Consider the following 72,089-nt stretch of genomic DNA (forward strand, 5'->3'; position numbering starts at 1 on the left):
GCAATTGGTGATGCTAAAATCTGCTTAGCTCCTTGGAGATTGGTTGCATTCTTTTTTTCCTATCAGATGACCACTTGAGTTTCACAGACTGCTCTACAGCTCTTTTTTACAATAGGGAACATTCTGCCCAAGCCCTGGCAAGTTGTCAGTGATTGTTTCAAATGTTCTGTATTCAGCTATTCACGGAATGATTCACTGGCTTTTTAGACTGTAAGCCAGCCTAGTGTGTCAAATATGCTTCTGAAGATAAAGGCATTTGTAAATGTAAAGGCATCTGTAAACGCAAAAGGTGTTTAACTATGTATGCAGCCCTTACAAAGCACAGGCAGCAAGCGTGAGACTGCTCCTGGTGAGAAAGAAAGTAATTCAGCATCACTTTTCCTCTTTCTGAATTCAGACTGCAAAATAAAGATTTACTAGGCTGAAGTTAGGAATTTTAACAATACATCAGTGCTGGCCTACCACTATTTCTCTATTTTCTGCACCACAGAAATGTTAGCACTGTGTCTCCCAAGGAGCTATGATCCCTTTACAGTGTGAAAAGTGTATAAATACAGGGGCTGGGAGGCCTCAGTGGGCAAACCTACTGGCAACAAAACAATAAACACTCTAGCATATATTTATAGACACAAAATCCTGGCTTGCATTTGAATTAGTTTACTCAGGGAACAGAAAAAGACCAAAGGTTTGAGTGGAGGAAAAGGGCGGAGAGATCCAAACATTTCAATACTTAATTACTCCCTAAAATTTCCCTTGAATCATGATTCCATTATCTTCTCACTTATTTCCTATATTTCCAGATCTCTAACCCAAAACTCTATTCCTTTTAGAAAGGCAGAAGCAAAGGCAGAAAATTGTGAAGGCTGAAAAAAACTACTAAGTTCACTGAGACCAACAATTAACCCAGAATCACAATGTTCACCAGTAAACCAAGTGCCACATCCACACACCTTTTGAACATTTTCAGGAATGGTGATTCCACCTCTTCCATGGGCACCTTGCTCCAATGCCTGACCACCCTTTCAGTGAGGAAATTTTCCCCAATATCCAATCTAAGCCTTCCCTGGTGGAACTTGGGGCCATTTTCTCTCATCCTGTCACTTACTGCCCAGAAGACTGATCCTCACCTCACTATAATTACAGAATTATTTATGTTGGATAAGACTTTTAAGTCATTGAGTCTGACCATTAACCCAGCACTGCTAAGTCCGCCACTAAACCATGTTCCTCACTTCCACATCTACTGTTTTTTAAATACATCCAGAATAGGTGACTCTCCCTCTGCCAATACTTCACAATCATTTTGGTGAAGAAATTTTTTCCTAATATCCAATCTAAATCTCTCCTAGGTACAAATTATGGCCATTTCTTCTTGTCCTATTGCTGATTACCTGGGAGAAGAGACCAACCCACATATGCCTAAACCCTCCTTTCAAGAGAGTTGTAGAGAGTGATAAAATTTCCACTGAGCCTCTTTTTCTCCAGGTTAAACCCTCCCAGGTCCCTCAGTCTAATAAAATTTGTGCTCCAGACCCTTTGCCAGCTCCGTTTCCTTCTCTGGACTCACTCCAGCATCTCAGTGTCTTTCCTGTAGTGAGGAGCCCAAAACTGAACACACAATTTTAGGTGTGGCCTCAGCAGTGCTGGTCACAATTCCAAGCTGGCTGGGCATGATGCTCTGATTATCCTGTACAGTCAAGATGTGATGGCACTAGAGATGATCTGCTCCATGACCTTCCCTGGCACCAAGGTGATGCTAAGACGGCTGCAGTTCTGCAGATTCCCCATCCAGCCATTCTTTTGGATGTTTGTAACAAAAGTTTGTTACTTTTGCAAACCTCCAATCAACTGGTAATCCCATTTGAGTAGGGCTGCTGGTAAACAATTGAATTTTGCTTGATGACCTGTTCTGGCAGTTTCCTTGGCACTCTTGGGTGGATCCCATCTTGCACCATAGACTCGTGTATGTTTCAGTGGCATAGTAGACCTCAGCAAAAAAGGATAACTTTTCCCCCCACAATTAGTTCAATTGAAAAAAAATTCATTTCTCTTCCTTTAGGATTAATGAAGACAAAGTGAGTGTGCACTGTGGGAGGTCTCCTAGTGAAGGAGCATGAATATGCCCCAAAGCAACTCTAAGTTTAAATAAAACATGGTGTTAGCATGTTAACTCTTTTTCTTACCGACTTGTGAGCTGCATGTTGTACTGTAACTCAGAAGGCTCCACAGAGATCTTTCACAGTTTTGAGTCTCCCCAAATCTTGTAAGTTATGTGTGAAATAGCAGATCATGTGGAGTTGAGAAAAAGAAGTGCAACAGGGAGGAACCAATAGGTATACAATGCATATTTTAAGTTTGGTGGTACCCCTTACTAAAAAAAAAAAATGTGGTGCTGGGAGGACACACTATATATATTTATATGTAAGTGCACCCAAAATAGAACACTCACAAAGTAGAAAAGTGGAAGAAGAAGTTGTAGAATTGTTGCATGCTCCAAGAAAAGACAGAAACCCCTTTAAAATAGGAAATCATTAAATTGAAAGATCAAGAAATAGCACAAGCACAAAACGCTGCATGGAGGGAATTCAAGGCAAATAATAGTCAATGTGTACAAATGATGTGGCACAATGGATTCTGCCTACAGTGAAGAACTTTGTTATACCCACACCTACTTTCCAACTTCCCTAGGAAAATCAATGCCTTTCAGCACTTGCTGAGCCAAATGGGGAATGCCAGTGAGACTCCAGTTTGTTTTGACACACCACCCAGTTACACCTCTGAAGAAACAGGAACAGAATTTTTCATCATAAAAAAACTTTGGGGGATGAAAAACTGTACATTACAGTCCTGTTGGCAGTGCTAGCAGATGGCATGAAATTGCCACCATATGTGATTCCAAAGCATAAAACAATGCTGAAGGAACAGCTGCCTACTGGAATAATTGCTAGGTGTCAAAACAAGGATGGATGTCTAAAGACTTAATGAAGGATTGGCTGAATGTTGTTTGCAGTAGGTGTCCAGGTGTGCTATTAACAGAAAGGAGAAATGCTTGTCCTAGACACAGTCAAAGGAACCTACCACTAGCGAAGAGTAATTCCAGAGAAATTAATTCTGTTCTCTGGTCATAATGGGAGGAGAACATTCACAGGTGCAGGTGGCTCCATGTATTAGCAAACAAGCCCTTTGAAGACCATTTGAAATCTATTCAAAATGGCTCTAGAGATGTGATCATGTTATAACTCCTAGAGAAAATAATGTAGTTCAGCACAGTTAGACAGAATAATACCAGACAAACCCAGAAGCTGCAGATGAAAGTTCTAAGAAAGTCCGTATTTCATTTTCCATGTCGGAATCAAAGGCAATTTTCTTAAGTTCAAAGAATTTGAGAGCAGGGAAAGCTCTGAAAATGAACAAGAAAGTGTATATGAGCAGGAGAGAGAATAGAGGGAAATGAAGAGTGATGAGACATGTAATAATTTTTTTTGTCTATAACCTTCTACTTTGGATGGAAGGAGATGTTGCCTTCTGTTCAAACATATCATTTTTCCTGGTTGATATTGTAGATGACTCTGATGCTCAGTATCCCAACTGCAACTGCACCAAGAGGGAGCTCAGAGCTGCCTTGCAGAACTCCTGTGCATCATGAGCTAGGACCAGCCACATGCCTGGGGAAGGGACAACAGTCCATCTTCTCCACTAGCTCCAATTTCATTGGACCTAGTGGAATTCAGTTGGAAATAACTGCATTATCAGAGCACCTCTGCCTTTCAGATGAAAGACAATAGCACAGGCTTACCTCTCACACAACAGCTCCCATTTTCACAACATGGCCTCACTTATTCCTGAAAAAAAAATCTCACTCAACGAAAAAACAACAATAAACCCCAAACCAAAACCCAACCCTGCCCTGCAAAAACACATAGCTGTAACCAAACAATCAACCAATTCCAGCCATATAAAGTGAATCTCCACAGGGTAAAAAAATTCAGTCAGAAATTATTTTAATGAATTTGTCATATATCCTCCTGGATTTTGGCCTATCATTCACATATTTTTTTTTTTTTTCTCCCTGAACACAGAATTGCACTAGTGACTATGAGGTGACTTTGAAATGTCTTGGGTTTTAAATCAACAATGCACATAAGAACACAATTTTGTGCTACTTCTGTAGAAATATATCTAGACAGGTATTTATAAACTCACAGGAGTCCTTACAAATCTTCAAAGCTTACCCACACTATTGAATTGCTTTTTCCTATTGCAACATTCAGAGGCATATCAGTTGGAACATTCTGTTGTGGTAGTAGGCATTTCTGCATGAAAAATCTTCAGCATGAAGAAGTGCCTAACAAGAATATAATCGAGGCTGTATAAAGAGATCAATTGCTCCCTGCCATGCTTAATCTTGTCTACATTTTGTTAATGATAGTTCCTCCCAGAAGCATCTAAAATTCTGAATTTAAACACAAGTTTAAATTCAGTTGGAAATTTTAAGACCTAAGGAGACTGACAGTTCTTGCTCAGTTCTATTGGAGTAGCACTGGGAGCTGGTTCCTCCTTGCTGCTTATAAAGCATTCATTTTTAAGAGAGTGCTTTAAAAGTGTGTTCTCAAGCTGGAAGTTTTAAATAGATTAACTGGGTATTTGTGTCTTTACTACTTCCCAGTAGCTATACTAACTTAGGACTAAATCTTTCTTGGACTGATTTACTTCATCCTCATCTGCATCCTTTGTCAGCACTGAGATTTGCCTTGGTAATTAAAGAAGCAGGGTTAGTGCCCAGACAACCATTTGAGTAGAGTGATACAAAGAAAAGACACCTTGGTGTCACTTTTATTCACACGTGATTTTGGTGCAATTCTTACTTTGTGACATTGTTTCCCAAACTCAGTCTGCATTATTTTAAAATTAGTTCTGAGATCTAAAATTTAAAATGAAATGAAGTGGCACAATCATTTAGCCTTGTGGCAAATAAGTTCAGCATTTGCACATGTTGAAAAATATGGAGTTGCTATATTAAAGTTAATTTAAATCTATCTTCAATATGGCTCGTATTTATCACTTTTTAAGACAAATCTATGTGAAAGAAGTGTACCTTGGCTTCTTAAATATTGCAAAGGAAAGATGTTTAAATTTATAGATCCCACAGAAGCCTTAACTCTGTTCCCTATGCACATACTTTTTAACAAGACCTTTCAGTACATGATCACATGCAGCACTTATGGGGGAAACAGGCTGCTAGCTACTGCACATTGTTAGATTTATTGGGAGTGGGCTGGGAATAAGTGTTGCTTGGGAGGTGGTAAGTACCACTTTTTGAAACAGGTAAAGCAATACCCCACTTCTGACTTCCTGAGAAATGATCTCCCCTTTAGGATCAATTTTCTATTAGAATAAATAATTATACTGAAATAAAATTTCAGGCAAGATAAACTGGTTTTTGGCTTGCCTTCTCTATCTCTGGCATATATGGAAGTATATTAAAATTGTATCTTCCAAGCAAAAGATATTTCAGCACACTGGCAAGACAAAAAGTAGTACAGTCCAATGTCTGAAGGTTACTTCTGCAAATATTATTAGCCCTCGACCTAACTCTGTTGCTTTGTTGGGCCAAAAGAGATAATTTAATAAAGAGTTTAATACTTCTCTGACATAATTGTCAGGACAAATACTTAACAAAAAGATTCCTTAAGTGCAATGTGGGATCACCATGAGATGGAGTGTGATGTGTGCATCTGACAAAAGAATTAACTTAATTACCACTGACAGTGGGATATTAATATTTCTAATTTATTTCTTCACACTTCTATGTGTAGATAGTTTTTAGGGACAAAGTTTTATTTTCCTTCTGTTAAAATTACTTGGAGATGAGAAAAACTTTCATCCCTCCAAAACTGTATTCACCATTAGACCTCCCCTTCCTGTGGTCTACGCAAAAGGAAATGTGGGTCTCAGTCTTATTTCCAGTCTATGTAAAATCTTTTGCAACTCAGTCACAGTGGGCCAGTTAAATAGCCAAAAAGTGAATTAGCATGGAGACAAAGGATGTCTCTGAACGTGAAGTTAGTAACAGATTTTTTTCAGAATAAATAAGCATATGGTAGATCAGAATAACAGAGGCTTCATGTTGTATCACAGCAGACACGTGCAACTCAAGGAGATTCCTAACAGACTTAGCAATGAATGAAGGCTTATCCTCAGAGAAAATAATATAGTCAAGATCTCAGTGTTCTCTCACAAAGAAATCATTTATGCCAATTATAAACATGAATCAGAAGATACATGTCTTTGTTGTTTCAAAACTAAACATCAAAACATTTCATCTGAGAATGATGAAACAAAATTCTCCAATTCCTACAGAAAAAAAACCCCAAAAACATAAATCAGTTTTTAAGACTGAACATTGGAACAGATTCAGGACAAATTATTATTATTTACCTCCAAATGATGCTTAATTTTAGCCATAAGCATTACACACACGGCTGATTGCTCCAGCTTGGTTGGTGAGGAGTATAAAAACAGGAGCTGTTATTCAGTTTATTCCAAAGCACAGGAACAAAGCCACAAAGCCAGGGTGAAACTACTCACATGTTGGTTCCTGTTCTGCCACTAAGGGAGCCTAGAGCTGGAGGCTTCACCTTTTCCCCCATAATCCAGCTGATCTGCAGGATCAAGCCCCAGGTGTTGGGAAATAAAAAGTGTGTCCACATGGAGAGGAAGCCTCTGTTGGTAGTCACAGTGCTGTAGCCCAGATTTACAGGAATAGGAATGTGTGGATAGAAAACAGGAAAAATAAATGTTTTGTGATACAAACTTATAACTGTGCAGCAGAAGAGATGAAAAGTTGGAAGGTAAATTGCAGAAGATGGTATTTATGCAGACTCCATAGCAGTATTGGGAAAGCAGCAGATCCCAAATGAACTAAGTGGCTGTAGCCTGCTGGGATGAATTATGGAGCACTCTAAGCTTTCAGGATCCAGGCATTGCTCTTGGGAAAGGAAAAAGAAGGGATTGAAGTAAGATACCTCCTCTGTGTGACACCTGAAGACTGCTATCAAGAGAAGAACCCGTGCCTTCTAAGTTTGGAAAGCATTGTTCAAACAGGAGAATACCTTGAGTTTTTTGCAGTGCTCTAAACTCTGAGAGTCAGTTCTGTATTTGCCAAAATAGAGCTTGGACTTTATGACCTTGAGACCGAGCTGTAAGGCTCACAGAAATATCAGAAGTAGATAAATATATTACTTCTCAGTATTGCAGATGTTTTTCTGTCAGATGTTTTTAGTCAATTGTCACTGGGATCTTTTCTCAGAAAACACATTGAAGTGTCAGTGTTGTCTGCAAACCTCAGTGAAAACATCAGTCATTCTCATTAAAGAGCTTCCAGAAATTGTTTTTCCTTATATACTGTTGACCATCAAAGAATATATTGGCCTGCTGTTGGGATGATGTTAAAAAACTGAAACCTGGCAAATACTGACAACTTATGCTTTTGGCAGAAGTTATTGCTCCAAATTCATCCACATATTAAATATGTATCATATAGCTAAAGAAGAAACAAGACTCTTAGGACAGTATTAACAAAACAGAAAGTAAGAGCCCAATTAAAGGAAACTGCTCTTAAAGAGAAGATCCTGCTGAGAATTTGCTTCAGAGGACATGTTGCCAAAACATCCACAGTAAAAAGAGCCAAATGTTGCAACACAGTTTAATACCCACTACTCTATGCTTTGTTAGCAATCTCCCTCTCCAGATTTTTAACAGCTGGTGACAGGGGCACCTGGGTTTTGTCCCTTCCTCACTTACACTGCTGAAGGGAATTGATGCTTTGTCCTTTCCTCTCTCTGCTGAGCATGTGTTATCTAACAAAATCATGAGGAATATCTGGGAATGACAGCACTGAAATTATATTAATAAGGAAAATAAAATCTCCAGTTCTAGCACTAAGACAATATAATAATAACAATGACCTTCAATGGCTAATGGCCCAAGCTATAGGGTCAGGAATTTGGGGAAAGCATGGATATAACATTTTCCCATTTGACTGAAGTCTTCAAGTATCAAAATAAAAAGCAATGCCATTCCTGTCATAGCAAATCTAAATCCAACTCAGAAAGCTAAATGCCTTTTAAACACTCAAATCAATGGAACATATGAATGGGATAATGAGATGCTGTTAGCTTTTCTTGATCCACTTGTTCAAAGGATGATTTCTCTAAAATGCTTACATCAGCCTTACATTTACCTTCTCTCCTTCACATTTTTTCCCAAACTAGGAAAATTATATGATGTAGAACACACACCCAAATAAAAAGTAAAAGCCCGGGGAGGGGTCAAAGGTCTTGTTTTCTAGAAGCACATAACCAAATTACTGACAGATTCAACACTGGCAAAAGAAGTCATTGCTTACAGCCACCCACAAATCATTTCACAGATATGCTGCTTTTTTCAGAGTGAAGAAGATGAAAAGAGACATGAATAGGTTAAAACAATTTTAAGAATTTTAACAATTTTAACCATTAACCATTTTAAGAATTCCTAACATCTCAGTTTAGATTTCAATCTTAGTTATCAGTCATACTTCTGGATCAAAAAGTCAAATAGTTTAGGGATTAATTTCAAACATTTTTGCCTGCTTACCCAGAATTGAAAGGAATAGCATACAGGTACCTCTACATATCAGTTACTTTTGTAGATAATAGTTTTTGATGCTCATTTCGTTTACAAAAATCAGGCTCCAGAATGAGTTACAGTCCTCTATTAGAAAGTAAAACAGCAATTTAATACTTAATGATGCCCAGTAATTTCTTCATTATCCTTCTTTCTTGAGTCATACAGAATCTTTTGTGCTAAAATCTCTCAGTAGGACTCCACCAAATTTTTCTGATTAAAATTGCTTATCCTTCCTTTTGCTAGAAATTTTCAGGTAGGCAGAAGTAGTCACGCTACCTTTTAAGCTAAAATAAGATAAAAAAAGATACAAAAAAACTCCTTCAGTATTTGCTCTTTGAATTATTTGAAACTCCATTGGCATTTGCTCCTCAAACCTTGATTTCATACACAAAGAGGCAACCTTGGACTTCACTTTAAGTCATCACAAGTGTTACCTTTCAGAGAAGATAAATAAGTAAGCCTATTTTTGCAATTTACTTCCACTGCTCCCAAGTAAGGAGGGAGACAGACTTTGAATGTCTTTAATGGGATGGCCACACTTTTTAATTATGTTCCTTAGCTTCTACTCATATTGGAGTTAATCCTACTGGATAATACTGTGTTATTTCCATTGATTACAATGAGCTTTGGATCCAGCTGACTGAGAAAGATAAATCCTGGTGTTTGTCCAGTATGTTGAATTGTTATGTTTTAGAACATTTTATGCAGAAAAAAATATTCCCAAATACAAAATCATCACTTTCACAACCTGACAGAATAGAGAAGTAGGGGAACCAAAGAAAGAGACTGAAAGCAAGAACAAGAGGGGAACAGCAACAGTGAGACAGAAAATAAAGTGACAGCAGAATTTAAACTGCAGTGTTTCAGAGTGTAGGGGCACAACAGGAAGGTGAATTTGTCTCATTTGTTCATACAGTTGCCAACTGATGCTTTTGGTGGGGAAGGGAGGCCATTTCTTCATTACTAAACTTACTGAGGAACGACATAAGGCAATAATAAGCTATAAATACACCTCTTTAGGAACTTAAAAAGTCAGTGAAGATGATCTTGACAAAGACTTAGATTATTATAGCCAGGCAAATTTTCTCAACATATATACATGCATATATGTATTGGTAAGAGTTAGTCCAAATTTAAACTAGAGTTTTTTTTCCATGAAATATTTTTTAAAATACTCAACTGCTTCAGCAGGAGCAATATTTAGAAAATGTTGACATTATCAAGAGATGCAAAATAAAGATTAAAATTAAGCTGACCTTCCTACTTTGGAATTTACACTATTTTGGAGCTGTATTTCAAGGCTTTGAGTGCCTATAAGAATCTCAAATACAGCACTGGTTGCATACTCTTCTTCTCTTGGGCATCAGAAAAGTTGCAGCAAGGTTAAGAAATTATAACAAGGATTCAGTGAAATTACCTTGTATGTACAAAACAATTAATAACTTATATCTCAGAATGCTGATGGAAGTTGGAATGATCACAGCTTTGTTTTTCTATAAATCTAATGGAGCTGAGTCTGTTCCCATATTACTGGTAATAGCCCAATGGGGATTTTGCCACAGGGATGATGAAGTACAAAGAATGTTAATAAAAACATGTATAATAATAAAACTACTGAAATACTCTACCTCTGTGTCATGGTTTAAATCCAAACAGTAACCAAACTCCATTGGTGGGTCTCTACTAGAAGCAGAAAAAGCCTTGGCTCTATATAAGCCCTGTTCAAAAATAACAGAAAAGATCTCTGTGTGATCAACCCTATTTCCAGCACAAATCCAAAACACAGTCATACCCTTACAAGCCACTGTGAAGAAAATTAACTCTACCCCAAAAAAATCCAGCACAGCACACCATATAGATATGGCATCTATAATGAGGTACAAAAAGTCATGGGATCTCCCATTAATGAGATAAACTGGCCATGGACTGGATCCACTGGGGAATTTCCAGTGCTTGATGAGAGGGTTGGGAGAAAATGCATTTTCCACCACAGTGCAAGAGGGTGACCTGCCTTGTCACCCTGATCACCACATTGCTGATTTGTATGGCTAATGGCCATCTCTCTGCAACATCAGGGCTGAAAGAACATTGCAAGCTTATTAATTAGATAGAGCATAAAGAGCCGGTTCATTTGCTGCAGAAGCAGCTTCTTTTGAAGGTTATCACCTTGATTTCTAAGGCTTTGACCTATGACCAGTATTTGCCTTTGCTGCTCACAAAGAATGCTTATATTACACCCTTGCAAAAGAATTCCTCTGAAGCATGGCTAGCCAGTCCTACATGCTCTACAGAAATACAGAGCCTAGAAATAATCTCTCAGTACCCAAACTTGACAGCAATCTGCTGAATATTATGTCAGATCTGTCTACACAAACTGTTATCAGGTTACGGGTACATATATTCTTAACTTTTCTTCCTTGTCAAGTAAAGTTATCTTTTTGGTGATGTATGGAAATGCTGACATTCTTTTTCAAAATTCATTTCCCATAACACAACACTATGAAGTAACCTAGTCAAAGACAAACTGCTCTGCCTAGATATATACCAAACAAAAACAAAACAAAACAAAACAAAACAAAACAAACACCTGTTCTGAGTTCAGCGTCTACATTAATCTGGCTCTTCTGGACCAAGACACAGGTAGGATTTCAAACACTCTCCTCAGCACAGCATTGCTTCTTGCTTCTTGAAGTGTGAACCATCAGTGTGATAGCTACTGTGGCTCAGCCACAGACATCTAATTTCCCTTATTCACTGTATCTGCGTAGGAGCTGCCTGGTCTGGCTTGGTAAATTTATAGTTCTGGGTCCTTGCATTGCTGTGTTTAGTCTAACAATGATCAACTTTCTTGTTAGTCTGGATGTAAATAATTTCTTTCCCAACACATAAATTGGAATATATTTAGTATCCATCCACCTTGAAATATGATGTAGTTAAGGAGAAAAGAAAGTATCACTATGTAATTGAGTCAGTGAAGTGAATGAAGATCCCTCTACAAGAGCAGAGAATAATAAAACTGTAACCAAAATGAAGGAAAATGAAATTTTCTGTCCACAAACAATAGTACCAATGCATATTAGAAATGCACATAATCATTCATGAAAAGATTCTTTGCAGCAACAAGTAGATTTCCCCACGTGATACTGCTTTTAAAGCAGTATCAAGCACACAAGTCTGAAGTGCTGGACCTTGAACCCATCCACCCTGAGCCTCACCCTACTCCCAGGTACCCAATAATGGATGAGAATAATAAATAAATTATAAGATAATAATTACCTAATTACAGAGAATAATAAAACTGTAACTAAAATAAAGGAAAATGAAATTTTCTGTGTGCAAACAATAGTATCAATGCATATTAGAAATCCACATAATCATTCATGAAAGGATTATTTGCAGCAACAAGTAGATTTCCCTATGTGATACTGCTTGTGTGACATTTTAAGCACAGAAATCTGAAGTGCTGGACCTTGAACCCATCCACCTGGAACCTCACCCTACTCCCAGTACCCAACAATGGATGCCCCAGAGGTAAACATGGGAGAATGTAAGAGGAAAAGTCAGAGGAAAAGCATGTGGACATGTGGACAAGCACACAGATGCATTTCCTCAGAGTTCTTCTTCACCCTTCAATAACCCACAAATCTGTTACTTAAAGCTCAGTTGGTTAAATCACAGTAACAACCAAATAAACAAAATATACAGTTAGGAATAGCAGAGACAGACCTGTAGAAAGTCTCTAGAAAACATTTGGAGAGGTGCCCCAGGAGTCACTATATGTACTTTTCTAACACCACCAACTTGACACTCATCTGTGGCCAGGCAGGATTTTAGGAATACTGGGAACATGCAAACACAGCGGATGCAACTTCAGTGTTTTATAAACACAGTGTGCATTCACTCTTTTGAGTGTTAAATGTTAGTTTAGTCAGCCCACCTCAAAAAGGATACAGAAAAATAAAACACATAAATAATTTAACAGATATAAATCTTAAAATGGTAGAAGTGCTTAATGGCCTCTTAATGACAGTAAACATAAATGGACTTTAGCCCTTCAAGGACTAAATGGAAATAAGATAGAGTTAAAACAGTCAGAGAAAAACCTGCCTCCCCAAGTGTGATCACTGTTCCTCTGTTGTTTCCTAAATTTGCGTATAACATAACGTTCATTCCTAAGCATCCAGTACTGGTCACAGGCAGAAGGCATGATGTCAGGTAAACTTCAGGTACAAATGGCACAGCTTTACATTAAAATAAATAAATAAATAGAGATTAATCTCTGTTTTTCTTCAAAGTAATTTACAAGGGAGGTAAAAATCTCACAGTACGTTGTAAACTAAGTGGGGCAACACTGATATGGCTGTGGAGTTTTCTCCTAATATATTTGTTAGGAGAGAACTTTGTAGGGGAAAAAAATAAGACAAAAAAGGAAGCTGAATTTTTCCCGTTAAACACCAGCCTTCCCTATCACATCTTGCACAAATCTGTAACACTATTCAATCAGTCCAAAGCCTGGGATTGCAGAGCCCTTCGACAGATGAAGTAGAGGACTGGTGGAGGAAAAATTATTTCAATCCACTTTTAGGATAAAAGATGAAATGCAGACAAAAAGCACTCAGTAGCATCTTGTGCTTCACAGTCCCTGTAGAAATGTGATCTTCTGGATGACCTATATTGCTGGGGATTCAATCAAAAGAGGTTTAATGGCTGGGCACGGGAGCAATGAAGTCATGGTGGAAGGCAGTTGGGTAGGTGGTATTTGGTAGCTCATTACAAGGCGGGTGATGGTCCAGAACATTTGCCTTGCTTAAATATCAAAAGTAAAGGTATCAAACTGGAACACCTTTCCTATGAAAACAGGTTTAGAGTTGGGTTGTTCAACCTTAAGAAGTCTCTAGGGATATTTTAGTGCAGCTTTTCAGTATACAAAGGAATTTCTTAGAAATACAGAAGCTGATTTTTTACCACTGTCTGTAGTGACAGAACAAAGAGCAACAATTTTAAACCCAAAGAGGGCAGATGTACGTAAGGCATAAAAATGAATTATTTTGTGATAAGGGTGGCATGACACTGGAATGGGTTACACAAAGATGAAGATGCTCCATCAAAGGAGGTTGGGTGAGGCTTTGAGCAACCCAGTTTAGTTGCCCCTGCCTGTGGGAGGAGGTTAAAATAGATGATCTCTGAAGATCCTTTCTGGCCCAAAATATTCTATTGCTCTGTGATTCTAGAGGAATATCAGCACATGCAAATATACAGTTATTCACAATTGCCTGGCCACCTGTACAGAATTGTCACTGAAATAAAAGAAAAACCCCAAACCAACCAACCTGAAAGACAATCATTATTTTCACTAGTAGTTACATACTAGGAAACCTCATTTCCTAAGCAGCAGTTATGCATGGGTAAGCCTGGTGATTCCTTGAAAACATCTAGTCAGCAAAATACCAGCTTTGTAGAACTTTTTGCGTCAGGATGGGAATACTGAAGTTCTTAATTTAAACATTGTTTCCCTTTGGATTACAGAGAAACAAGGGAGGAAAATAACATTAGTTTTCAACATTATCCAGTGTGGGGAAGTACAAAGGAAATTGAACAGATGCCTTCCTTTGAATGTCGGCTCTTTTTCAAACACCTATTTCTATAATTTGGTAAGAGGAACATGACAATCTAGCTTTCTGAATTAAAAATTGAAAAACAACAGGTTTACTTGAGAGATTGGTCACTGGGTATTACTTACTTGTGACACCAACTTCAGGATGCTCCATTACAAACAAGTACCATGCAGCAGCTAGTTTGAATCCCTCAGGATTTTCAATGAAATCTGAAACCACAGAAAAAGCATTTTATCCAAAGGAAGAGAATGGGGTTATCAAAGGATATGGTTATGTCACTTCAGAGACATGGGGTACATGATTCTTCTCAGCATCAATTTTAGCAGCATACATAAGAGGTACATAATGCAGACCACCATTGTGGACTCAGAAACAGAAAGATAGATGTAAAAGGTTAACATTAGGTGTGCAAGACTGACATTCAACTTCAGATGTTTCAAACCAAGAATTCAAGATTTCATTACCTTAATTTAGCTGAATGTCCAATGTTCAGGAAAGAAAATGAAACTTGAATGCACAAGTCCACCTGGTTTTAGGCTCTAACACACAAATTTGAACCCCACTCCTGCTGCACAGTCAGTGGAGAAAATTTCAGAGGCAATTTATTACATGAGTGGTTGAATACAGCTGTTTCTCTCTCCAGCCACTGCAGAAGTGACAGTAGAGAGGTACAAACGATCAGGGGAGCTCATTGAGCTCAGTTGCTCATGGCTGAGGACAGCAATGCAATACAATATCTATTTTAAAGACTCCACAAAGCACCTACTCAATTCAGTGTGAGTTACTTATGATTAGCATGATTGTGAGCAACTTAACAGCTTCTGAGACCTTGACACAGGCTTTAAAATTTGAATAAAGGTCACAAGTTCACAACTACAATTTGTTATAAAAGGGCAGCAAAAGTCAACTGCTCTGCCAGAAAACACGCTCCTCTCACTAATTGGGGATTTTTTTGCATAAAACTTCCAGAAGACCCTAAGCACTCATGCTACTGAGGAGCACAGCCTTTCCTTGCCTCCATCCCCACCAACCTTATGCAACAGATAAAACCCAACTCCTGAATTAGGCAACTCTGCTAAGGTAATATGAATTTGACCACTGTTCTAGATGTATCATAGTATTTACAAACAGGTAATGAATTAAAAATAAAACAAAACAAAACAATCTATTGCAGTACAGAAAAATACTTGCTTTGGAATAAAGCAGCATCCAGCCTGCAGTGTCCTCCTGGATAGAGCCTCCAAAAAATTTCTAATAGCTGTCCAGAAAATTGCCCTGTCAGAATCTACTCCCTCTGTGCCACTTCAACAGCAGGAAGACCTGGATACCTAACAGAAATATTTCTGGCATGGAAAGCCTAGCACCAGCTGACAGAAAGGACATACACATACATAACACCAACACACAAGCTTTGCCAAGGGACAAACTGGGCCTAATCAGGGCATGCTGCTCTCCAATAACTCTTGGCTGCAGAGTGTCCCCCTCGCCTTCACCACAGTTTAGCACAATTTAGAGATGTGATTGAGCTGTCATAACTTATCCAGGAACCTTCATCCAGGGATTACCACAGTAAAAAAAAAAACAAAAAAACAAAAACAAAAACAAAAAAAACCACCAAACACCAAACCACCAAAAAAAAAAAAAAAAAAAAAAAAAAAGGGGCAACTCTCCTGAAGTCAGTCTTCCCATATGTAATTCTTTCTGGAAAAGATATAGTGTAGGGTGATGTAAAAATCACTGATTTGAAATACAGCCAGGAGAAGGAATTGGTAGGTAAAAGGATTTTGCCTCTGAGAAATTTTTGCACCTTCCAAAGACAAATAATAAGAATGGATTTGTTATACTGGAAAGATAAGAAAAAAATCAGAAATCATGAGGTGCATCACATAAGTGAATTTAGCTAAGTCACCTATAATTAAAACAACAATAATTTATTAAAGAAAAAGAATGTTTTCACTCACATATCCCAGAGCACAGGAATTTACTTGTTTCTCAAGTTATACATGAAGATTGCCACATCTCACTATTCCCCATAAATTCAAATAGATTATTACCCTCAGCTGATACATCAGAACAAGTGTTTCAAACCGCATCAGACAAGTGTAAAAATTCACAGAGATTAATGAATTTAAGATTCAAAACAAGCAATATACCTTTGAATAAAATATATTTGAAGGGTTTTTTTATAAAGATGAGTTAATTTATTAGGCATATTTATCAATTGATTCCTGAAAAATTTATTGCTATTTTTAACTAGTAGAACCTTTTCTTTTTAATCAGTTCTTCCCCCCTAATATTGAATCAAAGCTGGAAAGAAAACTCCTCCCTAAGAAGGGTGTGATACCTAATGTCATAGCATACTAGTCCACCAAAGGGCTTTGCCCTGGTTAGGCTTCCTAGATACACAATACAATTTTTTTCTAACTTTATAGAAGCAGGTAGTTAGATAGATACAATATTCTTTTTCTCTAAAGTTTGCTACCTGGCCATAAATATACAGGAGCCAGGAGTAGGAATTTCCATACTCAAAATTCATTGCAACTTTTTGGGTTTGACACAATGCTTTATCCTAATGGGCTTTTATCCCCCAAATACGTTTTAATTCAATAATAAATAACCATCAGCAGAACATGGATAATTACTGTAGAAACATTAGAAATGAAAATCTGCTATAACTGTCTCCACGTCAATGAAAACATTTGTTATTGAAGAGTAACTGATGCCTTGAGAGATTCCAATTGTTCACACATACTTTTAATCTGTGGCAATATAACTGTTACTAATGGAATCTCTGTGTGTAAGAAATTTAAATCACAAAGACAATTTAGAGACTTTAGGGTACATCAAAATTTACCCTTCTTTTTTAATATAAAGTCTTCTGGGCTTCTTACTTTGTTACTGTCCTTTCAGAGAGAATGTTTCTGATTCAAATCCATTTGCCACTGCTGAAGGTAAACCTATCCACTATTCTTTTTACCATATAGCAGAAGCATAGGAGCAAAACATCCTCCACGTCCAGCTTCTTCAGAGTCAGAACAGTGTATCCATCTTGCAATCTGTGGATCTTGTGACTTTACTCAACAATTCCAAAATTGTTTTGGAGTCCTGTTTGGGGCTTTTTTATCTTCACAGTTCAACACAATATTTGGTACCACCACAGTTGTTTATGGATCTTTCCTCTTTCAATAAAAAGATGGTACACCTTTAATTCATCTCTTAGAGCTTTTACTCAGAACTGCCTAAATCTAAAAACCTATTTTTTCCCTTCTGCCCTTCCTTTTCCTGGTCAGAAAGCACACAGCTGATATTAACTGATGTTTTCTTCCCTCTACAAATATCCTTGGCATTTGACCCTGCTAATCCAGCTCCCCCTGGATCCCAGCAGAAAGTGTCCTGAGACAAGTCTTCAGAATGTTGCTCATCCTTTGGAGGGCAGCACTTTGCCATGCTGTCAGAGAAAGAATATTTTGATCATGAAAATGTGGGTCAGACCTCTTCACTGCTTTGGAAATGTTTCCAATCTAGTTCATTCAATAGAGAGGGACAAAAAAATATATGAGCCCCATAGGTGACATAAAATTTCTGAAGTCTGTGTAAGCTGTTCTACTGGGAACAGATCTGTTCTTCAAAAAAGTGATGAACATGAACATCACAATCAATGTCAAAATTTTTTAAATTCAATTTTATGTAAAAACCCCAAAATCCCACTAGTACTTCCCAAGTACCAGCCCACAGGACTCTTCCCTGTCACTGTTCTTCAAGCATTTTCAGCCTAGGTGAGTAACACAAATATGTCCAACTCAGCCCTAAAACCTTTCTGTGTTTTGAAAGGCTTTTTTTTGAGAAATTGATTCTCAGGATGTAGAATAATGTGGCTTTTGTCTGACACCAGTAGAATTTATTTCAAAGGAAAAACAGGTATGTAAGAGTTCCAGGAAACACATGACACTTCAGAAAAAAAGAAAAATTACATAGTCAAAGCTCAAAATTTTCTCTGAATAATATATTTAAACGAAAATTTTCAAAGAAATTAGAACAGAGGGTGGAAAGTTTTCTAGAGAATACCTCATTTCTTTCTCTCTGCACAATCTGTTTCCTTTCAGTGTAATATTTTCACCACAAATAGAAATAAGTACATATAAGTTCACCTTCAGCTATTAAATTCGACTTTTACAGTCCCTGGCATTTCTCCATTCTGTTGAAATCACTGCACAAGTCTTAGGCTAAAGTGGCAAAAAAACTCTTTTTAAATATTTCTTTTGGTTCTATTCCTTTCAACAACCTCAGTCAGACACAGAACAGAAATGGTGAAACTGTATTTCATGTAGTGGAAATTAGGCAATGCATTAAGAACATCTCTCTGAGTAGGTGATAATGGATTCCCATCATAGCTCTCAAAATTAGTCATCAAGTCACAATCTGAGGTCAAGTAAAGAGCTTTTCAAAGAAAATGAGCATGGACTGACAATTAATATATTCAGACTGGAAATATGAGAGTTCCTAATTATAAGAATGGCGAGAATTTCCTGAGCAATAACAGTGAAGTCAACAATCTACTTATTGCTGAGATAAAACCTAATTTTTGTAATCAGATTGGCCACAATAGCAAGTATTGATTGCCTGGATTTGGTGATCCAGTGGATTACTCTCAATATTTATTTTTCTACAAGATGATTTATTTGTTATGATTCTATGTATCTTCCCACAAAATTCCAGCAAGAGTAATGGGAAGGCTGCTGAATCCCACTGTAGAATATAGAGAAAAAGAAATTAATAAGAGGCCATTTTAAACCTATTTTCAGTTGACATTTTTGAGTGCTGCATAAAGCTTTATGTGAAAAAAGAACCCATGATTTTCCAAAACCAGAAAGCACTGTTCAATATCTTTTTATGAAAGACTAGATTTCCAAACCCTTATGCAGAATTAATTATAGCCCCTTATTATTTATAGAATATAATTTCTAAAATCAACATGAGCCTAATGTTGAACACCAAATGGTATTTTTGAGAAGCAGTCCAACTATGCTTCCAGTAACCAGTTGCATGTCTTTTAATTAGTTCTCATGATCAATTTTAATTAAAATGAATAATTCAAATATTATGCATTACAATCTCAAACATTAAACTTCTCAAGAAAGGTAAAGAAACTTAAAAAGCTTTGATTTAAAACATAGTCTCCAAATTTGAGTTTATAAACTTGTGTGTAAGATGAAAGACACACAATTTGGATTGCTCTCTTATGTAACCTTGTCCTGTGCAGAAGTTCCTTGGACAAACAAAAGTCCCAGTAGAGATGAGAAAAAATTAAGTGCTCAGAAATTATTCTTTGTGTTTTCATAATCATGATACCAAACACACACACACAGAGAGAAAAAAAAAAAAAAAACAAGATTAGACAAAAAACTTTGGAAACTTGGTTTCAGAAAATATTTTATAATGTTGTAACCTTCAGGAGTCCTGGAGCTGCTGTGTATTACAGAAAAAAAATCTTCAAATTAGATATCAATTAGAAAGAATTGGATGACTGTAATTTAGGAAATCCTAATGGGGAAAATAAAAAATCACCTAAAATCACTTTACCCTGGAAGCCCACCTACAACTAATACAGGTACAATGTGAAGTTATAGTCATATTACATAACAATCTTGCATATTAGAAGGCTATTGTATTTATTTCCTGAAAATAAAATATGGAGAGTGACAGAAGAATTTTCTTAGGTTTTTTCTCAGTGAAGATGCCATATTTTGGGTTTAAAATATACTGTGGCTGTATTCAACAATACAGTATACCTAAATCTGTTAGAAAGAGTTCAACATATATTTTGCCCATAGCTTTTTTTCCATTTTCTGTTACAACGATTTCTGTCACTTGGGACATTCATATGGTACGCAAGAAGTGTGAGGGTAAACACAGATAAACTTAGAAAAATAAATGTATCAGATTGCTCTTCAGCTTCTCTAAACTGGTGAACTTGTATTGACTCAGTGAGATGACTATCAGCTCTGCTCTATAGAAGCTGCTCAGAGCAATCTTCTCCAGATTCAGGGATGAAGATGATGTGTTTCAGAGACTTAAGTAGCCATATTCCCTCTAACCCCAAATGCATTCACCTCATGGCAGTCTGCAACCTGATGTAATAGCTACAGAAATTTCTGCAAGCAGGAATGTACAATATTGGCATACTAGTTTTGCCTCAAGTTATGTAGTCAGTGCTTTTTTTGCTAGTCTTGCATAAACTGAATAGTGAAAAACTTATTTTACAAAAGGACCACAAAAAGGCTTGAAGTATTTACCTAAACAAAATAAAAAGCCAGAAGACATGCAGCTGCTATCCTGAAATATGAAAGAAGAAAATGAGCTATTTCACCCTGGCCATGCTATTAGCAACTCTGACATTAAAACAAATGCATGTGAACTGGCCGAGAATAAATCCAGGCTGGATATTTAATAAAGGTTTCACACTATCAGGGAAGGAACACTTTAAAACTTGTTTCTATTAGAAAACTGTAAAAACAAAGGAAAAAAAAATCATTCTTACATGATTAAAATATGACATGATAGATCTCGGACTGACAGCCCAAGACATCCTTGGCTTATACCCTGTATTCTTATGAAGAAAAAGATAATAATAATGACTCCTACTTTCCAACTGGAATCAATTCTACCCTGGGCAGAATATTACAAATAACCTGTTTAAGTGTGAGTAATACTTGGTTCATTCTACTCCAGCTGTTTACCACATATGATTCCCTTATCTGCAAGTCAGGAAAAATTTGTGTTGTTTCTTTTTATTACAACATTAATGAAAACATTTGTTTCCACAAAGCAGAGTTTTAGATCAACACAAACTCAATCCAGAGCAGTAGTGCATGTGAGTGCATGTGTGCACCAGTCAGTAAAAACCCAATTGAGGAAATCACCCAGCTGTTCTCTGCCAGATCCACAGTGCTGCTGGCACAACAAACTATGGGAACTGCTCCATCTTAACCTCAGCTACCTCAGTTTACCTGGCTTGAGGCTGCTTAAAGCTGCCTTTGCACCGAGTTTGTAGATCATTGTGTTACATACCTTACACGCACTCACACAGAGAATCAATTAGGTTGGAAAAAACCTCTAAGATTATCAAGTCCAACCTTTGAGCAATCACCACCTTGTTGACCAGACCACGTGCCATGCCCAGTCTTTCCTTAAACACCTCCATCCCATTCCAACATTTAACAGCCATTTCAGTGAAGCAATTCCTCCTGATATCAAACCTGAACCATCACTTGCACAATTTGAGGCTATGTCCTCTTGTCCTGTCGCTGGCTGCCAAGGAGAATTGGCTCTCCCTCACCTGGCTACAACCTCCTTTCAGGTGGCTGTAAAATTTCAGTGGCTGGCTCTGCTCTTTTCTCACCTCCTTCCTCTGCTTTGTCTGTGAACCTCTCAGACCCCAATCTGCAAAAGAGGGATGACAAAACTACTCTAAATCAGCTTTAAGGGGATTAGGAATTGCAATACCTAGACAGAGTGCGAGCCAAAGTAATTTATCATTTAAAGTTTATAAAAGTTTATTTGAAGTAATTTATCATTTAAAGTTTGTAAGAGTGTTACCACAGCAGCTATTTTTGTATGCTAGGGCAACATAATATTGTTAATAAGAAAAAACGAGTCAAATGTTTAGCAAATATTAATTAATTGAATAGCAAACAACAAGCATTCTTTTTTGGCTGATAAATGCACTTGTTTGCCCAAGAAAATGAAGATATGTATGAGCACCAGTATTCTTCCAAATTCAAAAAAAAGATTGTTCAAATGCTCATTAAAAAAAAAAAACATTAAGAGACATACTTATGCATAAATCTAATGAGTAATTAAATTTTGAAATTGTGTTCTGAAGTATTTGCCAATTATTTGATCAAACCACAAACGAAATGCTCCTCTAAAAATAGCATGAAAGCAACAAATTCAAGGACTACAACATGACTAAATCTCTACACACAAATTGCTCATGTAATCTGATTTCTAACCTTGTGACCAGTTTGGCAATGTGATATCATATTCTGATATCTACAGAACTTCTTTATATTTATGCAGAGACATGAGTGATATTCAGTGAATGGTATTTTTATTCAGTTTATGTTCTTCTGCTTCTTTAATTTCTTCTCTTTTCTTTTTCTTATATTTTTTTTTTTTTAATTTCTCTGTTAAGTACGGTGTGGCCTACTTCCTTATAAACCCCATTTTATTGAAGCCTGGTTTCAACAGCACTTTATATCTCTATATAGAATATTTTATCACCTTTAAAGGCTTCTCTTACTATTTTCTAAAAATCTACAGCATGACTTTGAAGTGAGGAAGCTCTCTGTGAATATTTCACAGATGGGAAACTGAGTCATATATAAATATAACATTTAAGAAATCTAATTTGGGGTGTTAGCTTGATGACAAGATATGTATTTTACATATTGGAGATGCTCTCATGTTTGAAGAAAATTCTAAGCTATCAGCATTCCTAATCCAATTATGATGCAGGATGAGTTTCTTTCCACTTAAGTACATCTGAGCTAGAGAAGACTACAGAGAAAGAAAACAGGCATCTAGAGGTCAGGTAACTCACCCAAAGTTAGAGCTGAGATTGGCATAATTCGTGTCTGAAAATTCTTTCCATCAGCAAGAAAAGGAATCAAAATATCAAAACTCACAAATAAACATCCTAAATTAAGTGGATGGACCCAGACCAGAATTTCCATGTTTTTGACCCTTGACATTAAGCTGCTGAGCATTTATTTAAATAGTGAAGCATGTTTGATAGAGAGAGTTGTTTTCATAAATCTTTGTACATTGTCTGAGCTTTGGAAGCATCAGTGGCACTAATCATTAGGAGAAACTGGTAAATTTAAAAATATATATTAATGTCCCTCATTATTCAGAATCTGAAACTTCTTTGTTCAGTGGGGAATGGAAGAAAAGTTGAACACATCTCTAAAAGCATAAATTTGCCCAGTGAAATGGCGAGCCCTGTTTTCTTCATTATGAAATTGATGGGACAGTCAGTTCAGAGAGAAAGCTCACTCTTGTATCTCCTAAAATCTTTGAAATGTTTTGTTCTCTTTTTTTTTTCCCTTATCAAAGACAAATCATACAATCCTTGGCTGCTGAACCTTTCAGAAGAAAGTCAGAACACACTCATCCCCCATGAGACTGTGATTCATTTCTAGTGAAAACCTTGTGGGGATTGTGGGGATGTAAAGGAAAATAAAAGCCTTTTCTACTTATAAAGTAGAAAAGCAATGTTCCATAAAAATCTCCAGCAACATCCACCTGCCACTGGGAATTTCAGAAGCCAAGTAGATGATTGTTGCATTGGCTGCAAGTGAAGCCCAGACCTCCCATATGGCAGTGCTAATTCAGCCACCAAATGACCAATGGTGCAGGCAAAGGTTGTCTATCCCTCAGAAGCACCATCAGAGAAGATTTGTCTTTTCACCCAAGGTATTCTCTTTACAAGATTGGATGTCCTTTGATTTATATTTTGAGTTTGTGTTCCGAATGTACTCAAACACCAAAAAAAAAAAAAAAAATAGTTTGAAGGTTTACAAAACAGGGATCCAAACAAATAGGTAACACAGTATTTTTTCTCCAGAGTTTACAAACTTAAATGAGCAGGTCAAGCATACAACAGCTGAACATTCAACATGAAGAGACTTTTTACATAGCTCTCTTCAATATTTTCCTAATATTGCTGTTTTGCCACTTGTATATACAAAGCAGCCCTTTGATTCCTTTGATTTTCATACAACCATAAAGGCAGTGACTGCTACATACAACTCTCTCATTACAGACATAATGAAAAATAAAGTTCCATTTTCTGCAACAAACCAGGAATCAGCTGAGACCATACAGTATAACACCAGGTAAGGCCACCTCAGGAGTGAGAGGTGAGGAGAGCTTGACAACTGCAGAGAGATTAAAGGGTGTTTGGGAAAGCTCTGAATGTTTCAGTCACGAACTAAGTCAGGTCTGATCACATTCCTCTATTCTCCTCACAGCTGATTTTAGGTTTTACAGCCTCTCCTGTCACAGTTTAGCAGCAGCACATTCTGCTTTCCACAGTGTTTAATGTGTCAATCTTCCTTGCATCTGCATTCTGATTTAATTTCCCCAAATAATCTCCCTTCTTTCCCCAACAGTGTCTTTGTCACATCTTCACCAATCAGTGCTTTTAAGTAGGCTCAGCTATCAAGGGAAAATTAGAAAAGAAGCAGGAGTCCTTTCTAAAACCAAGCTCTCTTCATTTTTCCTTCCTGCTTTGTTTCCTCAGGGATAGAGTAACATTTTGGGCCTTGTCTTGATGGAGGGACCTGGTGGCCTCTTATTCTCATGCTGTGATGGAGAGAGCTCAATCACTTGTCAGTGGCATAAATGTTTAATACTCATGCAAGCAGAACTGTCTCATGGTGGCTTGCTAATTACCCACTCCAACAGGCTCTGGATTGGATGGCCTTAGATTATTCTCCTTTTTGGCTATGCTTTAAAAAATAATTACTCATCATATTTTCAGAAAAATACAACAGCATGTTTTCACAGCAAAGGCTCTACTAGCAACGGGGAGGGCACTAAAAATAGGATAAAAGAGGCCAGTGATTTCTTTTATTCATTGGCACTGTTTCCAGCTCTGCTGTGTGTGACTGGAGTTTGTACAGAGAACAGAAATCCACTGAAGATGAGATCTTCCTCTTATACCAAGCTGTGTGCATTACTACTGTTGAATGAGCAATTAGTGCAATTTGCAGAAAATTAGCAGATATTTTTAATCAGAAAAGTCATTTGTTTCTAGGATTTTCATTTTACATGCCGCAGATTTGGTGGTATAGAATTCCAAAATATAACTCAGCACTTCAATTAAACCACTCATGGAGCTCTGATGTGTGTCTCTAAAACACAGAATTTAAATAAGAATGACTGCATAATTCAATATCAGACAAGCTGAAACAGAAAATTATCCAAAAGTATAACAGATTTTTTTATCCAATCTCAAGATTTTGCTTTATCAAAGATGACTAAACAGCTGGAATTTCAGAAATATCACTTTATCACCAAATACATAGACAATCAGTGAAAAGAAACAGTTTTGACAGATTAGTTGTTAAAATCAGTTAAAATTAAAGCTAGAGTGACCTATATCTAGAATATGAGAAAATTTAGTGAGAGTGCAAGAATAGAAGAACAGAAGAGGCCTTGCAACCAAACTTAATGTGTCTATGTAAGAGGCAATGCAGAGGTCAAAAGCAGAAACTGCCAATATGGAAGAGGCTGACAAATTTGCCTGCAGATTTGAACCTCAAAAATTAAAACCAGATACAACATAGAAAGAACAGGATGCTAATAAATTCATATATACAATGATATAAGTATGTGTGACATATGAGTTAAAAATTGATATTATAGAATCACAATAATAGAGATTAATAGATTAAGGTTTTGCCCTAAAGGAATGCTTTAAATAGCCATGCATTCAGCAGCTCTGCATCCAGTGGCTGCAAAAATGTAGATTCGGTCCATATTCCTACATTTCATTACAGATTATACAAAGAATAAGAATAAAAAGAGTTACTAAGAATAAACAGAGTTACTCTAATCATTAGAAATAGTCATGAAACAAAAGCATTCCCAAAGCTAATATTCATCTTATGAACAGGTTTCACTGGTTTTACTATAAGATTGCAGAAGGCTATTACTTTCAAGTTTATCCTTTTCTAAAATCCTGTAATGTCAATGCTGACATTTTCAATTTATCTTAAAGATAGAAAATTTAATTTTTATTTTCAAACCATTATCAGCCCAAAGCAACACTTGGAGAAAACACAGCTGATGCCCTCTCCTTCTTGTAGCCAGGCAGGATGTAGAAAGAAAAAGAGTTTATTGATAATCAATATGTGAGCAAGTGAAAACAAAACATCTTTCTTCTCATCCCTCATACTCCAAAACCAGATGGAAATAGAAACCTGAGCTTACGTATTCAGGAGAGTGAATCAATGAAACAGTGGCACAACCATAAAAGACTATGGTGAATGCATGTAGGATGAATTCAAAACTAAGGAAATTTCCATCTTGGCAAAATTCTGCATTTTTTTTTTTTTTATATGACTGCTGGCTATGTTACACCATAAAGAATGCAAAGACTAAGCATTATTCTGAGAAGGATATAATATTTTTTTCATTTACAGCAAAAAACTTCAAGTCCTCATTCTAAATGCAAAACTTCTGTGGCAACTGAATTTGCAGCTAAATTTGGGCTATTTACTCCTGATATACTGATTAGTTTAATCATGAAAACATGAATCACACAGGCCAAAACACTGTTAGCAGCTTCCACATAGACATAAAATCCACAGATGTGGAGTAGAAAACGTACAAAAATCTATATGCACATATATATACATATACTTTTTGTGAAAAAGAAAAAAAAAGGAAAATTACAGAACTTTTGGGATTAAGTAAAAGTGATTTTTGCCCCATAGCTGTGGGGTACTTGTGGTATTTTTTTTTTTCCTGTCTCTTTGGTCACTAAGACTGTAGATTTTCCAGTGACAGGAAATAGTTTACGTAGAACTCCATTCTACATTATGTTAAGCTGTGATCTGAACAGGTCTATCAGATGAAACCTCCCTCTCAAACAGCTTGAGAGAAACTGCAGCTGTGGTATCCACACCACAAACTACTCCCTGCCCCAAACCAGCATGGTAAGTTGCCCAGCAGCTCTTTGTTCTTAGTAAATTCATTTTTTTATCCTACAAAAAAAATGTCACCATCCCTCCAAATTTCTCCCCCTCTGCAGGTTTTTTTTATTATTTTCCTCATGCAGGAGTAATTTCTGTGCTGTTCTATCAGAAGTCAAGTATTTTATGAGAAGTCATTTATAAACTTTCCTGGTATCGTCAGGCTTGTTCCCTATTTTTTTCCTCCATCTTGAACAATCCCTACAGAATAGCAAATTAATACAGGGTATAACTGCTGCACATGCAACCTGAATTTCTATGAGCAATTTCTAGTCTCAGTTATCTATTGGAAAAAACATATGTATACATCCATGGGTAGTTTAGACTAGGTAATTTCACTTTTTTCTCCAAAAGGTCTGCATTTAGAGCATATGTTGATTATGTGGACCAGTTTATATAGTGACAAATGCAGGCTTTTGATAATCTAGGGTACTATTACAATCAAACACTGTCCACATTTTAAATTACCACTGTTTCTTATGCAAGGTATAATGTAGGATAATGCACGTAGCTTTACAGCTCGTTTTGAGTTTCAAAACAAGTTACAATGCAATCACCTATTAACCTTTTCATCCCAAGGGTTTTTCTACAAAAAGTTAATATCCCTGACAGCTCCTTGTTTATTTTCAGATCCGTGCACTGTTTGCCACTAGTGACCTTGCAAGCAGATTCACACCTTACAAAGTCCCTGACCTTGAAGTCATTAAAATCCAATCACACACTGGGCAGACTTCCATATTCATTAGGACAGCAAGAAGATAGATTTGAACATGCCTTTGAAGTGACCAATACATTCATCAGCCAATTTCCATCTTCTTCAACAATTTCAGATTGCTCAGGGATATTACTAGATTAATTGATACAGAAAATCTTTTGCAACAAAACAGTAGCAATGTTAAACAGATGCAATATGTTTCTAATTAAAAAGGTTACGATCAAACATAAGTCGTAAATTATAGGTTGTCCTATGAATAACCATTTGAAGTTCCTACAACATTTCTTTTTGCTATGCTTTTGCTGTAGGGGTCAGAGCATTCTCTCAAAACACATGCTATTGAAACTAGCATCTAAAAATAAGAAATGCCAGGTCTACAGCTAAATAAAACCTCAGATAAGATACATTTTTAAAATTAAGTCCATCATGAACATGTTAATTAACTCTATTAAGATACTATGTATTTATTTCATAAGCCCCTTTGGAAAGGAAAACTTCAAATCATAAAGATAGGATTTATAACAACCATGAAAGGAACAACAAACATGAAACAAAGACATAGAGGAAACATTTTCTCCGTTCTATTTTGACATACACTTGCCTTCATCTACGCAGATTGTTCTCATAGAAAAGTTAAATTTATGTGAATACGCATTGTAGAAAAAGAAAGATTTTTTTTCCCATTGATATATGTGAGCATGATTTCTTCCAAATTTAAAGTGAGAAAGATATGAAAAAGGGTGGGATAAAGGAAGATGTTTCAAATACATAAATAGCAGACCTCAAATGAATCACTATCTGTCAAACAGGTTGCTCAAAACTCTGTTTGCTCTTCTCACAAATCACATTTACAGAAATGCTGTTCAAAAGACTTCTACATTTACCTGGAAAAGGCCACAGTTATATCAAAACATTTTCAAGGGGACTGAGCTTCAATACTTTGGTCAAAGGTCTCTTTGCACAGAAGGCAGGTAAGGGCATGTTGCTAGCTTCTCTTGAATTTTTAAGCTTGTTGCTTTTTTGTGCATGGGGAACCCATCCATGTGAGTTTTCACCAAAGCACAGAAAAGAGGCTTTAAAAACCCAGGTTTCTTACTCCTTGTCTTAAAGTCACAATTGTTAATTGGTAATTTCATTATGGCAGCCAATTGAATTTGTTTTTACTGGGATCTGAGGTACATCTGTGACAACAAATCAAAGCATGGAGAGAACTTTTAATTGACAAGTCTTTTGCCCGATTAACAGCTTTTAAGTAACATTTGGAACAAATCACCACTTTTTACAGATCCCTCCAACTGTATGATGGCAGAAGCCAAAGGTGACACATGTTCTGCAGGGGGCTGACCCCCCAAAGTATTGTATTTTGGTGATCACAGTCCAGCATATAACTTCAATCAATACAAGGCTGTTTAAAAAAAAAAAAAAAAAAAAAAAAAGCTAAACAAATCCATGTAGAGACAAGAAACAAACAAGTTTAAGGACCAAAGATAATTCTAAAACTGGCTTCTTAAGGAGAGAGGAGAGCAGAGAAGAATGAAAGAAAAATCAATATTCCTTGAAAATGCATTCCCCTAGATGGGAAAAGGGCTGTTGTCTTGAGAATACAGTATATAACAGGAAACTGGTTATTTCCCCATGTTTGTTCAAGACCATGTGATGAATGTCCCAAAACAGCATCTGTAACTATAAAACTAGTATAATAGACTTTCCATACTATTGCACAGTAAACAACTGGATAGAGCACAATAGTGTCAGTATCCTTTGTGTAATGGTCAGGTATTTTTCATTTATACTGTCCTTTCATAACCTGCATTGTGCTCACACTGAGCCAAAGCTCAAAGGCTTTGGCACCCAGTTAAACCATAAATTGAAATAATGAGAATGGTTTTATATAGTTCTACAAAACATGTCTAGGGTGTTGTGTGTGTAGTGTGAACAATTTTCCAGCCAAGTCTCTTTCTGTGGAGAAAACTAAAACCTTGAGCTTTCCTCTGCTTCTGGAGAAAGCAGGGATATTTATGGCAATAAATGCACTGTTTTGAAAGCAACTAATTTTAACAGGCCCATTAGTCTTTATTGAATTAATATAAATAATTTTCCTTCAAGAAAATTAGGTTCAAGAGCATAAAGTCAATTATCTGGCATTACCTTTGCACACAAGAGACATTTCAAGTCATTACATCATACATGCTACAAACTCAGCAAATTAAATACAACCCTGAAATTTCAGGAACACAGTAGCTGAGAAGGTGTCTAAAGTGATATATAATCATCTATAAATAAAGATAAGATTTTAAAACAATAAAACTGTTTGGGCACAAATTATACATACAATATCTTCTTGAATACCTGTTTTTAGGTATAAAATGGAAAAATTCAGCAGTCCCTTTTTCACTGTTTACAAAGGAGATTTCTCTCTTTAAAATTTGATTTTGCAAATGTAGTTAACAGTAGCTGTTATTTGAACTATGAAAGCCAAATAAAACTTTAAAAGAATAACAAAAAATAAAGCTATATAGAGAAACATACATTAAAATTTAGCAAGTGCACATTCTTATATTTAACACTTTGTGTTTATGCATCATGCATTGTTTTCTATTGACATCAGCACTCTAATTCTATTTTTAAACACAGTTTAGTTCACAGAGGAGTGGAGGATCACTAAGATTTTGATTGCTGAGGGGCTGGGAGTCTATACAGCCTGTTGCTTTGAAATTACTCTGTACCTTTGAAAAAGTAAAATCGGGTTCTAAAACTTTATCCTATGCATAACCAATCCTACAGCCATGCAGTCTGGATATGTAAGAGGTGAATATATGACCATTAAAAAACCAAAATCAATAAGGATGCATGAAAATAGCCAAATGGAGCAGGTACAAGGGCTGTGGTGCATTAGGCCAGCACAGAGTGCTTGTTCATTTGAGTGGCAACAACACTGATCAGTCTCTGATATTCTCCACATTTGGTCTGAATTTATTATCTTTTAATATCACCTCTAAAAATTTAAATGAATGCCACTAATTATTTTAATGAATTTTCCATTTTTCACTTCAATTATGTAGTTATTTGACTATGTGATTTAAAACAAATAGTTTTCTACACCACTCTTAGTCTCACTCTCACTTTTGTCTTTTTTTAAAATGTTCCTACTCAGCTTCCAGATTTCTTCAACAAAAAATGGATTTTATCCCACAGCCCTAGTTGTTTAAGAGAGAACTGATCTCATGTCTTCAGTATGTTTTAAGTGGGCATAACAATTACCTGAAAATATTTCACCAAATAACTTACTTTCATGCTACAATAGTATGTTAAGAATCAATTCCCCAAAACTCATTTTCTTTAAACAAGGATGAAAATGCACTTAGGCATGGATTTCCTGTTCATGGCCCCAGCTGTAATTTCAGCTTTAATACAATTATTATTTCTGTGTTTACTAAGCCTCCAAAGTGTTAGTACAGAGCCAGTAAGTGCTTAGAAAACTTGGTAATAGAGCACAACTTGGGACAGTAATAATGGATCCTCTTAAAAGGCAGTTTAACAAAATCATTATTTTCCAATTCCTAAAAGTAGAAAGATGCTCAAAATAACTATGAACCTAGGAAGAAAAAACATTAAGACACTGACCTGACACCAACAAAAAGTAAAGAACCAAACCATACAGGAAACAGAGGAACAACTCAAGGGGAAGAAAAAAATCACATCAGCTGCAATTCTTTATTATGGATACTTAATAATTTGCTTATTTGGTTGTATGCCTGCATTCTTAAAAAAGGCTTGATTATAGGGGTTGCACACTGCCCTGTTTTTGTTTTTTTTCCTCCTTTAACATTGAGAGGAACAGACATTAAATTCTTCATGGACTGCTTTATTTTTTTCTTCAGACAAAGCTTAGGAATTAAGTATTTTTTCTAGACAAAGGGACATGTTCCTCAGCTATCTCAATATTATTCAGACATGGAATTTACCACCCACTGACCAGCAGCTACAAAGTCTGTCACTCTCTTACACTGCAGAGAAAATCATTTAGAGAATCATGGAATCATTTAGGTTGGAAAAGACTTTTCAGGTTGTCCAGTAAAACCCATCACTGTCAAGTTCATCACTAAAACCTGTCTGTAAGTACCACACCTACACCCCTTTTAAATACCTCCAGGGATGGTGACTCAACCACTTCCCTGCACAGCCTGTTCCAATGCTTAAAAACCCTTTTGGTGAAAAAAAATTTTACCTTACAGCCAGTCTAAACCTCCCCTGGTACACCTTGAGGCCATTTTCTCTTGTGCTATCATCTGTTACTTGCAAAAAGAGACAAACCCCCGCCTCGATAAAACCTTATTTTAGAAAGAAAAAAAGTCATAATCAAATGAGAAAAGACTCTGCAGTAGAAAGAGTATAAAGAAGTTAGCAATTTCAAAGTTAAATTTAACACAAAGTGATCCCAGGAGTTCACAATAGCAGCAGCTAAAATGTAGGTGGTGATTTTATTTTTTGGTGCAGAAGTGGGTAGTGATTTTTAGTGTACTTTATATTTAAATTAGCTCAAAGTGTACTGAATTACCTAGATGGTTAGATGCTATCTAACCATCTCAAATAATTACACAAAGGTATGTGATCTTCCATCTGACTAATGATCCCAAAATGTTTCTTCCAGAGGGAAGCTGACGTGACATTGAGTAGGGGAGAAACCACAAAAATGAGGACAATCAGAAAGTTCCTTTTGCTTCAGTCATAAATAATGTGAACAATTTGATGCAGCTGCTCCATGGGGACTCTGTAATGCAAAGACAGAGAATTTTGATATCCCTTTCCCCTACCTCATGCTGCAAAAAATGCTTGCCAAGATATATCAAATCAGTTTCGACCTTTACAGATAAGTAGCATATCATGGAAGTTTGAGTAGAATCTTGAGGATAACATACATGAAACACTTAGAAGATTTAAAATACCAAGTAATAGGGAGTGGGGGAAGAGAGGGAGATTACAGTGAGCAAGATGCCATGACCTAGTGATAAGGCAGAGTAGAGCATTATTTGGAATAAAAATATGCTGTCAGAGCTAGAACCTGATAAAAAATTCCTGAAAGATGGAAACTAGATCTTTAATGTTCATAAGAAATGAGGACCATTTATCCTGTATGTCAAGTTTATAGGCCAAGAAAGCACTTACCAACAGAAAGGAAATGTGATCTACACAAGTGTTTCAGAGTAGAATCCTCAAAATCTGATAGGGGAAATCCATTGGCTTCAGAAACATAATTAAGTAGCAAAGAAGGGAATACAGTTTTTAGATGGCATCCAAATATGTTATAAATTGATCCTGCAAAGGATCCATGTCACTGGAATAGCAACTGTTCTTCAAGTTTTCAATTTACTACTCAAAATGTTCAGAGGACATCTCACTCTTATAATCAACCATCAATTAAAATTTGCAGATGGCAAAATTTAATGATGTAATTAAGTAATTTTGGTTATTTCCCAAACTAAACTTTAACACACATAGCTCTCAGGACAACTACACTCAAGACAAAGCCAGATTCTGTCTCTTCTCCTTTCTTCTTGCACAGGTTTAGTTACACATTTGTTGCTTTTATGAAACGAGGCCACTTTTGCCTCTTTGCTGTTTTCCTTCCAACCTTCCCCCACTGCCAGCAGGCATAATCTGACATCCAGTCTGACTGCAGCATTTCAGCTCCTGCCCTCTCCTGCCCATTTGCTCCTGGGGCCTTCTTGCTCTTCCTCTGATCCCTGGAGGCTCTACCTCTTTGTCAAGACCAAACAGAAGTAAAGGGATGAGTCATGAAAATGGGTAGTAGACAAATTTAATATTGCATAAAGAAAAAACATAGCCATCATACAATGAAGACACATTTATTATGGTCTGGTGGTCAGAAACACATTAAAAATACAAATAAAAACCACCCTAAAGTAGTCCTGTAGAAAACCCACAATGCTGGAGCTAAGATAAAAGGAATGAGGAGCAATAAATTTATAAAAGCTGACTGACAAAATAAACAGAAAGAGAGATGGCTTTTCAGAGAAGATCTGAGCAACTGAGGGGATATTAGGATAAAACTAAATAAATGTTGAGTTCATAATAAAATTACATTGCACAAGAAACTTTTTTTAGTGGCATGTTTACAGTGCTCTATTTAGACTGTACTAATGAATGTCTGGAATGTTGTAAAGGCAGAAAAAGGCAAAGAAAGTTGAAACAGCAAACGAGTAGCGGCTCTTGAACATATGGCTCACAAAACAAAATTAAAAATATTTGTATTCTCCCTGAGGAAATCGAATATAAAGTGAGCACAGCTCTGCATAAATACATGGGATCAATGAGTAGGCAAGTAAAGAGTTTAATTGAATACTGTGCAACAGATACAAGCTAAAAATACAGTACAGTTTCTTTCAAAATTTTCAGACTTATGCAGTTTAAAAATTAATCTGAATTGTGCATTCCAAAGGCCTTTTACACTCACAGATAATAGTATAATAATTAAATATATGTGTGTGCATGAATATATATATATATATAGATTGCATATATGTGCATTTATAAACACATGGACACTTGTAAGTATCCCAACTTACAGATAAATGATTTTTTACAAGTAATTTGGACCACATATTGCAACAGTGGTGAACTACCAGGGAAAAAAAAATCCGTATTCGTACTAATTTCTAACAGACACTTATAAGAAGTTATAATAATGAAATAATTCATAGCACACTATCTGAATTGCTCTTAAAATATCCTACCTGAGCTATTGGATAACTTTTAGTACTTCTGAAGTTGCCAATAATAAGATTATGGATGATTCCTAAGTTGAGAGGCCCACATATATTTATTAGAAGTAAATTATACAACAACACAAGGTATTGTCAAAACATATTCGTAATGATGCAAAATTGCAAACGATTTGGCCAACTTGATCAAATCAAAGAGGGCAGGTCCCTGTTGGGGAGGATGAATAAATTGATTGCCTGGTAAAAGATTTACAATAGTACAGCCAGGATGAAAACAATCCCCACTACTGGATGGACAATGCCCTTACCTACAGATAAGCCCAAAAGTCAAATGGACTGTTCCATCCCCAAAATGTATGGTTAATCCCACACCTGTAACCCTCCCCTGAAACATCAAGTGTCTGTGACCCCATTGGCCCAAGTCTTGTTCCAGCCCACCTTGAAGCCCCTTGATACTGGGTCCCTGAGGAGCCAGACGCCCTCTTGGAATTTCCACCCTCTCCTGGAGCATCCTCTTGTCTCCCTCTACCCCTTGTCTCTCCCCTTCCCCATCCCCTCAGTCCTTGCCACGTGCTGCGTCTGGCAGCTCCAAGCAGGACCTTTCACCCTCTGTAATAAACCAAATATTCCAAGAGCAGCCTTCAGAGATCTCTCGTCTCCATCCATCCAAACCGCCCTGGAGCACAGCATCCGTGCAGCTCCCTGCTGCAGGAAAAGAGTCACTTGAAAAGCAGAGGAACTTTTAACTCCCTGGACATCTACTTTGTGTGTGCTTGAGGGGCTCTTGCAACAAGAGAAGGTACTTTATACCTCCCAATTAATCGGGAAACACAAGATTGGAAAATTCAGTCCTAATTCAGTGCTACTTTCTGCATCTACTCCCTACAAGTTTTAAATTTCCTAAGAGGGTTAGTTTAAAATAGTTTCATACAACAGGTTTCAGACACTTTCCCAAGGTACTTGGTATGACCAGTCCCAATTCCTTACTAATTGCACCGGCACAGATATTAAAGTGTCCAGAAACTTTCCTCCCTCCTCTGCTGGCAACCCTGACCTTAGACATTCAGACTGCCAGCAAACAGGCTGCAGTTCAATAAGAAGAGGTGTTCAATACTCATTCTGGCCAGCAGCAGCCACCTCCTGCCCCTTGTCACTGCTGCCTCCCTCCTCCGCTCTGTGCTGCGCTAACTCAGCCGCCGGCACAGCTGTCAGCCCGGGCCAGGGAATGAAATGGGATAAAAGAATAAAGGTGAGGAGAAGGAGGCTTTATTTTTAATCTAAATCGGTTCCCTGATCTGATTTGATGCACTTCACACCCTCGCAAGTAATTTTCAGGGGCTTGGCGATAGAAGATACGGTCAGGGAAAGGTACTACTTAAACTGTCATTGTGGTATCAGGGAACTATATTCTCATTTTGTGCTTTAACCAGCTGACAGCTCGGGAAGAGAGTAAGCAAGATAGGAGATACACATGGACAACTCACTCCATCCCAGTATATTGCCACTTCGGCTAAATTCCCCTAAAAAATGCCATTTTTATTTTCTCACTTCTTACCATCCTGAGACAACAAAAGCTTTCTAAGTTATCAGAGTGTCAGTTGGATTTAAAGTGAGATTACAACATTCAGCACATTCTTAACCACTCATTTAGGTAACACAGCTAAAAAACATCCTCTACACACTTCAAGTAAAACAAAGGCTACATTAGAATGAAATTAATCTTAGATATCTTCCATTATTTCACCTTAAATACATAGAGAAAAAAACTATTTGTCGACATCTCATCAATTTAATATTATTCTAATGATCTTAAAAACCATCTCCCACTATAATAATTCACAGGGAAAATACTCTCTCTTGCATACAGTGAAAGAAAGGTATTTTCTCCTGGGTTCGACACATTTGGTTGCTTTTCCAAAAATGCTCAAAGCCAGGCAGGTTGAAACTCTGTGGATTAGCTCTAATTAAATTTCGAAGTTGCAGTTGCAGCAGCGTGGCCTGGCATGAGGCAATGAATTGCTTGGGCTCACAGGCTGAACACCTGCAACAAGGATTTCCTTGAGCAAGGCATCGCTACTGTCCGAGGAGATGGAAAAGGGAGGCTCCGAGCACAGGCGGCCACCTGAGCTCCCCCTGTGAGCAGAAACCACTGCCATCAGTAATCCTCCATTTCAGAAACATCAGGGACTTGGATCATCCCTGAAACTAGGATTTTAGGTCATCCCTCATCTTTTGAATGTATATTAGTAACAATAACCTCTTTATATGCAACAATCCTGTATATTCCAATCTATTTTTACCCACAGACACAATGGAGTAGAATTTACTTACACTATAGTTTCAGCCAACCTTCCTCACTATCAAGGGTAACACATTTCTTTCACTGTAAAGCCCCAGAAAATCTTTTATATCAACAAAATATTTTCTTAATGACTTCTGCATGAATGCTAAATCATCAGAATCATACCTTGTTATCATTTTTATTGCTGTTATGGGTGTGCTAATGAAATATAAATTGAAACTGAGGAAATCTTTCTGCTTTATTTTGACTTGTCAAAGCCAAATACCGTTCCTAAAACCTCTATCTCAACTTTGCTATAAGTACTTTTCCATTTCCTCGTTTACATATAATTTTCTAGTATTACTACTAACAGAAATTATGCAATTTTGGAAATAATTCTGCTATACAATCTGACCTATGCAGCTATCACAGTTCAGGCAATAGAGAGCCAGAGGTTTCTGGCTGGTTACATGTCAGTGTAAGTTCTGGCCAAGTCTAGCCAATACATTTAAAACCAACATCCTAACAGCCATCAATAAAATTAGAAATTTTAACAGAGGTAGTCCAAATAAACAAAATCATTCTCCATTTTGAAAGTCACATATTACTTCCAGAGGACTTCAAATTACTTCTAGAAGAGAGAAAAGGAAATATAAATTTCATGCTACTTACCCACCTGTGCTTTCATTTTCTATAACAACAATTAAAGAAGGGAAATTCCTGTCCTAAAGTTTGGCACAGCAGACATTTGGCCTGTAGGGTGATTGGGTTATTCTATTTGAGTAATGGTCCTTGGAAATAGAATATTGTGGGCCAAACCTTCAGATGGCATAACCTGGCATAGCTCCACTGATTCAGTGATATGGAACACAAACCCTCTGAGCAAAAGATGTATCATTTTATGGTTGGAATGCACCATTCACATTTTGTCTGTTATTGTAATTCAGCCGGATAAAAACTGCTAACAGCTGAAAACTGAGTCCTTCCAGGAAAACATGAAACCAGCTTCTAAGTAAAGAGTCCAAATAGCAACTCATTTGAAAAATTAAACATCTTATAGACTACTCTGGCAACAATTTCTAGCAAGTTCACCACTGAGATTGTCCTATGGCATTTTCTCCATCACAGTATTCATTGGTAAGAGAACACCATAAATTCCTTTCCATTAATATGCATGGTTTGATGTCAATCTGTGTTTTCCTGGATCAGTTGTCAGTTAGTATGGGTATTTACATATGACAGAAGATATTCATCCTGTGCTGGGACACCAAAAAGGTGAGTAGATGTAAGTGGGAAATTTATAATTGTGCATATCATGCAACACAGACAGATTTTTGAATTTCAAAAAACTAAAAAAAAGGGGGGGAATGGAAAAAGATTAATACAGAGTGTCAGAATTACAAGAAAAAAAATCCAGAAACCCAAGTCTGTTAAGAAAAACACTAAATTATTTATCATCTAATTTAAAACTGAGAAAGTTGTAAATAAATCCACAATAAGAAACTGATAAGTGGTTAAAAAAAACAGGAGAGGGAAATTTTTCACAATTACAACTGGATGATTTCTCATTTTCCCATTTGCAGAAAACCTGGAGAATTTGAAACTAAACCCATAGGAATAAAAACTATCATCTGCTCCCTAAGCATATTCAGTTCCAACTGCCTGCTCTTATTAACCAGCTTGTCACCAGAAAATGTTCCTTATTAAATTGTACAAGTAATAAATTGTTATTATAATAATATTTCTCTGTTTCTCTTCATATTAATGTAACCAAATACATTCTACATCAATATTAATGTAACCAATTGCAATTGGCACTGTATTTGCTATACTTTGCACTTTAAATGTAAACATTATCAATTATTTTCATTACAAAACTGACGTTTGTGTTGTTAATTCAATTTTCCCACCACCAGCTTTGCTCTTTCTCATGTAACCCAGGTGATAACACTCTGACAGACAAAACAATCTCTGCTACCAGGCTGTGGTTATATTAGAGTTAACATGAATTTCACACAGGAAAGTCAGATGGAGAGGCAGCAATAGGAGAACATTTGAGAGCAACAGAATTCGAAGTTTACTTCTCTAATTTCAGAACACAGAGAGAGAAATGGTCTATCTTGCTAGAGCTAGCAATGTTTATTGTAAAAGTATGTTGAGATTAGTCATGTTAATGATCCATGACACATTTTCAGCTCTCTACAAGGAGAGTTGGCAAAGTATGAAAAGAGAATGGAGGCAAGGGAACATCTTACTCAGAGTGAGAACAGAGATGAGGTAACTAAAGAAATGAATCAAGTTTAACAATGAAGATATATGGTATCAAAACTGAGACAAAATTATAAATGCATTTTATACAACTTGATGCTTTACTCTGACATAGTAATGCTAGCAAATTTGAAAGAGTACTTCAGTATCTATTTCAGAACAGTATTTTTATTCCTTGTATTCCTCTTCTTTTTACCTCAGAAACCCAGTTAGACCTTTTAGTAGCTACTGACACACATCCTTCCATACTAGATAAAATGGTTTAGGATCAAAAGAAGGAGTACTGACACAACAGGAATTACAGGATGCATTACCTCTATAAAAGACATGAGATTATTTGGGGAGAGGTGGAAGGAAACATGAAGAACTTGTCATCAAAATTCAGGAACCAGCATTGTCTTTGGAAAACAGCCACTTTTGCATGCTTGGAGATAATCCTTTCTATGACCTGTCCAGAAGTGCCTGTTCTCTTCCCCAGTGTCTTTTTATATATGGTTCCTGATTCTTAAATATGCAGCACCTAAACAAGCTTAATTTTTTGTTAGACAGCATCTAAAGAAGGGGCAGCTGAGGTCCCTTGTTCTGCTCAGCCTGGAGGCAATGGAAGAGAGACCTCACTGCAGTTACAGCATGTTGGTGAGGGGAAGAGGAGGGGCAGGCACTGATCTCTGCTCTCTGGTGACCAGGGACAGGACCCATCTTTCCTAAAAACCATGACATGGCAATACAGTAAGATAAAGAATGTCTAAACATCTTAACACATAATTTTCACAAATGTTGCCTAAACCTTCAAGTTCTTGAATTCGGTTTGGTCACAATATTCCTGAAATAATCCATGTCACTGATATAAAGTCGTAACTGTCAACAAATCTCTAAACTTGCTTTTTACAAAGGCAACAGAAAATTCCCAAAATCATGTTGCTACACATTATTTCTAATGATTTCAAGATGTATAATATCAGGAAAATAAATTTTGAAAATTATGAGATGCACGGATATTGGGCTTTGTTAGTCTGCTTTGGAAAAGGACAAATATGTCACAAGTACAAGTAGTACTTCATGAAAATCTTAAACCAGAGAAATCTTTCCCTGATCCTGATAAAAACAGGAATAATAATTAAAGGGGTCCAGAAAATCTTATTCTGTTAGTAACAGAGAACAATAGGTAAAAAACTTTTATCTCAAAAATATATATGATATTTTTGTAATTTTATTTTAGAGGATATTAAAAAACATATTCTGATCAACTGCACAAAAAGTAATCTTTTGAAACTGGTAGTTTTCTTAAAGAAATAGCTTGTTTAAGCACTTTCAATTAAGGACATCATTTAGACTATAAATGATCAATACTCAATCATATCTAATTATTTTCAGAAAACTGTAATACATTTTTCTCATTCTTCTAAAATAATAATAAGAATCTCTGCTCATTCCATATTTTGTAATGTTTGACTTCTACTTTTCACAATGCTATAAAGAACCAAGGCCAGACAAAAGTTCCTAATCCAAGGAACTCAAGAGGCTTTACTAGGGCAGGGGAGTAAAGCAGCATCATTCACATTCCAGAGAAGAATCCCAGAAGATTTTCCAGAAACATTCCTCCATTGTCAGAGGAATATTGATTTTAAATCAATTGCCTGAGGTCACAAGTCAAGTCACTTGTGCAGCTCTTTTTTTAAATTAAAACAAAAATCCCCATAATTGCAATTTGAATGAGCAAACACCCTTAGCATACTTGAGTTGCAAAATGTATCTTCAAATACTAGAGATGCTATATGCAACACACCTGGAAAAAGACTGTAGGTCATTATAGCAGTTAATAAATTGTGCTTCCAGGAGCAGCACACTAAGATGCCATCTGGATCATTGCTTTTCTTGGGAATTTAAACAGGAAGAGACACTTTGGTGCCAGTGTTCTGATGACTGTGTGACACAGAACCAGAAGTTCACTATTTCACAGCCTGCCTGCTGCAACAACTCCACTCAAATTTTCAATTTTCCTCACAAGTTCTCTCTCACAGACTTATGTGGGTGCAAGGGACTCCCCAGCCTTGTGAAAACAGCACATTTCCTTTCACTGCCTGCATCTTCAGACCTTTACAAGTTCTAAAGGGCATCTGTTGATTCTGCATTGCACATTTTAAAAAATGGACTTTTAAATGAAAGTGACAACTTTGAGCAACTACATCTGTCTCAGTGAAAAAAATAACATATCTCCTACTCTTCTGTGTGTAGGTTTAGTCTGTATGCAGGTAGCAGCCAAGAAACGAGTAATTTTTCATGCATTGCAACAGATCTTCTTAACACTGATATTTACATACTATTGGTTTGTTATGTTTGGCCATCTGTTTGTGGGTGAAATACTGTAGGCATATTTCATTTTCTTTTGACTTTGCTTAAAAAGCTTACCAAAATCTTATCTATTTTTTTCCCCCTCATAAATACTCTATGTTCTTTTCAGCCTGTTGGGGAAATGCTATATAATGATAATCCAAGATATTCATATTACCCTTACTGAAGTATCATCTGTGTGTTTCTTTAGGATCTGAATCACTGAATGCATGATTCTAAGAACTTTTTCACTCTAGAGAATTTATGTTTACATTTTTAGAGTTAAATGGAAAGCATGGTTTCACATAGCTTAACTTTGTATTCCTCTATTTAAAATCCTCTAAACAATGCCAACGATTTTGAAGCAGTTAATACCTTTAAACAGCAGATCAAGATTGCTCAAAACATTAGACAAGCACAATGTAAAATCTACATTTCACTTCAAAATCAGCTAGAAGAAGACCTGCTATACTAATACCCTGGAAGGAATATCATGTATAAATCCTCTAACAGCAGCTGCTTTGAACAGAGTAGCTGATCTGAAATGCCCTGTGATTTAAATCCAAGTCATACACAAAGTAATCCTCAAACAACTGAATCCTATTTAACTTTTCAAAACATCTGAATTTGAGAAAAGCAAGCATTTTTAAAACTCTACTTTTAAATACACATTTAACCTTAATCTCTTTTTCTGACTCTTTCTTGGAGCATACCACCTGTACATCCATCTCAATTATATGTTCATGTATATACATATATTTGAATGTATAATGTATGCAGCTTGCTAAGGACACATTTAAATGAGAATTTTCCTCAGTTCTAAGACTATCACTCCAACTCTCTATTTCTGATCTCAGTTTGGACAGCAATATGCTGTATCTTTTTCAGCTCTTTGCTTTTTCAGCTGGTAAGCAGGAAATATTTATTTGGCTTTTGTTTTTTTTTTTTTCCCAATACAAGAAAATTACAAAAAGTCAAAACCAACTAACCAAAAAGCAAAATTAAACAAATCCATTTTCCCCCAAGCCCCCAAAAAAACATTTCACAATTCATATTGAGATATATATATATATATACATTGAATAGCCACATAAGAAGAAATAATTTATAGCAAGGCATACCAGTGTCATATCAATGCTTAAGCCTATTGTTATGGTACTCATTTGCACACAAGGTTGATGCAGATTTGGGTGTGAAAAGTCCTGACTCAGATTACTCCTTTCTGGACTGTTGGGAAGGGAAATTTAATCTTTTTATTAGTTTATCACTGTTCCAAACATAAGATGGCACAACTCCACTGCGTGCATTTCTAGAGCTGACTATCAAGAAAGCAGATCAGGAAGCTTTTTTTATTTATTGGCCTTGTATCAGTGGCTATATTTTTCCTACCAAATCAAATCCATGACTGGGGGAGATGACTCTGCCTTCTAGCCTGCCTCACATCACATCAGAAGAGGACCCAGTGACGCTTCCAGCTTCAAATCAGACAATTTATGAATTGTATCATTTATGACACTCAGAGGCATTGATTCTTAACCCTGAAGTCCACAACCATGCACATTCAAAAACTAGTTGTTCTCCAGCTTCTCAATTTTTATCTGTTTTTTTGACATGCCAGAGTCCATTCTTCATTCATTCTTCAGTCATTCCAGTTCAAAGCCCAGTGTCTTCATTAGCCACATGAAAAAGCAGCAAACATCCACTTCTGTCAGCTTTACTACAGAGTAGGTAACTTCCACAAATGGCAAGGATGAAAGGTTGGAGATGACATTAATTCCAAGAAGACTCACCAGCAACTACCCCTCAGAAATTTCAGTCCCTCTGAAGATAACACCCATGCTCAGTGTCTCCATACCATTAACAAAGCACTTACAAGTTTAAAAAGCGGAAAAACATTTTAAAAAAGAGATGCAGTGACAAAGTCTAACTAGTTTGTCTAACAGTAACAAAGTAAATTCAAGCCTTCCATGTCCTCAGCTGCTTTTCACTGTTTGATGGTACCCTGTCTTTCTCCTAAGTAGGAATAAAAGAAGCAATTTATCCCCTGTCTGGTTTTCAAAGACTGAAACACTTAAGTTTTTTTTTTTTAAAGGTTTGTTGGTAGTGATATCTTTGAATGATGATGCACTGCTATGGTATGGTTTTGTTTGTATCATACTGATGTCTATTCAAGCCCTAAGAAAATAATTTGTGAACCTTGTAAAGTTCTTTCTATGGAACAACATTTAAAATAAAATCAATAAATAATGTGATCCGAAGAGACAGTGAGCTGCTCACACTGCCCATGTTATTTCTAGTACAAGTCTCCCCTAGGCTCATAAACTTCCTGTCACTTGTCCACTAGACTTCAACACAAATTTGAATGATTCCACTGGACATAGTGAACTCAAAAGTGAACAATGAGAAACAGTCCTATGACATGATAGGAATTCTGATTTTTTTCAAGTACTGGAGCCATTGAAACAGCCAAAATGAAAGTGGCATTCCAACCATAGTGTATTTATACATAAGACTTTAAAATGTTTCAGAAGTTATCTTTCTTCCCCTCTGACAGCTCCTAGTTTTAATTCAGCCACTTCCTCCATTTTCATGATATCAAGGGGTTTTGTCCCTTTTCTTCTGTAGGCCAGGCTGTTAAACTACCCTATGGCACACAGAGGGACATAGAATAATAATTATTATTTAAATTATTTGAAGAAACGACAGAAAATAAGGGAAACATGACTTTCATTTCTTGCTCTCTGTTTCATTGCCTCCTATTGGCTAGGAAGCAAAGTGCATTTCAGATTTACAGGAGGGAAAGAAAACCACAACTCCCCTTTGAAATGGTTACTGGATGAGGATTCACAATTTCTCATTTGTTCTTAGTGCTATGATTACACATGGACAAGAACATCACAAAATAAAACATACTCTTAGTCATCTACATTGCATAGCTATGAGAAAGGAGTAAGAGGAGAGAAAGAGAGAAGACTGAACAGTTATTCAGTAAATGTAGAACCTTATAATTAATACAGTGATGTCTCATCACCATCACTGAGCTGATCAATATCACAATCAATATCCTCACTTGCAACTTCATGGGTATTTAAGGAGAACAAGTCATCACACATACTTTAAACCCTCACCAGCCATCCTTATATAAATCATGCTTTGCACTGAAATCAAATAACAAAAGCTCATCTGATCAACTTTTCTAATGTTTGCTTACAGGAAGTTACCTCCCATCACTTAAAGTAATTTAAATTTAGAAACAAAAATCTTCCAGTTTTGGTGAATAAGGGAAAAGAAAATGTTCTTTCAACTTCAGGAGCTTCAACTTTACCCACCAGAATAACTTTTTCCTCCAGTTCTTATTCAAAAGCTCCCTCAAATTCTTAACTTCTACATCCAAGGAACTACTCTGAAGGTTTTTCCCCCAAATTGTCATTTGGCATACCCTTACAGACTGACAAGCAAACACCTAAGCACTCTGAACATTAATACTCGTTTGCTGATGAGCTACAGATGCCAAGGCAGCAGCAACCAAAGCTGTGATGCTCTCTTATTCCTCTCTGAAGTCTGTCAGTTATTTCCTAAATTTCATTATCATCATTCCACTGTCTTGTATTTCCATATGCAAAACCATTGCAATATAATCTTGTATTTAGATCATTTCCTTTTTGGTTTTGATGGGAGTCTGTTTTATAAACAGAACAAGTTGGCCAAAAAAATTGCTTTAATATTCACTAAAATCATGACATACACTTGGAGAAAGAACAGATATAACAAACGTTTCCCCATAGAAATCCAACTTTCTACCACATGAAGCAAAACACACTCTTCAGCTATTTTAGCACAAGGAATATGTTGAACAACTTAGATTCAATTGCAGTAGCAGTGGCATTGTGTGCTGGTCAATTTACCAGAGTGCTCCATTGCTGTCCTCCTCGACCCAAAGATACGTAGACTTAAAAAGAAAAGAAACTATATTTGAAAGAAAAAAAGAAAAACACCGTTCCTTGAAAGGTCAGGAATGTATTACACAGACTCTGAGCACAGATCATAAAGCAACACAACACCAAGCTTGTTCTTTCAACTGTACTCAAAACCATTCATTTGTTTTCTTGTTATAAAGAAAATGTTGCAGACTGATCAGAACAATTTTTGTGGTGTACCCAATCTGACACATGAGTGTGATATAGCAAAAGGATATATGCAGGTATCTCCCATTTATATCTACATGAACATTTGATTAATTTCATCATGAATTAATGATAAAACATGCAAGTTGTGTTAAGCTTCTGAAAAGTTTGTAGATGTTTCTCATAAGCCTATTTACACATGAATACACACACATTAGGCATTTTACATTAACCTCGAACAGACTGATAAAACATACTTATTTGTAGTAACTTTCTGGAAAATTAGTTGGGAGTTATGTCAAATCCAAGCATTTTCAACTGAGACCAAACATTGGGAAGGGTTATAATGCATTATTTAATTTTGTTTCAAAAAAAAATTTAAATTTTATAGCAAGTACTGAAGAAATATTCAGGTGACAGCCTTTTCTAGCTTACATTTCTTTCCTGTTCCTTTTTCTGCCCCTCACTTTATGGAAGTCCTGTGGCTAGGATATTCACATGAATCATAGTCTTGATCTTCTTTGGCCTTGGCAAAGAATGTAATCTTTAACCAAGCTAAGGTAATCTTTTGTTCAAAGGTTGTCCCAAACATTCAAGAGAGCAGGTGTCCCTTTGAAGAAATCCTATTTTCTAAAAAATTGTTGAAAATATACTAGAGTGAAAACCAGAAGGAGCAGGTATGGAACTATGCAATTAGATTGTAGATTACTACAATTACAATTACTAAAATTACTCCTAATACTTGATGGATTTTGTGAGAGGCATCCAACACCCTTTACTTATATAATTTCATGCTTGTACAAAAATATCCGGGAAAAAATGTAGATTTCTTTAAAAATCTGGAAAATTATTTGCTTCAGACTGACTCAAATCAATTTATTTTCAGGTGAGCTTCTAAAAAAAAGAAAATACTATTTGCTATACCCCGATAAACCATATGTAAAACCATATGTTAATCCCTAAGACAGAAATATCAAGTTGTCCAACTCAGCAGTCAAAAACTTTGAGTATTAACAAGAACGTGAGAAGAAAAAGCACAGGAAGTCAAAGAGGAGTGAGAGGAATATGAAGAGACACGAAAGACTCCTTAAAATATACAACAATGTACTTCATTCCCTCCAAGAAAGGAAAAATACAGGAATGCATAATAAAAACAAGTATTAATATTGACTAGAACAAAGTGAGAAGACTGGGAGTGTCTGTTCTCCCTGATTTACAATTCAGGAATGCATACTGAGAGAAAGAACATCAGTTTCAAACTTGTAATCAAGGGTGGGCATTTTTGTTGGTTTGTTGGGGTTTTTTTTCCCCCAGATAGAACATATTGCTGAAGGATATTAGAACAGGAGAATTTTGATTATTTGACAACACTGTAAATTGAACAGCAAAAATTAATGACAACAAACTATTCTAGAAGTCCTACAAATTCAATTTGAGAGCCTAAAACATTAGATCCCCAATTCTGCTCCTTGTTCACTGATTTGTATTTCTAGTTGCAAATAGAAATACAGTGAAAGAAAGGACCACAATAAAAAAGCTTGGAAGCCACAGCCTGAAACAAATACTATTAAATGTAATAATAACTGAAGATCAATGAAGCTTATAGTGGAAAAGTAAGTGCTGAGTATTATAAATTCTCTGGTTCTTCTTTGACACTTCTAAAGATTGTTATATCCAGAGACAGACTATTTAACCATTATGAGAACTTAAAGAATGTCTCAAGTCACTGTCAAAGAAGGAAGATCCCATAAGTTAAGCCACCACAACAGGCACAGATGGCAAAGAGGAAGGCATTATTTCCGGGGCTAAATGAAGCTGAAGGTTTGGAATGAGCACACTGGACAAAATTCCACTGAGGGAACTGTGATAAGAACAGGATATATAAAAAAGGCCTAGAGAAAAGTGGTACCTCCAGAAGACCACTTTAAGACCCCCAGCACCAAGAAGACCAGAAGAAGAAGGCCAGGAAGACACCACAGGGATTTATGTGGTGGTGACTGTCTTTCTACTTAATCTCTCTGTCTCATTTACTGTTAAATAAAATCTGTGCTATTGACTTTGGCATATGGTCTGACATCCACCTTAATTTGGACAGAGGCATCTTTTAATAATCAGATCCTCACAGTCAAGAAGATCAAAGTGTGAAGCCACATGATTTTGCAATAAATTTAGAGATTAATCAACCACCTGCCCATCTCACTCTGTATTCTGTACTGGCTCTGCAAGTGCACATCTAGAGAAACAATCTATACACACAGAGAACTTGGGATCACAGACACAAAAGAGTAGCTCTTAATAGATCTTCTAATAGTTTGTAAACAAGGGATGTTATAAAGGGTGAAAAGAGTTAAGTAGATTCCACAAGAAATACTACTGAATATTAATCATGAAGTATGCATGAGACAAATATTTAGGATGCTGTTCCAGACCTGCTGACTCTGAATGCCAAGATGTAGCCATAATCACTACAACTTACATATAAATATATATATATATGTATGTTAAAATTAATATGTTCTTACATACTTAATATATTGGAATGTTACCTCTTTGCTAGTGCGTTTCCTTGCGTTCTTATTGGAACCAAACGACAAGTTTCACTCTACTGAGAATTTTGGCCTTTGTTTCTCCTGAAATAACAAAGAAAATCAGTGGTCATTCTTTTCGGCTGCCAAGTTTTCTGTCCTCTCCTCTGTGACAACCACGAAGTCACTCCCTGTAGGTATTCTCCTTCTGTATATAATCAGCCATTTTTTTTGCTTCTAGCTGCTGCTGAATTAGAGCCCAGCAGTGACACACATTTTCAGGTGTCATTGTTTGGTAGCCAGAAGAATTCATCATGGAAGCGAACGGGTTATTAGAATACACAAAGGTTGCAGTTTTCAGGCTTTACTGCTGAAGCCTAACAAAGTACATCACTCACCAGCTGGTTCATGCTTTCAAGTTATTCTTTGCATTTTTATCACACAGAAAGTTACTTTCCTATTAAACGAATGCTGAGACTCTGGTGCACAAATCATCTGACTTAAAGAAATAATTTTTTCCTACCTAGTGTATATTCCATCCTGTTTATGCCCTGCTGGAACTTTTCAAGAGCTTTTATTCCACTATTTTGTCAATTTTGCTTTTAACATTGCTGGTATAACACCTCTCCTCTGCATTTGCAAGAAAAGCCAGTTAATTTTCCACATTGGCACCAGTCAGCCAATGGTTCAACAGAGACTACAGCCCTATGCTTTTGAACTGAAGAGTACAGACAGTTTGTTTATCCTGTGCTGACCCTTAGTCAGTGCTGGGAAGGCACAGTGGAACAAAGCAGGTGGAAGGGAGCCATCCTTGCACTATTAACTGCACAGGCAGAGTACTCTGAGCCCTCCTCTCTGCTAGAAAGACACCTCACTTAAACCAGGCTGGTGCACTCAGCACAGCATCACATGCACTGTTTGCTATTCTCTCACACCTAGAATTCTGACAGAAATCTACTTCACTCATTGCCTCTGTTGCACCTGAAGTACTGTGTTGAACATGAGTTTCTGTAAAGCAAATGACTCTCCAGGTGCAGATGCAAACAGGATCATCTCTACGTGATAAGTCATTCCTATAAAAGAGGATACAAAATATTCTGGTGCCTTGATACAGATGGTTCCCCATGTTCCCACAAGTGGGTCATGATTTATAAAGTGTGGGTATGATTTATAAAGGACAATCTCTCCTATTCTGGCATCAATAAATTCAACAAAGACATTGTGAAGGAACAATTAAAGTTGCACCCTCTCTTGCTTTTGAAAATGCACAATTCCTGCTGCTTTTTAATTCAACTGCCTTACTGACACTGTCCATTCATTACCAAATCAAAATCTCACTTGTTTTTGTCTTGAAAAACAGCTTTGAGATTTAATTTATATTTTACTTGTTGTCAACTGCCAATTGACCCCAAAATAGGTTTTTCTCTGACCTTATTGAAAATCTTTGAAGCCACGTATTATGTTATGTATTACACTATTTATAAAACATCTGTCCTACAGTTGACTGAAAGGCCTTGCAAATTACTTGAAGTTTTGTTCATTCAACACTAATCTTCTAACTCAAAGCCTGTCAGTACAGTACATTGCCTGATAGCTTCGTTTGTACAGTTTGCCAAAATGATCATAATACTTTTTGATGCCAAACAAAGGAAACATTTTGAATATCATGTCTTCAAGTGTCTAGTAAAACAAAAGCCATCCATTCATTCTCTGAAGAATATTAATAAATATTCATCTGCACTATAACTAAATGCCATCTATGTTAGACTGGACATATTTTTGATAGCTCAGAATCAGCCTAGAGAACTAATGCTATTTATTTTTTGCCTTCCTGACAGAACGTCTTATTTGATTTTCCTGCACAGCATACAGTACTCAAACCTTGTCTTTGCAATAAAAGCAAACTTTACTTAATTCACCTTTTCTCTGGAATATTACATAGACATTCATACATAGAAAATTAAATATTTTTATCTTCTTTAAGTCTGAGAATTTTTTCTCTTATGAATTAGAATACTTATTGTATTTTCACTCAAAATACACAGGGTAATACTTTATTCACTCTTCCACTATTCTATGTTTAATATGAAAAGAGGTCAACCTTCTTGCTTATATCGCTTTTGCCAGATATTTTAACTATACTGAACAGAAGCAGAATATTTATGTACATTTGAGATGCTTCATTAGTTTCATAAAGTGTGGTAAAATATACTAATTTTTAATCCAGTTTATTACTTTAGGAAACTGATCCATAGGCTGCTGTTTCCTTCTTCATGGTCCATTCCCTTGGACGAATATCAGCACATCCACAGATTTCTGCAGAGGTGAAGGCAGGTGGCAACTGCTGCAAAGAAAAGAAAAAGAAAAAATGGGAGGCTGCTACCAAGATTTGCCTGTTTTTCAGTGCTGAGTGCTTCTGCTGCCTGATTGCTATAGAGACTAAAGAAGGAGCTGTTATTAGCAACTGTGGGCAGGCAGAAACAGAAGGGAGGAAAGCATCCCTAGTTAAAATGAAAATTTCTACTTGAAGAGGAGGAAGGATGAAAGGACTGGTGGTGGCAGGGCAAGACAGAAAAGAAAAGAAAAAAAATTAAAAGAAAAAAAAACTGAGAAGAGTGAATTTGACAAAAGTGGTGCACATGGAGAGCCATATGGTAAACCTTGACACTCCCTCAGGCTTAATGGGATGGGGGAATGCCATTCTCTGTCTATTAGCATTTTCTAGGGCAATGCGTGCTCTCTGCCACATGAAGATGCTTCACAGACATGCAGTCTCTGATCAATGCCATATCCTTATTTCATCATGTTCCCAATAAATGAGGAACCTACCAAGCCACTGAGCAGTTAATAACTATGGGTTATCTTGGAAAAACATAGCAAGGGTTCAAAATTCAGAATCAGCAAAAGTAAATTTGTAATAATTATGGACAACACTTTCTAAAAATCTGCACAACTACTGTTACTGCAAACAGTCTGGTATTATAACTGTTTTTAATCATTGATATTTTACACCACCTATTATGCATTATAAACTGTATAGGGTCAATAGAACATAGCAATAACATGTCATAACAGGATTTATGACTGGATCTCCAAGATGATAACATATGACAGCTAAAACAAACATTAAATCATACTTTTAAATGGAAAAAAAAAAAACCCAAAAAAACCACAGAAAACCAAAAAACACCCAAACCACCAAACCTGGAGTTGGGTTTCCCATATTTTTTGTTGCATATGCAGTCACAGGCATTTATAAATAAATATATATTCCAGCAAAAGCTCAAACATAGATAGAAGTATGATTGCTATAAGTCATAAAGTCCATATGTTCATAGATTTCATATATTAATATGAAGGGAGAGGTACTGTGATTTTTTTCTGTTTCTCTACTATTCATCAGAGATCAAACACATGGAATTTTGAGGATAATCTTTTTTTCACATGTTTGTACTTTTTCAGACACCCCAAGAGAACTTCCATGCTGCAGAAAATCACTGGATTTCTGTGGCTGCCAAAAGCTGTGACACTGCCTACACCATGAAGCATTCAGGTAAAGAAAATAATACAGACCTGCTCAACTTCATTGCCTCCTGGTACAACCTAATATTGCAAGTTGTTCTTCAAACTGTAATTTGAGATTTCTGACAGTGAAAATTTAGAATATCAATAGCGCTTTATGATTTGCAGTTTTGTACCTCATATGTAGCATTTTCCATGATGTCCAGCCTAAGGATTCTGCTTTTATGTTTTCAATTCAGCAGTGGTCAGGAGCACCCATCAGGTGAAGGATTCACATATAGGAAGTACTGTAAAGAGGTAAAGAAAAATATTTTTTAAATAACCATCTCTCAAAAGTTCTCAAAGGGTCAGTAAAAACATGAAATCAGACACATGCTTTTCTTTACAGATAATGTAAACACATAACACAGATAATGTTAACACAAAATGATACAGGGGACTCTTTTGAGTCTGGTTTTGATGAAGAATAGATCTGAATGAGTGATTTTATCCACTTGCACTTCATTTAAATGGTGAAATCAAACCCTAGTAAGATATCCAAAACATTATAGGAAATATTGAAGAACAAGGAACAATTCCTGTAATAAGGAACCATTCAATCTGCCCAGTTTTACAGTGTTTCCTTTTTAAAAATGGTTTAATTTCAAATTACTTCTATTACTTCTTCTTGTTCTGTTCAGACAAAATGCTCCTTTATTAAGTTTACTTTAACAATATTAAAGAATGTCAAGATTTTCATGGTCATCAGTTTCAATGATTCCCATGCACAGATAGCAAGTTCTATATTCATAGCAATTAAAGCCACTACAAAATACATTTCATTAGGTTAGAGAGTAAAAGTATAATCAGATACAGTGTATGGCATTCTTGATTTTAGCTCAAAGATACCTGAGGTTTTCTCACCTTTTATATCTAATAGCATTTCATTTGTGAATTGCACTACATATTCAATTAAAGAGTGGCTGAAGTTGTGGTAGAATATATAAGTGTAATGACACTCTAGATATTATCACTAGAAATTTTAAATTTTTGTAAAGCTGCATTCTTTACATTTTCCAATACATGTGACATATCTATCATAAGGCACTGTATTAAAATATTTGTATTCCTTTATTTTTTTTTATTTTAAAATAGAGAGCTCTATCTTCTTACCTATATGTTACAAACAAAAGAATCTTGCCCCAAAAGTTTTGTTAAAACCTCCTGTCTTAGCTCACACAAAGACTTTACAAAGATGTCCATGGTGAAAATGGTAAACATATTAATGTTACACTTCTATCAAAGCCAGCATATGGAGGGCAAAGAAAACTGAAGTTACAGAGGAAGCTCAATTTCTCAATATATAGGAAATAAATTATCAGAACTGTCCCATTAGTAACACATCAGATCCACCATCACTTTGCTATTTTCAAATAAAATTGATAAAGAGAATGGAGACAAAAACTAAAATAGATTATCTGAGTTCTGGGACTCTAAAAGCAAAACTAGAAGCTCAGACCTTGTTTTACCACAAAATAATATATATTTATTTTGCTTGAGGAAGAGCCACAGACTGAGTCTTACCTCATTTATGGTACTTCCTCCCCTAGAATTTCTTCTAGGAAACAATAATACAACCTTTGTATTAGAAATAAAGAATAATAAACTTATATGGCACAAAATTTTTTAGACAGTTTGACATGAAACCTGCACGTGCTGAAAAAGTGTTCCCACATTAACATATAGAAGATGCAGCAAAATGTCAGAATAAAGCACTGATTTTTGTGTGTGTGAAATCTGCTACATACAAATTTTTCCTTTGTATGGCAACAGGGAAAAATGAAAACATTTTGTATTTCAACAGAAGAAAAGTTGACATATTTATTATTCCTCACAATTTTTTTTTTTATTTATGTGATATTTTTATCCTAGATAATGTACCTTATTTTAATATACATACAACCTAATTCAGGAATATCTACTAACTGAGCTACTAACAGAGAAGTAAAATATAATTAGACTATATCCAGCACAAAGTGACACAGATTTTACCAACTTATTATTGAAATTATGGATTATGTCCTAAAAACTCAGAAATGGTTCTTGTTATTGGAAGTCTATTCTTTGATATTTCCTAACGTTGAGAAATACCTAAGCTACTTGAATATTGCAACAAAGGGTCTTATTACAAAATTTTTATGTAAGCCAGTTTTTCTATCCTGATTATAATTAGGAATAACAACCACACACAGTATCTAAAGACGAGTTCCAGTGGCACTGTTGTCCTTAATTTTCTACTAAATTATTAGGTGAACTTCATAAATTTTAGCAGTCATTTAAATGAAAAACTACCTCTATTGGCTAAAGCCAAGAACAGTTCAGATGTGCTAAATCAGGTTCTCCAAACATCTGTGCCAATGTTCCTCTGTCCAAAACTGCTCGTCAAGTCTCAGGTCTTTACTGAGCAGTCTGCCAGCTACATGAAGTTATGCCAGATTGTATGCAACATAAACAAACATCTACTTGGACTTAGTCAGACCAGCAAACATGATGCATTTGTGTCCCAGGGTCAGATTTGTGCCTAACCCTTCAAAAATATATCGTAGTGTATTGACTAACTGTGCCATCTAGCTCTCTTTTAAGGTAATCCTATTATGTAATGAATTATTATGAGAGATTTCAGCACCGGTGAATTTGAATTAAATAATCCCTCTAAGCAGTTGGACTGTAAAAGAAAATATTTCTGCTGTACCTGGGCCAAGTCTTTAAAGAGCATAGTGTTTTTGTTTTTTAAGACAGATTAATTTAACATCATTACATATTTTTATTAGCTAAGTATTCAAACATGGGGCTAAATCTTATACATTTTCAGTCAAGTCCTCTAAATAAACCAACTGAAAAAAAGTTAATAAAACTGAAAGGTATGTATGTGCTAATTTTGGAAGGTAAGCAGAAACAGACTTGTCTAAATCTTATAAGCTGTAAAGTTTTTCCTCTACATTTTTATCACTTAACAGTCATTGAAGCACCAGGCTTCACCTAACAACCCATTGAGTATGGCACAGAAGCAAAGATTTATCACCAAACCTGGTTCAGCTGTCATCTGATATTAGCCCCTGGAGTGAAAAATAAAACAGCAACCAAATGAGGAAAAAACCCACAACAAAACCACTCCCAGCTTATTTAACAGGAAACACTTCAAAGGGCATTGAAACCAATTCAACAAACCAACCTAAAAAGAAAGGAGAAAAATACAACATTAGCATGAAAATACTGCAACTACAAGACACACAATTATGGTAATGTAAGGAATAAAAGAGTTTGAGGTTCCTTCTGATACAAGGACTCAGAGGTGAATCCTTCACACAGCCAGGCTTGTACTTGATAAGCAGTAACTGCTGAAAGCTCCAGATCAGGTGTTCTCTCAGCAATTGTTATTGCTTGAAAAAGAAAAAGCAAAAAACAGTATTAATGGCAAACTGTATTTTATTATATGAGGTAGGGAATGACTCCATGTGTAATGACCAGTCTCTGGGAGATGGATTCTGGGCAAGATTACCTTTTTAGCCAAAGTAGGTCAAGTGGTAAGACAAAGCATTCATGACAAGTCAAATAATGGACTGGACAGCTCTTAGCTAAGAGGTGGGAACACTTGACTGGTCAGGAGGTTCAGCTCATCAGGTTCTCCCACTAATACTGAGCACAGTGGCAATGAGAGGTTTTCCTGCGGGCAGAAATACTGATGCATGCTTGTGCCCACCTGTGAAGGTATGTGTGAAAACACACATAAAAAAAGGAATGTGGAATTCTATAAACTTAAAACCACACATAAACCACACTATTTCTCTCTGATTTCTTCTGGTTTATTTCTGTCTTTAAGGCTTTTAAATGGACAAGAGACCAATCAAGCATTAATCTTACTGTTTGAGAAGTGCTCTTTCCCAGACAGCAAATCTTGATGTGTAGTCAGGCTAAAATGCCTGATGACAGGCTCTAACCACCAGTGACATCAGGAGAAATTATGGCTCAGGGGTGCAGGGCTTTACATCTCATATAAATAAACTGAAGAAAAAAAAAAGGAGGAACTCAAGTGAATGCATAGTTCTGGTAGGTGAATGAGGATAACTAAGCTACAGTGAGCTTTTAGCCACTCACCAGCCCTGTCTAGTTGATGCACTGTGGTCTCACTGCAAATGTGCTAATTAGGAGCCACCAGCACACCATGGTCTTCCTGCTATGAACTTTTTCACCTGCCTTAAATAAGCTGAGAAAAGCTTCAGTGCTTTTCATGTCACTCAGGGGTTTCCCTTACACTATGGGTATATCAGAGAACTAGAATATTTCTGCTGCCCTTGCAGCAGCACAAACCTTGAGCACACCCCAGTATCTACTGTGTACCAGGGGAAACCAGCCCAGTTCCTAAAATAAAATACAATATTCTAAGAGGAGGAGCCAGAAGTTTAAGAAGTGAATAAAGCCTCAAGGTATTATTGGAAACATAAATTAGAAATGCAAGTTAAATGCTATTCATCTTCTGCAGTGACTCAATTTACCTCAAATGGCCCCAAGGGAGAATGTGGAACTCTCCAAAGTTACCAGATGATGTCCAAATCAAAGGCTTGGCTAAATTTTGATCTCACAGGGGAATCAGAGGGATATCCCCTTTGTAGTTTGGCAATATGTACGCTAAATTAAATTTAGCCTATGCTAATATTAAGCAAGATAAATTCAGGCTACATGGATGAATCATAGTAATAGAGGGACACAATATGAATGCAGCTGTAAATTTTAAGTTATATTTCAAATGTCTCTTTTCGTGGCCATCAGGCACATTGTCCTTCTACTCATGTGAATTACTTCTGTTTTGAAAGAGAAATGGAGAGAACATGTCTATGAACATGTCTATTCTGCACCAGACCAGGCTGACTGCAATCCAACAAGATTTTTCTCTATCAGAGAAAAATGGCTATTTCCTGATAGTGATGTGTGATGTGTGAAATGAGAATAATTCACACTTAAAGGTAGTTACAGGGGAGGACCATCATTCCACTCTTCCCTGGCAAGTTGCAATCCTATTGAGCAATTAGTATGTTTGTTAAAAAAGATACAGGAATATTTTTCTTATGTCATACAAATATGTATGTGACAAATAATCAAGAGGTTCTGAGAAGGAAATATATAATGAACAGATAATAATTACCAATTCTTTTAAATAATTTCACATAATAGCTTCCCTGAAACTTTTTTCTCCCATAAAGTTGAAGTTAAGAGATAATTAGGAATATTTTGACTTATGAGAAGCAGAAAATTTTGTTTTGGATTTCAAGACATTACAATTTCAAAACTCAGAACTTGCTTAGCATGTATTTTGTTCTAGGTCAAAAACAGTTAAAAACCACACAAATATAGTAATTTCTGACTAACATTGCTTCACCCTATACAGAAAGGGAATGAATATCTTGTTCCTGCACCAATTTAAAACTGATGATAAAAATATATGTGATCATAAAATGCTATGCCTTGTTCAAAGGAAAAGAATACATCAAAGCAATTCTAACATGTTTTAGAAGCAGAGTCGTAAAAATAATTTAAATATACATACAAGTACTACAAATAGAGCTTGCCACCTGGGACCATTACTTTCTATCTTAGAGGGGGAAAAAATAAAAGGCAACTTAAGGGACTGAAAAAAAGTGATCTAATGGCAAAAACATGACAAAATTTGTCAAGGCATATTTGTGAAAATTTAGTCCTAGATAGTTTGCTATGGACTTGACTAAAAGTGTAAAGACAACAGCCTTTATTACATTACACTTGACCCAGCTCATTAATCTCTTACACAAAAGAGACAAAATCTGTTGCAAATTGTGGCTAAGCACAAATAGACTCTAGAGAAAGAATATTCAGAAGGAACAATAACTTTTTCATGGGATAATGTATTCAATGAATGATACAGATGAGCATTTCAAACAATGCTAATTGTCTAGTCAATACCAGATTCCCCTAAAACAAGAGCAAATTGGACTAGGCTGATGTGGAATTCCAGCTTTCTGATATGTACTGTTCTCCTAGTTGGCACAAGCCCCACTTCCTCCCCTCCTGAACACCCTGCAAATATGTGTGCCACCAGTGATTTTTGTTTTCTAACTGGGAAATATTAGGGTTGAAAGCCAGCTATTTTCTTAAAGATAATTCTAGACAGAAATTTAATAGAACTTCACCTTACTATGTTTCACAAACTCTGTAAAACTGAGAAGAATGGATAAAAGTAAAACAACCCCAAAAATTGCTCATACATGCACACTCACACAAAAAGAAATATTATTTCTTTTAAATTTTTGATTTAATCATATAAATTATTTGATGCAGTCATATTTAGCAAAAAATAACAATCACCATGTAGCTAAGAACAAATAGGAAACAGATTGAGTAATATAAGTGGGAGGAGAAGAAGAGAAAATATTAGCATCCTCTCCTTTAAGTCATGCAAAGGAAATAAATGTACATTTATAAGGACCTTTAGCATAGGAACTAAATAAAATTGAACAACAAAACTGCATTTTTGTCAGTTCCATGCATACAGATATTAATTTATGAACTTTGTGGTCCTGGTATTGATTTATAAATCAGTGCCAAAGAATAAAATTAATTTTATTACATACACTTTGCTGCTTTACCTTAAGTCTTTCAAAGTTTTCTCAACCAATAACTGGAATGCAAATAGCTGAGACAGGCAAGAATTAATAAAATTAGAAAACAAACAAAAGAGCAACCCTAATGGCCAGAATGCCTGAAAAACATTCCCTTTACCCTCTACTTTAAAGTTTACACTGGTCTGAAGCCCATAAATGGCAATATGCAATCCTGCACCTGTGACAAGTCAAAAACTAATATCTTTTGACCTGTTAGGATAGAAATGGAAGATAGAAAAGGAAGACCAAGACTTTTCTAATAGAAATCAGCCCATTTCCTCTGTTCAAAATAGTAACTTTTAATAGTACAAAAATAGCCACTATGAGAACAGGATCTTATAGTTTTAAAGAGTTTTTTTTAATACCATTACAACCTATTTCTTGGTGGCTTGCACATCCTGGTTGGGAATAAGTCTACAAACAGAGGGATTAAAAAAACACCCCATAACATCAAAAGTTTCTAGGGCCTAGGGTTGAACTTTTGAAACTTAATGGCATAAACTCATTCACGGCCAGATTAGACCCTACAGTGCTGCTACACTAACTGGAGAGGAGTTTTGTTATTTAATTATCTCTCACAAATGGGCCATGGTAAGGTATGGCAAAGGGTTTGTTGGCTCCTATTGTGATGGCACATGCAGCTCACACAAGGATTCGGCTCTTTGCTGAGTGTTTACACCACAAACACAACGCTAAATTCCAAGTGGGACTCTGAGGAAAAGCACACGTTATAAGTGTGCAAATAAAGGAATAAAAGCAGGGCTTAGGAGCCCTGAATGTGAAGTGATCCATGGAGTGTTTGCAGTGTTTGCATCTACTCCCATGCTTTTTTTGTTTGGCCATTAACTGCAATGAAGACAAATTTTACCTTTTCACCACTTTTACATCAGAAGAAGTTGCTAATGGCACGGAGAAAGAACTTTGTTTTTGATTGAAATGCAAATAAAATACTTTGAAAGTGCTTCCTCCTACTCCTTTTGCAATACCAACGTCTCAGAACAGAGTTACAAAGATGGTGCCTGAATTATCAGAATCTCCTGTTTCAGAAAAATCTAGGGACTAATGTAGTGCTCATTGAATGGGCAGAATTCACCATACTGATTTTTTTTCAAGAGTCCTTTTCCAAAGACTCTTGCAATAATTTAAAGGAAAAAATCCAACAGTTTTAGATAAGTCCCTCCAACAGAAATTAAAAAACCCAAACAAACAAACAAACATCACTAAGGAGGGTTATTTCATCAAAAATAGGAACAACAAAAATTGTCATCATCTATGAATAGTTATTGTATTCATAAAATCACAGAACTGTCCATAAACATTTCAAATATTTTCATAATTAACTAGCAGTTAATGAAACCCCACAGTATTAAAAAAAAAAAATGGAAACAAATAGTCCAGTTATTTAAAAATTCTTGAACATTCAAATATAAGATATGTTCCATTTAATAAAAGATTAGAAAGAAAACTTGTGGGATTTAATCTTTTAAAAAAAATAGATTGACTGTTTTCACCCAAATAATATGCTACATTTTCAGGTCTTTCTTCAGAAGATCAAGATTAGGAACATAAAAGGAATAAATAAAATATTTGTTCTCTCCTAAGCACATACCTGATACAGAGACACACAGGTTTCAGTAGCTAATGATCAACATGAATAGGACAGACAAGCAGAGAATTTAAGAATTTAAAAGAATGCTCAAATATTATTTTCCACATACATTTGCAGATCAAAATGTTTTGGCTTGTGAATGTGTACATAGCAAGTGTTACTAAGTGTTTTTGTGGTTTTTTTTTTTGTTTTTTTTTTTTTTTTTTGTTTGTTTGTTTTGTTTTTTTTCTAAGGGAGGGGAGGTAATGTTACTTATTAAAGAAAAGTTAAATTAAAGTTAAAGAAAACCAGTTGTTGCCTTGTGGTCATGGCAAACAATCATGGCAAATGGTCATCACATTACTATTTTTTTCTTTTCTTTCTACCTTTTTACGCAGTAGCTCCAGTGTTCTCTCCCTGTTTCACTTTGCTTCCTAGCAAATGGACTGCAATACTGCCTCTACAGAATAGAACTTTCTGTAAGGCTTAATTCATTATTTATAAGGTACTTTGAGGTGTTCAGAAGAACATTGTATAGCAAATGAAAAGGAAGTGGGAAGTATCTAAGGATACAAACCCTTTGAAGGTCTACAGCCTTTTAAGGGATTGCAAAGGACTCTTAATACATGACATTTCATTTCTGAAGATACAGTGCATGTTTTGCCCTAGAAACATTTGTGATCTAGATGTAGACACATTTCCTGATTCCTTGGCATCTATTTAACTCCAGTTTTACTAAACATGCAAGCCTCAGAGCTCTAGACCAGAATCTTGAGAAGAAAGCATTCATCATAGAGTTCTTTATCACTGCAGAAGAAACATGTCACAACTTTTCACCCTCATTTTCTGTCTGTAAAAACAACTATTTAAAATTCCTAACATTTTCCCAATTTCTTATACAGCATTATTTGCTTGCTTTGATTTACTGATGTCTATGAATTTCTAAACCACTTTATCATTATGTAAAGTAGACAAAACTGAGATATTAAGTAATCCATAAAAATAAAAGTACTTCCTCAATCCATTCCAAAAACAGTAAACTGTAATAAGAAGCTGCAAGAAGAAACTGGGAGAACAGAGACATATCAGACAAAAAACCAAGACGGAAAAATTTTTGTCTTTCTCAACATCTACCATTAAAATGCATAAAGTTGCATTAATACGTCTTGTAAGTTGCTTTTGAAAATGGAACCTAGACAAACTTGACCTTTCTTATATAAATATTTTCAATTTCTCTGATATTACCTTCAGACAATAATTAGCACACATATACAAACAAAAAAGAAAAACCAAGAACAACCCATCATATGCAAGGTTTTCATAGTGGTACAGTTCCACAACTTCTCAACCCATGCAGTTAATTTCCAGTTCCTGTCTACAGTTCATAAAACTCTGCAATATCTGTATCCTCAAAAGTAAATAACGTGAATGAATTTGCATAATCTAAAAAAACTACAAACAAAATACAAAGTTGTGATTTTTCATCTTTTGAGATGGCAACAATTTGCAGCCATCAGTTGCCAGTACCTTGATTGTGTTTTATCCGAATGCAAATAAAAAACATTTCTAATAAAGTTTGAGAAAGGAAACAACAGGTGATTTTGAACATTGAGTCAGTTGTCCAGACCTTGGCATATTTTTTCCTTATTTACATATAAAATTAACTTGAAAGTTATTAAGACATAAAGGAAAAATGATTTCTTATAGCAATCACCTATCAGTATTTTCATTTTTTACAGTTCTACAAGGCTTCCTTATTTTCTATTTTGCAGCTCAAAATTTAAAGGAAAATGTTTTATTTGAGAGCTGGCTAGTGCCTGGATATTCTGTGTAACATAGGAGGCAATCCTTTGCTTTCACTCTTTATTCCCACAACAAGCAGGCCAGAGTTTTTGTTTCCAGCATAATGTTACTTTGTTGTTTGGATAAAAATGAGAGGCTGAAAGCGTGGAGGTAAATTGTTAGAAGGAGGTGAAAGCCCTTGGAGGAGCAGGATTTCTCCCCTTACCTGGAGCCAGCTGATCGTGCAGAAGTGGGAAAAACTTCTGGAGAGCCCAAGAAAACTTTCAAAGCAGACGGTGGCAGAGAGGGAGAGTAGTGGTCTACAGAGAGGAGCTGGGACTACACCCATGAGAGAGACATCAAAGCTGAGGGAAGAAAAAACTTTCTCTGAAGGGCCTGGAGAAGGATACCTTAGCTCTGCGATGTTGAAAATTACTGCTGGTCTGAGAGTAAAAACTCTCAGTCCTACAGGGACACAGAGGGCAGGCAAAGATAAAAATGCAATGGCTCCAAAGAGGTTCGCATCAATGAATTTTCTCTGTGTAAAACTTTGCCATGTGACACTATCATCTAGTAAAACTGCTCCAGATTCAAACCATTCACAGGGTTCTGGAGATGCTCACCACAAAGAGAAAGGTTAAGCTCTGGTTTCTGAGTTATGCCTCCAAAAGAAAATGTAAAATACTCTGGGACCATTATCCACATCCTCCAGCCCCTTCAGTTTGCTGGGTTTTGCAGCTTGAAAGTCTAAAAATTAAACTCAGACAGAAACATTTCAAAAGGCAAAAGACATTGAAAGATGCAAGAGCTGAAACCAGTTCATTCCTTTCAAAAATATAAACTGCATCTCCAAACTTTTGGTGCTTCTATGTCTGTTGAAACAGAAAGAGCAAAAAACCTTGGTAAATGGTGAAAAGACATGGAAGTAGTTGGGTTTGGTTTTGTTTTGTTTTTAAACAAACTTGCTACCTGAATTCAGCTTGCATCTTAATGTCTTTTATTTTCATTTGCCTTTTATACTGTATAAGAAAAAGTTGTGTACAGTCACCTACTTCAAGAGGCTGTAGAAGTAATGCAGTAAAAAAAATCAATTCAAATGATTTTGCAAACCAAACACCACATTAAAAAACCCCAACAAAACAAAACTGAAAATATCTCACTAGTTCTAGCAGCATTTTCTATGTATGAATATAATAACAATAAGGATCTCAGCCCAAATTCGTAATTGAAAAAGTTCTCAATGCACTTGCAGTCTTTAGCAGGTGGCTTAGAAATATGAAACTAAAGCAAGACCCATTTCTGTAAATGTCTGTATCAATGTCTGATTTTGCATGCTCCAGAACAGTTAAGTTTTAATGAGTTACATATTTTCCATTGTTTTTTTTTCAGTGTTAATTTTCTTTGGAGAAATACAACTGTAACATGGTGTGCCCAAAAAATGTATACACTTATACCCTCTGAAAAATAATAGAAACCAATGGGCCAGATAATTTTCTGTGTAGAAATGTTTAATATGATAGTAAATTGCAAACGCCTAAATTTTCTGTTTTCTCCATCAACCCAGTGACAGAATTTTAGTCAGTAATTTACATGTATCCAAAATAACATGTATACTTCTGTAGAGTCTTTAAGGAAGACTTAACAGTTGCTTTTCTTCCCTATTTGTTTCAAATCAATCACAATTTTCTCCATGTTTCAACTGCTGTGTTTATCTCACTACAGTAATCATTGGTTCATTATTGATTGCCGCATAGACCTGCCTTTAGATATTAATTTGAAACATCAGCAATAACTACTTTTAAAACTAATAGAAAAGTCAAAAATTCTTGGCTTCTAATGGACATCTTCACTCAGTGTTCTTGAGCAAAATATGATACTGTCCTAAAAAATTCTCTCCCTTACTTTATGGAGACCCTAGAAATCTCTTCATTTCCACCAAGCACTTTCAGTAATTTATACTGCCCAAAAGTTATTGAAATGCCAGTTCTCTTTTGCAGTGGTTGCACTCACCTGAAATTCAAGTTGGTAATTAATACAAATAATTTTAATGAATTTAGGGCAGAAGACAAGCATGGAATTATGGACCACATTACTCAAGGATCATAAATATTAGAACCTGTATTTTTTAACTCAGTTGCCTTTGCCATGGTGAATACCAAACAGAAATATGGAGAACTGAAAATGAAACACTATCTCATAGAATATATTCAAGATGTATTAGTTTAATATTCTGACACTGGGCACTATTGCAATGACTAAAATTTCCCTTGTCATTTTCTACCACATCACTCCCACCTGGGCTTTCACTGGAGGATGATGCAAAAGAAATGGCATTTAAGAACATTACCTGTATCAGATCAAACCCTCAAGAGAAAAAGTGGCAGTAAATGATAAGAAAGATGCTTTACAGCCAGCTGTTTACCACTACTGTCATCATGAACCTGTACTTCATAATATTGATAACATTTTCTGAAAGAAGTCTCTCTTTTAATTGGCTGTATTGTTTAGTCAATACAGTAACAACAACCAGAAGTCACACCCATCTCTTCACTGGTTCATTGTCCTCTCCTCATAGAAATGAAAAACTGTGGACCAAGATACACTTCACACTGATAAAAATGACATTTTGGAAGTCTCTAGAGATGAACAGAAACTTAAACAATTGAATTAATTTCTTTTTAGCTTGATTTTCTAGAGAACCAGATATATTTAATGAAGATGGGTTATTGTTGGGTTGGGGTTTCTTTGCTTTGATATTTTTGGTGGGGTTTTTTTTGGGATTTTTGCTTGTTTTGGTTGTTTTACTCACCTCTGGGTGACACAAAAGTCTGGTAATTCATTGATTCCTCACTCTGAACTTTGAGCTTCTTGGCTAACTTTAATTTTGAGACACTAGAATAGACCTCACAGATCAGCTGTTTCCACTAAAACAGTGAAGAAAAAAGACCTAATTAGTGCCTCTCCATAAGTGAAATACTGCAGAATATATTTGGCTTTGTCCTGGTATAAAGAATCAACATCCAAATGAAATATTAAGAATGCCTTTTCCCTTACAAAAACCAAAACCCAGTTGGAATTCTTACATTTCCAGGCAGAATACAATCCAAGCAAGACACAGAAAATGTAGGAAGTCATTAATGCAATTAATTTTATTTGTTACCTGTGGATAATACTAGAAGATCACAAATAGGGTTTCTGTAAAAAAAAAAAAAAAGTATATTATTGCCAAACTGATATGTGATGTAAATGAATAAATATTTTTCTCACTCTCCTTTACACAGATAACCTTCACAATGACATAAAAAAAATCTGGTCTGAAATTTGAAAACAATATTTGTATGCATATACATAGTCAATTGCATGATATTTTGCTCCATGGCAATCCCATGGAAGAAAGGCCAGTAGACAGATGACAGAGGAAGAAGAACTTGACATATTCTTACTCAGTGGGCCAAGATGTAGCACAAGAGGATGAGTAGCTGGAAGAACTGTCACTGGAGTGTGATGTGCTGGTCTCACTTTGTTAATTTGGCTAAGGCAAGGCTGCTGTGATAGACCATAGCAGGTCTGTGACCAGGATACAGAGTGCTGCAGCAATTTATCTAAAAATTACACAGGACAGACTGTATAGCCACTACACAGCATGCTTTCTTCAGATGATGTTCCATTTACAGAAAATAATCACAGTGATTTAAGGAATAATTTTCTGTCTTAATCTGTTGACATTTTTATGTAAAGAAGATGCCAAACACACAGCATTCATATAAAATGAAAGATTTTGTCCAACTGATGTCCATTACATCCAGGTATGAATCCTGATTTCAAAATCTGGAATTTTATTGCAGTAACCTACTAAGAAAAAGCTTAATAAGGTTACACTGCACAGTTTTGTTTCTTTCTGTTCATATCCACATACACTATCAGAGTTTTGCTCTATTGGTTTTGGGCAATTTCTGGGGTATTTTGTTAATTGTTTTCAATTCTCAAATATGACTGGCTTCACATCCAATACATCTGCTCTTCCTGCTTACATTCCTCAGCATTCAATTCTTAATAATTTGATATTCTCAATTCCTGTTTTCAAATTGGAACATGACTGTTTTCCATGGTGTAGATGTTTTCTGTCATGACAAGGACAGATATTGAGAAGTTTACAACAGCTTCTTATTTTCCCCCCTCTATCTTAGAAACTTCTGTTACCATGCACCATTCAGTAGCTACACAAGAATTAATATATTGTTATACAAATTATCCATTTGTGCACAAGGAACACCACTGGACTGCAGTATCACCATATTTCACATTTGAAACAGAATTCCTAAAATGCTTGTATATTTTCTTCCTCATGTGTAAATATGTGTTTATCATTCATTCATTTTGTAACTTTTTGAATCACAATTAAAAATTCTGATGTACAAACGCTGAATTGTAACAATTCCAACTATAAAAAGATGAATGCAAGCCTTGAACTCTTAAAGAATGAAAAGACATTTAAAAGACAAATTAAAATCTGTGTGCCTCCAGATTTTAAATTACGTAAATTTCCCATTTATTTTCTTGTTTTTCCTCTCTATAAATTCCTCCACTACGTGAAGTGTACTGCAATACGGTACATGTGCTATCTCTGTTTCTATTGTAAAATTTCCAGCACAGATACTACCTATACCTGATCAGTCCCTGTGCCTAAATATAACTAAAGCTGTTTTAAAAAAAAGAAATCACCAAAAAAGCATGCCAGAAAATGGCCTGTCAACAAGTATGTCTCTTTAGCTGGCACACAGACAGCAGGCAAAGATAGATTTTAAAATTTTTTGCCTCATCTCATGAAAATTTTATCATATTTGATGCATGAGTAAAAACAAAACTTATTTGGTTGAATGAGGCAAGGCCATAAGGAAAACAGATGCTGCATGCACAAGTTCCTGTTATCCTTAGTTATCCATGTGAAGCTGATCATGGGCTAGGAGCAGGGAATGGATGGCAGGATCACCTGAGATCTGTACCAGCTATATCCTCAGATTTTAGGCAGAGGGCTTATTTGATTATAGGCAATCTTCTTGTCTGTTGTGAAGACTTTAAAATGGAAAATATCTCAAGGAAAAGTTATAAATGAATATACTTAAAATACAATTTTCATTATTGATTACAGCTTTGGAGTTTAGAGAAATAGTAAGGTGGTATTTTGTTAGTTTGCTCCTTAATCACCCACTCCTGAATAAGTTTGTACCTCCCAGGTGACTAGGTCTCTCTATTCATTACTCCAATCTAGGAAAAAGTTTATAGATCTAACCTGGTTCCAAATGCACTGTAAATCAACACCTTAAAACTACTAAAATGACAGCAAATGGACACATTAAGTTGTACAGCATCTCAATCTTTGTAGTAGCGTGCTGATGCATGTCATAAAACTATATGAGAACAAGGTGTTTTCCCTTTTACAGGAAAAAATATGCAGAATGGTCTAAAACCTTCAACAACGCATTACAAAATTGTGCTGCCTAAGTAAATTCACATTATACTATCTGGCTATAAGAAAAGATGCTGGGCAAAATAAGTCATTGAAATTACTAGAAATATCTGCTGAAAAGAACAATGTTAACTTTGGCTGCTTTATTGGGAAAAGATAGAACATTAATATACATCAAAGTTAACTATGAAGCAATAGTATTTTTCCATTTCTGATTTTAAGCAGTGCTGCATTTAAGTAAAATTGACAATTCAAACAATTGCATATGGAAAAAAATAATCACATTCTCACTGCAAAAAGAAATGTAAGATCATGTAAGAAATGCTGCAACAATGAAAATTGGCAGTGAAAACAAATATGCAAAGCCTTGTGACAGGTATGGACCAGTAATCACAGCAATTTCTGTTTATTAGCTGTTGTGAGAAGGGCAAGTCAAGGACAGGGGTCCTTAAATTCCTCCTGCCATGGAATCCCAATCTTGCCACTGCCCATTCAGTCTCCTCAAAAGCAGCACTACATCCATTTTTTTCTGCTGGATTCCTTCACTGACCACCTCAAAGCCTAGCACATCTACTTGTCTCCTTACCCACCTGAAGAACACATCCTGTATGTTCACATTCTTCCCCTGAATTGTTCCAAATTTTTCCTAAACCAGAAGGGAAGGCAAGATTTTGGGCTTCACCTGGTGGTAGACAGAACCTACCACCACCTTCACAACTCAGGGGAGGCACAAAATTCGTATCTATTCATGTATCAGTAATTGATATGAGAGTGTGGGAGCCTAAAGCTTTGGTGAAGCCTGGACTGGTGCTGATGGTGTGAGCAGGAAGATAAACAGCCACAGGGCAGCATGGATTAACTAGAAAAAGCTAATTGGTGAATAATAGAGCAATGCCCCATGAACACTGAAGCCGCAGAAAAACAGAAAGTAACTTCTGGAGCAAGAAGAGACTTCCAGTCAGAATAAACACTGGGTAGAGAAGGATTATTAGCACCCAAATAAGACCCAGTGTTAGTCACACAACAATAGCAAATTATAGCATGGTACTGAAGCCATAAAGGTCTAAACTTCTATTTATTTAAGTGAGGAAGCATACATCAGCATTACCTGAGTTTGGGGTCCAGTCTTTGTCAAGGATATGCTCCCCAATACCCTTGCTGGCATGGAATCATTGAATATTTGAAGTTGGAAGGGACACACAGGGGTCACAAAGCCCAACTCCCTGCTCCTCACAGGGCTAACTAGAACAAAATAATTTGACTAAATGAGTTGTCCAGACACTTCTTGAGCTCAGGCAGGCTTGGTACCATGCCCACTTTCCCAGGGAGCCTGTTGGAATGACTGACCACCCTCTCAGTGAAGAACCTTTTCCTGATGTCCCATCCGAAATTCCCCTGAAGCAAGTTCACTTCATTTCCTCGTGTCCTATCACTGGTTGAGAAGGATAATGTATTCTGCCTTCAGCTTCCTCTTTTCTTCCCTCTCTCTGTCTGGGGTGCCAGATTTATTTTACAGGCTATTAATAGCATTTGAAATTAGTTGCTCTCCAGACCTCTCCAGGATGACTTGCAATTTAAAGCAAAACCAACAGTGAACAAGACCACAGCAGAACTCATACACCACTCACCTTCTCCTTCCCCACACACTGATGTGACCCCATATCACATCCATACATCTAATTAGACATACATCTAATGTGTTCTCAGAGCACATCAGCAGTGCCAGCCAGGATTATATAGATAATTTTAAAAACTGATAATTCTGCACCCCATTAAAGAGGAGCCCAATCTCCTCCCAAATTCAAGACAATAATTAATCATAGAAAAACATCTACTCCTACAAAAAAAGTTATTTTCTCCCCCATCTCCGTGAATGCTGAGAGAAATACTAGTTATGTTCGAGCAATTAATGTTATTTCATGCAAAAATAGCATTTAACTATAAAAGAGAAATATGGACACAGGAGCCAAGACAGCCCCACAGCTGCAGGACCTTGACACCATCTCCAGATGCACCTTCTGCTGCCTGCCAGCAGCCAAACTGGAAAAGGAGCCAGCAGAGGTGACACCAAGGAGTTAGCAGCAGCCCCGCCTGATGCTGTGAGAACAAGCATTGCAGAGTTTGGCATCTGGTCCCTACTTTTGCCAAGTATGCCCTGTTTGTTTCCACAGCTGTTAAATGTGTTTGCTCAAAAAAAAAAAAAAAAAAAAAAAAAAAGAAAAGAAAAAAAAAGAAAAAATAAAAGAAAAAAAAGGGGGAAAAGCAGAAAGAGCGAGCAACTGGAGATATTCAAGTGACTGTGGGACTGTGGGAGGAAGGATGAAGCCAACATGTAATTTATTTCCAGATAACAATTTGCTTTAGAAAATGTATTTCTAGTTATTAGGACAAGTCTGAGATATCCTTAGATGAAATTAATGCATAAATTCATGTGGCATATTTGTGTTTACATCTTCAAAACACTGTAGGCAATTATCAGAGGGTTAACAAATTCATTTGCTGTAAACAACTTTTCCCCACTTTCTATATATATATTTTAAATTACCTTGTAATAATCTGCTTCATCCAGCAGAGAAAATTATTTTAGGCAGACTGAAATCTGCACTAGTTGTTCTACTCTACCTGAAGGTAATAGGATACAAAGTTAAACATTATTGTTAAGTGAGGTAACTTGTTCTAAATCCTTGTAATGTGTGAGCATAAATGTATTTTATATAACAAAGCAGACATTAAAAACAGTAAAAGCGAAATTCTCTTGAATAAACTAAAAAGAATCTTATTTTGAAATAGCATCTGCTTTCTAACTTTATCTCAAAACAAAGTAAAATTTAAGAAAATAAGGAATTGCATTTAAGTAAATGAAAAAACTAAATATTTAGACTTGAAGAACAAGTAAGGTCAAAGCATCACTTCAGGATGCAAAAAACATGTCATATTCAATTTCTGGCTAAATCTTATCAATTTCTTTGCTTCTGGCAGTGTTTTGCTCTTCACAGGGGAATAATCTCTGGGTTTATTAGCATAACTGACCCTGCTTTACACCTGTGAAAGCAAACCTTGTTAATATGGCTAAACAGAATGCATATTCAGTTAAAACATGGCCTCTAGATATATGTGAAATACTGATGCACTGAAATTCAGGTACCCTCTCCTAGGCAAATATAGAGATATCTTGAAAATATAGTTATAAGCTAAAACCATGTGTCTCATGCTATGATACTAATTTAGAGCTTAAACAAAATCAGTTTCATTTAGTTTTTTTTAATAAAAGAGTCTCTGGTAACCTGAAGCCTAATAAAACAAAGTTTAAAAATCACATTGAGTATTTAATATCTGCTGGAATGCACTACATAGTTTTATCCACTCTGTATTTTTCATAATTCATTTCTATTTTTTTTTCTTTCTTGCAGCAGTAAAGAAATTTGTGTAAATTTAATTTCACTGAATTTTACTACCTGGAATAAAATAATTATTCTTGTTATCTCACATTATTTTCCAATTTTAAACAAGGGAACAATTTTCTATAATGTTCAATTTTTCTTTCTTTGTACAGCAGTTGTGTTGCACACCTAGTGAAAATGGTTTCACTGAGAAAGCTCTGGCAAGGTATCTGTACACTACCTTGCCCTGAGGCCTCCCTACATCTTAGTATGGGTGGGGAAAGCAGTTTGTGTTGTGCAACTCAAATTCTGTGTTAGCCTTAAGACACTGGTTAAGATTGTCCATCATCCCCCACAGTTTTCAGCTAGAAGGGATCTTCCCATCAAGCATAGGCCTACTATGATGACAGCATAAATTAAAGTCAATACCATTATAATTTGTAATTAGTTTCTTCTACAGATGTGCTCTGACACAAACTCTAACCCATGTTCGCACTCATTATTAGCAATGAATTAGGGCCAGCTTCTCATGATCAGAAACAGGCACTGGTATGCAAGACTCACACTGCTTAGATGAATATTTTGTGACCAGTACATTTACAAGGGTGCTTGCAATATTACAGAACCTTCTAGGCTAAATGGATGATTAAAGTACTGAAGACAGCATAAATTCTGCCATGGATGCATTCATGGGTCTTTGTTCTTCCCATGTAACTGTGATTTGAAGTAATTATCATGATTGTTCTTGTTATTCAATGGGGGATAAGAGAGTCTCAGTAGAGATTGTGTGTGTCTGAAATCACGTCAATAAAATGGTTATTCAGAATTAGCTTAAAGCTGTCTTATCTCAAATGCACGTTGTAAAACTAGTTAATACAAGCATTTATAGACAGGGAAGGAATTCTCCTTCAGTATGGGAAACTGGTCATCATTTTTTCTTGCTTGTTTTTTTACAAATTGAAGACCATGCTTTGAGTGCTGTTTATCCAGCAGAAAGCAAGGGTGTATAATGTTCATTCTCTTCTAAAGAATTAAACCCAGAAATGTCAAAGTCCTCCATAAAGCCTGGTATTTTTTAAAGTCTCTAAATAAACATGTTTTATTGCTAATGTGACACTTGTTTGCCCCCTTTACACAACTCTGTGCATGAGTAGTAGGATTTGATTTATGGACCTTCCACAGAGGGTCAGTGTCTATGGCTCACAGCCAGCATGGAGGCACTTGTTTCATTTCCATAAAGTTTTCCACATAATTTGTACACAGCAATATCTCAGTGCTTAAGTTCTGGCAGTCAGTTTTTCTTTCCTAAAACACATGCAGCTCATCAGCTATGAAACCTGGCTCTTACATCTTTGGAGGTATTAACATGACAGACCCTCAACTAATCTGAAACCCAGGCTGATAGAAGAAGAATTCCATCAGGGTCTGCCACAGAAGATGATATGGTGTCTATTTTCAGTATGATGGTTCAAGAAATTTCTCAGAAGAGGGGGAAAAATTAATTTTTCTTGGTTTTGCTGAGGAGTTGTAGACTTGGGCCATCTGAAGCCCAGTAAGGAGTCTGCAAATGAAGAATAGTTATGGATGGAACTAGGTCAGGGTGGTTGAATGGGGAATGGTAAGAGAGGAAGAAACTTTGATTT

At 36.1% G+C, this 72,089-nt stretch overlaps 1 long non-coding RNA gene across 1 annotated transcript; it reads right to left on the minus strand.

Annotated features, from left to right (window-relative positions):
* Window positions 1-14,460: 14,460 nt before the first annotated feature.
* LOC110476594 (uncharacterized) lies at window positions 14,461-50,454 on the minus strand. The gene is made up of 3 exons (XR_002466449.1): window positions 50,272-50,454; window positions 48,058-48,141; window positions 14,461-14,494 (listed from the first exon to the last, which is right to left on the minus strand). It is a non-coding gene; the product is annotated as an uncharacterized LOC110476594 (long non-coding RNA).
* Window positions 50,455-72,089: the final 21,635 nt, after the last annotated feature.

The sequence above is a fragment of the Lonchura striata genome, chromosome 2 (assembly GCF_046129695.1).
Source record: "Lonchura striata isolate bLonStr1 chromosome 2, bLonStr1.mat, whole genome shotgun sequence".
Classification (NCBI taxonomy): domain Eukaryota; kingdom Metazoa; phylum Chordata; class Aves; order Passeriformes; family Estrildidae; genus Lonchura; species Lonchura striata.